Source organism: Mesoplodon densirostris, chromosome 15 (assembly GCF_025265405.1).
Source record: "Mesoplodon densirostris isolate mMesDen1 chromosome 15, mMesDen1 primary haplotype, whole genome shotgun sequence".
In the NCBI taxonomy this organism is placed as follows: domain Eukaryota; kingdom Metazoa; phylum Chordata; class Mammalia; order Artiodactyla; family Ziphiidae; genus Mesoplodon; species Mesoplodon densirostris.
In genome coordinates, this window is record NC_082675.1 from 80,883,576 (window position 1) to 80,955,664 (window position 72,089).

The 72,089-nt window shown below is 36.3% G+C and overlaps 1 pseudogene; it reads left to right on the plus strand.

Moving 5' to 3' along the window:
- The first annotated feature begins 53,287 nt into the window (after positions 1 to 53,287).
- LOC132503162 (importin subunit alpha-8-like) lies at positions 53,288 to 54,496 on the plus strand (annotated as a pseudogene).
- The last annotated feature ends 17,593 nt before the right edge of the window (positions 54,497 to 72,089 follow it).

The window sequence follows — 72,089 nt, forward strand, 5'->3', positions numbered from 1 at the left end:
AGCAAGGCACATCCTCAATCAACCAGAATAAAGGCTCCAGGCTTTAACACCTTAGCTCCTGGATGGAGGAGTAGCCAGGGCTGGTGGTGGTGAGGGGTAGATGTGCAGGAGCCTCAGAGAGGCAGCAATTTACCAAGCATTTTGAACTTATTTCAATGTTTAAATGACAACATGGCCATGCCAGCCTGTGCCAGCTGAGTGGCAGCGCTGCATTACTCACTGGACTGCTCTTGTGATGTGGCTTTTCTATTTCTCTTCTCTGTCTACGTATGAAAACACTTTCAGTGGCTTCTCCTTACTATGCTTTTCCTACTTCAGAATATTTTGTGGTCACGGCTTCCATAACTTCATGGCTCTTATGGTTTTTCTTTATGCCTTTATATGTGTTTCTGTGTGTTTTGTGTCCAAGATCCCTGAAGATCAGATTGGTCTAATTAGTCACAATCAAAATAGGGTGTATCTTTTGGCCAGAGTTTCATACCACCTTATTTAGGCTGTTGAAAACTGCCCTTTAAAGACCTGTCACAGTTCCCTGTGACCCAGGCATTCTGGTCTCATGATTTAAAGGAATGTATCCTAGGTGTAAATAATCCCTGGTGGCTACTTTTTTGGGAGGCGCCTGGAACACATCAGGCAAGATGAGTATCAAAGTTTCTTCTCCAGATCAAACATGCTCCGGTGCTCTGCAGAGCTAAAAACCTCACATTCTTACAATATTATTTATCATTTTCCTTGTGGGAAGACAACTAGAAAAAGAAAATAATATGCAGGGATTTCAGCAAAAAAAAAAAAACATTTTATTAAGTGCCCTCTAATTCCTTTCCCTAAATTATTACCACAACCATGTCTAGGCAAAAATGACTTTGGAGGGAGTGCGAAAAAACAACAACAAAAAACAAGAATGTCACCTTCATAATGTTAAGCATGAAACTCTGTTAACCATTTTTAAATTAATTATTCACTTGGGAATCTACTGAAAAATTAATTTACTTGTGAATATGACCAGACATCACTGCTTTTACTGTAATTCAGACATATTCATCTTTGTCTACAATATCCAGCATTGTTGGAAAGCTAACAGACAAGAAGGCATTAAAACAAACCCCAAAGGATCAGTGAAATGAATTTATACTTTATGGCTTCATGCCTATATTTTCAGACTGTTGATAATGGGACAATTACACTCTGGTGACCTTCCAGTAAGTGGAAGCCAAAAATATAATTCAGTTTTGTATAAATTAAAACAAACAAAATGGCTTTCAATTTAGCACTGCTGACATCTCTCTTCAAAGAACCATTTTTAGAGTAAAAATACTAAGATTAAGACTATTTAGAAGGAAAAGTATATGCAAACCATTTATCATTTGTCAGATTGCAAGAGCCACAAATTCCAAATAGAGAGATCCATGTATGACTCTTAAAAAAAGTTGACTTTGTCTCAAAGACAAGAGCTATGAGATTCATTTTCTGTTACTAACTGGCAGTTTATGTCTGAAGACAAACTTCTTTAATTTAATGATATATATATATATATATACATATATATGTATATTCTTTAAAATTAAATTATATTGTATTTGTATATTAACCTTAAATAAATGAATATTTATATTAGGTTTTTATAACCTGAAAACCTAGATTTTATCAGTGATCTTAATAAGAAATGATGGTTTGAAGTTTCCCAGAAAGACATTATCTCTTGGTCATACTTCCAGGAACTCAGAAGCCTGTGAGTGATACATAAGTTACATTAAGAAGAGCTTTTGGGCTTCCCTGATGGCGCAGTGGTTGAGAGTCTGCCTGCCGATGCAGGTGACACGGGTTCGTGCCCCGGTCCGGGAAGATCCCACATGCCGTGAAGCGTCTGGGCCCGTGAGCCATGGCCGCTGAGCCTGTGCGTCCGGAGCCTGTGCTCCGCAATGGGAGAGGTCACAACAGTGAGAGGCCCGCGTACCGAAAAAAAAAAAAAAAAAAATTTCCCTCAATGAGACCTCTACTAGTTTTCATCTAATTTCAGTCCTCCTGTTGAGTGTCTATTCTAAAATTTCCCTTCACAGTGTTCATAAACACTTTTTCTTCTTTTCCTAATTACCTAATTTTGTGGCTATGTAAAAAAACAAACAAAAACAAAACAAAACAAAAAACCTATATATACTTTCTCTTACTTTATTAGTTTCAGATATTAGGGGCTGTTTTTTTGTTGTTGTTCATCATGGTATAATCTCAGCAAGTGGTTCAGAACCTTGATTTATAAAAGGAGCTTAGTGAACAAAAAATGCATATTTATATGAATAAATAGATGGACATGTTTATAAGGTCTGTTCTTATATAACTCAATAGTTATTTAAGACAAGATTTTAAACAGTTAAATAGGATGAGGGTCCATGGAAAATATGGGACTTGAACCTTTTAGACATACAATATCACAAGGCATTTTTTCATATGAATGTCAGTAATACCTTCCCCCCAAATACCTCTAAGCATATTGTTGTAAAATATAAGCAACAAAGAACAAATGAAATATTAGAATATGTTTAGCTTATGCTCAACATTGTTTTTCTTTTCTGCAATCAAATGTATTATCATTACCCAAGTATTTCAACTTTCATCACAATCTTAATTATTATTGTTAGAACACAGACAATATACAGCCCCTTGAAACAAGAAAGTGTCAAAAAAAAAAAACCCAAAACCTGTTTTCTTCCCTATTAGAATTTCTATTTTCAGATTCGCATGTTCTATATTCAATACTAACCCTTTAACGCCTATGAAAGTTGTGCTTCCTGATTTTTATATATCAGAATTTACATTGTGAAAAATTATGGTTTAGGGGAAAGAAGAAGTATATAGGTATAGTTCTCCCCGCCCCAGACTCCTCCTCGACCCTTCGGGACAGTCACAGCATGGGTTCGGCTAGGTTGAGGGGAGGGGCTTTGGCGCAAAGGCTGTCCAGGGGCGGAACTGCGCATGCGCGTGGCGCAGTTCTTCAGCCTTCCGGAAGGCCCAGGTTAAGCTGTGCGGCTTTGTGGCACAGAATCTGGGGCCCCAGTCTGAGGTCCGCCGAGGTCTGAAGCCACAGCAGCCCTCGCAACCTTTCATCGCACAACCTTGGGGCCAGTTGTCCCTCTGGGCAGCTATGAGGTATCTAGCACTCGTCCTGGAGGCCGGCAGCTTTTGCTTGAACAGCCCTAGGGCCCTGCCCTCCTCCTGACCCAGCCCAACTGCCCGCACCCTGCAAAGGGGAAGCTATGGCCTCCCGCAAACCGCTCCATCGGGAAATCTCCTCGTGAACGCCACGGGGGACGACCAGGGCCCAGGGGCGAGGCCCGTGCGAGTGGGTGGAAAATGTGGAGTTTTCCAGAAAGGCAGACAGGGTGCGGTTGGAGCCCGCGGGTGGCTTGAATGTGGGGGGCAGTAAGTGTGAGTCCTGGTGGAGGGGCGGGGGAGGATGGGCGGGGATGCGCATCGGGCGGCTCCGTGAATCGCTGATTCCGGCGCCAGCCTGTTGCCGGCTGCAGCTCTTCCCAGAGGCGGCCCAGTGTCGGGGGTCTCGGGAAATCTAAAGGGGACACAGGGGAGGCCTGGGGTCAGAAAGACCTGGTGCCTCGGGTGCCGGCGGCCCCTCGCCGTATCCTCTGCTGCGAGACTCACCAAGCAGACCCCAATCCCCTTCGCCATCCCTGCCCCCCACCAGAGCCGTATGTATATCAATAAACTTGTCTGGTTAATAGACATAAAATATGCTTTAAATAATTAATAGTAAGATATATTAAAATTAAGACAATTAATAGTAAAATGATTTAAAGTTAAGCTTAGAACTTAAAACGAATTAAAATTTAAAGACATAGCATGTTTCCATGTACTATAACAGGATATGTGTTTTATATTTGCTAGTAACAGGATGTTATAATACTGGCCTTACAAATTCTGTTGTTCCATTCCTTCTCATAAATGTCCTATATATTTATTGAGTTCCTTCTGTGTACTTGTAGATCATGGGAACACTGAGACAAGTTCCTGCCCTTAAGTATATGCATTCTAGAGAAAGTATTATAGATTGACACTTTAGGAAAGGAACTTGGCAGTATGTAGAATGAACTTTAAAGTGGTCACTAATAATTCCATTTGCAGTAGTACATCCTATGAAAGGATGTGAAAATAATTTAAACAAGTTGGTTATGCCCAAGAAAATAAATTAAAAATGGTTTATAAGGGAATGGGTTAGGGACATTTGATCAAATATTCTGCCAAAGCAATTATAGCAATTAATGGGTCTGCAAGCCAGATCATACACACCATGAGGATAACTATGGAGACATTATGATGTTTATGAACAATGTTAATTGTAGGAAAATGCTTATGAAATAAATATATTTGATCCAGAATTAACACAAAAAATAAAATCTATATGAAAATGCCGGAAGGAAGCACAGCAAGATATCTCCTGATGTTAGAAGTGGGTGCTTTGTTTATTAGATTTTCTGTATTAAAGTAAGGCAAAATAACTGTTGGTTGGAATGTAAATTGATACAGCCACTATGGAGAACAGTATGGCCGTTCCTTAAAAAACTAAAAATAGAACTACCATATGACCCAGCAATCCCACTACTGGGCATATACCCTGAGAAAACCATAATTCAAAAAGGGTCATGTACCACAATGTTCACTGAAGCTCTATTTACAATAGCCAGGACATGGAAGCAACCTAAATGCCCATCGACAGACAAATGGATAAAGAGGATGTGGCACATACATACAATGGAATATCACTCAGCCATAAAAAGGAATGAAACTGAGTCATTTGTAGAGACGTGGATGGACCTAGAGACTGTCATACAGAGTGAAGTAACTCAGAAAGAGAAAAACAAATATTGTATATTAACGCACATATGTGGAACCTAGAAAAATGGTACAGATGAACCGGTTTGCAGGGCAGAAATATAGACACAGATGTAGAGAACAAACGTATGGACACCCACAGTGGGAAAGCAGTCGGGGGTGGTGGTGGTGGTGTGATGAATTGGGAGATTGGGATTGACATGTATACACTGATGTGTATAAAATGGATGACTAATAAGAATCTGCTGTATAAAAAAATAAAATAAAATTCAAAAAAAGAGAAAAAAGTCAAAAAAATTACATTTACTTGAAACTTCATTGGAAATAAACTATTTGATCTTAAAAAAAAAGTAAGGCAAAGTAGTATTTTTAAAATTCCTAACTTATGAAAGTAACATCTTGCTTTTATTTTCTATTATGAGAATATGAAACATTTTTCTGTTCTAACAATTTTTTTTTCATTTAATAAATCTTATTTGGATAATAAAATAGTAACAAAGCCAAGACAAAGAAGTCAATTCATAAATAACAATTACATATTCACTGCATATAATGACCAGTGTAAAACTTAAAGAATTAGGGATACTTTGAGATGGTTTTTATTTCTAAGAAATATTTTATAAACATAAACCTCACCAATCCTCAAAGCAACAGCTTAGTAAGGTACTTCAGAATTGGCTTTTGTTGTAAATATATACTTGATCATTGTGTACCTGAAGTTAGTTTTAGGGACTATTAAAGAATTTTACAAGGACAGCATGAAATGTGATTTTTCATGAATAACCTTTTCTGGGAAATACAAAAAAAAAAGGCTGATATGCTGATTACTGTAATTTTTATGTCAATCACAGTAGTTTTATGTTTCTTGATTTTTGCCTCCATTTATTATTGGTCATAACATAATTTAATTGACCATAATTTAATGACCATAATTTAACTGGTCCTAACATTCTTAAGTGATGAAAGAATTTGTTTTCATCTTTAAACACACAAAACTAATGAACGTGTGTTAGAATATTCTACCTATTTTGTGTTTACACTTTTATATTTTACTGAAAGCCCCATACTCCTTTTATAAACATATCAAAATTGTATAAGGAATCATTTCATGATACTCTTTTCATAATACACCCTAAATCTTGATCAAATAATACTTTACTTCCCTATTAAAAAGAGTTCCTAGACTGAAAGAATCTGAAAGCATCCAGGCTCCTGTAACTTCTAGATTCCCATAGTCTGAAATAGTAAATTACCCATGAAGGCCCAGTTCCCCTGTGGTGGACTCTGGCCAGTGCCTGTCCAATACAATTCAGCAGGTCTTTATCCAGTGAGTCTAGCTGTGGTACTACTGGACCATGTGCCATATTTGTTCTGACTTCATAGATAATTTCATGTTATCTTGTCTTATCCCCACTTTTCCCTGCAGTTGTGATAACAACACCCTCCTTTGGGTTTTCTTTTATTTTTGTTGATAGAAAAATGCAGATACCTCGACCCCTGCTTGATAAACTCTGACAGACACCAAAGTTTGAAAGTCATTGCTTTAGCTTTACTCTGATTAAAGAAAATACAGTTGCCAAAATGACTGCATTCTCTCTTCAGTAAAGGTAGGTAAATTTTTTTGTGATTAAAATCTTACATCATTTCAGAGTTGATGTGATTGCCAATGAGCTGACTAGTAGAACATGATTTTTATTAAAAGATTTTTGTTTTTTTGAAAAATGTTTTGTATGCTGGTGTTCTAAAAGATAATTCAACAACAGAGATTTAATTACTGAAGTGATCATTAGAGTAGTGAGGTTTATGCCCCAGAAATCAACATGAGGAAATAATGATTCAAAATAGTAACACAGGTTGTATTTTTTTTTTTTTTTTTTTGCGGTATGCGGGCCTCTCACTGCTGTGGCCTCCCCCGCTGCGGAGCACAGGCTCCGGACGCGCAGGCTCTGGACGCGCAGGCCCAGCGGCCATGGCTCACGGGCCCAGCCGCTCCGCGGCATACGGGATCCTCCCAGACCGGGGCACGAACCCGTATCCCCTGCATCGGCAGGCGGACTCTCAACCACTTGCGCCACCAGGGAGGCCCACAGGTTGTATTTTTAAACCACCTATATAGTCAGTAAAATTTAGCATATCATATATTAAAAATATTTCATGTACTAAAAAATATTCTGCATTTTAACTAAACCACCTAAAGCCTATGTAAAAATTATGCATTGAAGTTTAGTTACTGGGGCTAAGAAAATTAAATGCAATAAAGATTCAGAACAAAGCATAGACCAGTATTTTCCCACACTGTGTAGGTAAACAGCAGTCGTGTAGTTCTTTCACACTGGGACTTGAATGACTCCTTTATGATTTTTTTAATTTGTATCAAATTAACCAATTATAAAACGATTCCAGAGTTGTTTGTTTACTAGATATTGGCTAAAATAATGATTCTTAAGTATTGTAATGATAAATCAATATTTTATAAGACAGATTTAATTAATGTGATCTAAACGTACTCATTAAATTTCCTTAATTTAGTAACATTATTTTAATTTTCTTTATTGAAGTGATTCCAAAATTACCATCACAGATGAGAATGCAGCTAATAAAATAAAATTCTCAAAACCTAATATTTTAAAGATTAAAAGATACACAAGAAAGGGCAACACAAGAAAATTAAAGTTTATAAATTCATATTTATCACATTATTTTTCCATTATGATTTATCAAAGAAAGTGTATTAATCCACAAAGGATACATAGGTTAATATAACAATATTTTGCCCATAGTCACCCATCATTTTAAACATTACGCAATACTTATTATGGCTTAAATATAACCATTTTTACATTTCTATCTAGGAATAACAGTAATTAACACAATACTAAGAGAAGATAAGAACTTATTTTTATCTATTTGCTAAGATTAACCTATTTTTTTCATTTTTTCTTCTGTTTCTAAAGAAATTATTTGTTAGCAGTTAGCATGTAAATAAGTGTAACTCTTCATATTCTAGTTTTAATTTTTTAATAAAACACAGCTGAGACAATTTATAAGAAGATAGAATTTGAAATATTAAGGTAAATGATGTTAATGCGTGTTAGTGTCAACTTCAAACATAATATACGCTCAAAACATGCTTCTTTCTATAATTTACCCAATATGTAACTGTTATCCATGCAATTGTTTAAACTACTTTATAATCTGACATTTTATTTACTTACAACTTTTGATATAATAAAATCTATGAATTGCTTTATGCTATTGCAGTATAAGTTTCACTATTTTTACAAAACATAATTATTATACTTTTAAATGGTTCATCTTCATTCAGATATAATTTGTGGAAAAATAATTATCTTAACAAAATTCTTCATTATACAGTTGATAATGATTCCCTCCAAAAACTCTTAATTTTTATTTCTTAAATTATGAATACAAATACTTACTTGACAGATACAAAGCTGCAATTTTTGTTCTTATGATTTTTTTTTCAAAAAATTCCAGTCAGAAAATTTAGTAAGTAGGTTGTGATTGAAGTAATAATATATAAATTTTATCTAGGGGAAATAAATATGTTCTCCTTTGCTTCCAACATGATTCTTGAGAAGCATACTGTCATTTTTTTTTTTTTTTTTTTGTGGTACGCGGGCCTCTCACTGTTGTGGCCTCTCCCGTTGCGGAGCACAGGCTCCGGACGCGCAGGCTCAGTGGCCATGGCTCACGGGCCTAGCCGCTCCGCGGCATGTGGGATCTTCCTGGACCGGGGCACGAACCCGTGTCCCCTGCATCAGCAGGCGGACTCTCAACCACTGCGCCACCGGGGAAGCCCCTGTCATATTTTTATACACATGCATATACACATAAACATACATTTCTCTGATTATGTATTTGACCTATTCAATATAGTAATTGTATCTATTAGTATATACTTTTCTGTATTATTAATAATAGTTGAGAAACATGACATTTTTTAACACTCATGCCCATTAATTTACCTATCATTATTGAAATTAATTTTCCTGTCTTTACGTGATCATATAATTTGGGGACTGTTATTTAAATGGATTCATTATGACCTTGACATCTTACTACCCAATAAATCTTACAGTTTTGTAAAATCTCAACTATTTAATTGTGAATTCTTTATTTTTCATTAAAAATACCAAAATATAACTAGTTATATTTATAGAAAGCATCACTATTTACACAGCTTCTTCAAAGTAAAAATAAGTTTATTGACACCTTTAATGTTTTTTTGTATGCTAAATTCATAATGTTGATAAACATGTTACATTATTTCGTGATTAGTATGTTCTAAACACATACACATGCACACATAAGCTTAGATGGATCGAAGGATAGATGAATGATGATGACAGATATATAGGTAGATAGATGAATATAAATAGATATTCTGGAGTGAAATCTTGAGTATTTTTCAGAATTCCACATCAATAATACAATTTCATTACACGTTGTTTTTGTTTTAGCCACATGCACAGGTACTATTTCAAATAGATTTAAAAGAGTTGTTGAGCACAATACCACCTTATACATTTATTCTGATATGTGATGACTAAAGGTAGAAGTTATTACTATTCCTGGTTAATATAAAATATTGACTATTTTAACATCAGTTGACATGCTGTTCTCTCATATTATGTGAAAGCTTGCTCACTGTCTTTCCCCATGTAAATAATTTACCCAGAAATACAGTTATAAAATAACAACAATTTGTATAGGTATTTGCTTAGTTTTTAATTGACTTTTTAAAAGCATATGAAAACCCAAACTAAAATAAAAAATAAAAATAAAAGGTAAATAATACATTAAAAAGCTAAGGATTATGTGGAATGTTAAAAAAAAGAGAGATTTAAAAATAACAGTTGTTTAAAAGAATTACTAATGACAGCCAAATAAGACTAACAGAAAGCTTACATAATTGATTTCAGTGTTTAAAGATCAGAATGAAATTATTTTCTTTTATGAATCAAACTAAATTATGCTGTCCTTTTTATCATTCTGTGAATTGATATCAATTTTCTGCTGGATATTACACAAATCCTTCTATAGTTTTTAGAAAGAACACTCCTATAATTACCTTACTGAATAACATAAAACATGCTGCTCTCTTTACCTGGAGATAAAAAGGTTACTATTTGTACAATTATTATTTTTCCTAATTTCTAAATAAGTTCCAAAAGTATTGGAAAGTCTTTGATTTCAAATTATTTTCTACTTACCATCCTCCTATAAAAATATATCTATATATGTGCATGTGGACACATTCTGAGTGATTTTCTGAGGCCAAATATAGGGAATATCGGATTCACTATATTTTTGTAGTCACTACAAAATTTTAATAAGAAATTTCAGTGTTTGAAAGTTTGAGATATAAGGTGACATGATAAATTGTGTGACTTGTGAATTTAAATATATGTGACATTTAATTAACTATATTTTGAGTTTGAGGTCAATGTTAATTTAGGGAATGAAGGTGTAGGAGAAAGTTCAAGGAATCATTTAATAAAAAACTGATTTTTTCATTGATATATATGAAATTATATATGTATAAAACTGTATATATATCAAAACTGTATTCAGTTATGTATTTTGGTTATGCCTTATTATATTACTAAGTAACATAACAAAGAATTAACTTATACTCTATTTTATATATACTCTTACACTTAATCAAAATTAAAGTCCCGGGTATATATGATACAGTATAGGTTTTTGTTTAGGGGGGTTTCTAAACTTGAAGTAATTGCACTGACAAAATCTTTTTGGAAGGTGTTATTGACCTCTTGTATTGATTCTTCTAAGATGTACATAGAAGGATAGTGTAACACATTCTCTAAAATCACCCAAACCTTAATGACTACTAATCCATTAAACCACTGAACATGCTGACGAAAACTAAGACTTTTTTTTTTTTTTAAAGAAGATGTTGGGGGTAGGAGTTTAGTAATTTATTTATTTATTTTTGCTGTGTGGGGTCTTCGTTTCTGTGCGAGGGCTTTCTCTAGTTGTGGCAAGCGGGGGCCACTCACTATCGCGGCCTCTCTTGTTGCGGAGCACAGGCTCCAGACGCGCAGGCTCAGTAGTTGTGGCTCACGGTCCTAGTTGCTCCGTGGCATGTGGGATCCTCCCAGACCAGGGCTCGAACCCCTGTCCCCTGCATTAGCAGGCAGATTCTCAACCACTGTGCCACCAGGGAAGCCCAAGCCTTTTTAAATCAATATTTATGTAGTATGACAGGTATTTAAAATCTTTTTAGATATACTTTTAATAATACTTAAGGCTAAGATGAGTTTCTGGAGGGCTCTTTTCTTATTGAGAGTATACTTAATAACTGCTATCAGAAAACGCTGCTGCCTGTGAGATATTATTCACTGTGTCTCATTTACTGCTATCTTTTTTAATTATAATTTGGAGAAACCTAATCAAGCCTTTTCCCTAACTAAACAAACCACTTAGATCAAACTGCATTTATCCTTCTGAAAAATTTACTATCCTTCCAAAAGCTGCAAATGGGTATTTAAACTTCAAATAGAGTTTATGTGGGAAGGTCGATCTTTATTGACTTACCCTATCTTCCAGAGAGTCCTCTTATTTACCAAATAGGCTTCCTAAATTAGTAAAGATAGGGCTTAAACATTCTGTGAACTATCTGGAACGTGTGTATTTTAAAGTGAAAGTCTGTGTAGTATGTTACAGAGAAAAATCAATTTGATCCAACTATATTTTAGTTTCCTTACACTAATTGGATCTAATCAGGAAGTTTTGTTTTTCGGGCGTCTTTCAGACCACAGTCAATAAGAATCCACCTACTCCGGACTTGAGAAATAAAAAATCTGAATGATTTTTTTTTTTTCCACTGAGTTAGGTTGTGGTCAGAGACATTTTAAAGAATCTAGCATTGTTGACACTTTTTTTCCCCTCTGAATTCAGTTTTGTTCCCTTTAGACCTCTTCATTAGGCCCAGTATCAGCTAGTATTTCGTATGGGAATTGCCTTTGCTTACGTATCTAGTTTGGTTTTACTGTAATAAATACAGGAATGATGCTTTAGGAAAAATATCTGACATGTTGTTATATTAAAAAGTATTGAGGACCCTTTGTGGGTTTCATTGTAATTTATCATTCTGCCATTGCTCTAAGAATTTACCATTACCCTGGATTATGTATAAATGCTCTGCTTCCTCTACTGTTGTTGCTCATCAATTTACTTAAGATAATACTTTTTCCTTCACGAACTGTATCTCAGAACAGAAAGCCTGTAGCTAGTCCTGGTTGTTGAGACTTCACAGGGCTCTAGGGTCACAGTCTGATGCAGAGCCGCACCTCTGTGTGTATTCAAAGAATGACTCACAGAAAGTCTGGAACCTGGAGAGGTCACTTAGTTTAGAAAATGATGAAATATTCCACCCTGACTCATTTAGGTCATAATAAAATTCTCTTTTCCCACATAATTGGAGAGCTTTAGAACTGCTGTAGAAGAGTACACAGCCAATAACTTGTGTGGTGCACAGCTTCTACAGAGTGCAAAAATGTTTTATACCTGAAAGCCTTGACCTGAAAATTGGAGGACTATTTGGGATTCCCATGGCACCGAAACCACTAGAAACAGGTTGTTAAAAGAGTAAAACTTTCTCCACGTTGATGAAAGTGTGATCTGGGTTTTAACTTGTGAGAGATGAAACACAGACAATAAATTTTGAGACTGAGAATTCAGGAGATTGGAATATTTGGAAGTTACTTGGAACAGAAACTGAAAATTGGAAAAGAAATGATGAGCCTAATGAAGATGATTTGCAGTATATCTTTTTATTTTCCTTTTCGCTCTTATGAATAAGAATTTGTTACCAAACCCTACTAATATGTGAAACTGAAGAAAGAGAGCATGCTTCTGAAAACTCATACCACAGGGTTTTAGGAAGAGCTGAAGGTGAAAAAGTCTGTTGACTGTGAAATAAACCAGAGAATAAGGATCAATCATCTCATCAGAAAACAGAGACAAAGAAGGACAATTTCTTGTCTCCACGTTTAACATAACTGACACACAAAAAAGTTTTGGTATTAGGAGTCCTATTCCAAATTCAGTTTTCTATTTAATATATTTGTTGTGGTATGTCAATCAAATCTTTCTATATACAATATAGCAAAAGTTCATTCTAATTCAAGAGTAGAACATTACATTTCGATGTTCAAAGTGAATAATGTGTATGATGTGACAAACCTTGTGTTTAAGTTGTGGTTAACATGAGGGTAACCTGAGATTTCAAAGAATGGGTTTGAAAAGAGATTTCAAGAATGAGTCTGAAATAAAACTTTTTCATAAGTTTGGGAAATTCTATTTCAGTGTTTACTGGACAGAGACTATTTTTTAATGTTCAGTTTCTACAACTGTCATTTACAATGAGAAAACCCAATTCTTGAAATATAAACATTGATTTTCTATTAACAGTAGAACTCTTTGCATTCATCAAGTCTGTTGTTTTAGCACATTCTCTTTCCAATACTGTTTCAACTTTCCTTAGCTCCCTGAAGGCTAATCCTTGTGATTATCTTTTAAATTTTCTGTTACCTATACTTTTTCCTCATAGATTATCCCATTTTTATTTACCGATGGCCTAAATGTTATCTCTTCTATTTGACTGTATCTTACTACCATCTACTAAAGAAAAGACATGGCCTTTGGATTTCTCCACATTCTCGTGTCTAAATTATTTATACCCATTGTTTCAGGATTGCAGTACTAACACTGATGTATAATGTGGATTTTGCTTACATCCAATCACATATATATAAAACAAAGTCAAAAGTTATGTTTGCTAACGTTTTAAAATATTTTATCATTTGTAATTATCTTATAAAATTCAATATACATAATATAAATTACTCGTCAAGCTCTAGATTCTGTTATAGTTTTTTTTTTAATAGCCCTGTTGTGTTCAGGAAGGAGTGGATCACTAAAAACTAATTCTTCTCTCTTAATTATTGCAGTAAAGAGTTAATAGTTCCTTAAAGAATTGGTTTAAGAGCAGTAAGTATTTACTTTTAATCACTATGATTAAAGCACCTATGTGAAAAAAATAACTTTTGCATTTTTCTTAAAAACATTAAGTGGAACACAGTATTATTCAATGCTGGGAAGTTTCTATAATCACTGTATAACCCTATACATAAAATCTTAAGGAAGTTCAGGACTTTAGAACAACTATAAAATATGATCATGTACGTTGCTATGAAATTCCTTTTGACAAATCCACCCTAAAATTCATAAAGTTTCTCAGAGAAGAAAAGAAACAGCTTACAATTAAATTCATCATCTGTATTCTATTTGATATACTAATATAGATATCATATCTGCTTTTCAAATATGAGAATTAACTAATTTCTCATTTTTTATAGAGAAGGTATTTACCTCTGTCTTTAATTAATCTGAAATTGAGAAATATTTTTCTATGAACTATGATAAGATAGAAATATCTATTTATGTAAATTAATTTTAAAAACCTGATTCTTAAATATAGCATAATCTTTGGTTATTAATTATGACAAAGACTAAAATTCATAGTTATGTAGGCTTTCTATTAAATATGTACTTAAAAATAGGTCAGTGGATAGACCAAATGTTGGTGTCCCCCCCAAATTCATATGCTGAAACCAAAATCCCCAATGTGATGGTATTAGGAAATGGGGCCTTTGGGAGACAATTAGGTAATGAAAGTGGAGCCCTCATGAATGGGATTAGTGCCCTTATAAAAGAGACCCCAGAAAGTTCCCTTACCCCTTCTGCCATGTAGGGACACAGCATGAAGACAGCTGTCTGTGAACCTGGAGGCAAGCCTTCACCACACACCAAATCTTCTTGCAACTTGATTTTGGACTTCCAGAACTGTGAGAAGTAGATTTCTGTTGTTTATAAGCCACCCAGTCTATGATGTTCTGTTATAGCAGCCCAAACAGAGTAAAACAGTTAACTGATTTTAGTTCTCAACTTATCTCTATGACACTACTAATTGAAAGGTGATATAATCAAGTTAGACTGGTTTTACCAATTGGAGATTCTACTGAACATAGGAGGAAATGATTACAGTGTCTACTGTGGGAAACGTTAGATATTTCTTTAATGATGACTTAGAGTTTTTCCAACAGCAGATTCCAAGCATGGCCATGGGCACAAGTAGTATATTTGAGGGGTAATCCCTTAATGCAGCAAGCTGGGGGAGTGAGAAGAGAAGGAGGAACAGACAATCAATGATTATTGAACTGGTTATCACTGAGCAACTAATGCTTAATATAATGTTCCTGAATTTTACTCCAAATGAACCTTGGAATTGTTTCTCCAAAGAGTGGAAGGCTGGAAATTTATTCACATTGTCCTTCCCCTCACTGTTTGAGAATTGACCTAAGGGACATTAACTGCTGTGCACTTAATAACTGTTGAAAAAGTTTGTAAAAACTGTGGCAGAAAACCAAGTGATCCAGCAGGTACATGCTGTGGGAAGCAGCCTGTGTTTATAGGAAGCCTACAGCCCAGGTGTAGCTGAAATCCAACCTTGGTCATGGGATAGAGAGCTGCACACAGAAGTGGTCTGTTAGACTCAATTTTGGGCATGATTAAAGTTATGAAAAGATTACACTAAGGGAAAAAATAGATCATAGGTTTTAATATGTACTTCCTTGGGAATATCGGCTTTTTTAAATTATTCCTTACTAGAAAAAAAGAATATTCTACATATTACTTTTATCCTCATTGTCCACTTTTAAAAAGTGCTTTATTTTATGCTTTAGAGTATAGTCCTTTGTTTTAACAGTCACCCTTAATTTTTTTTTATGTACCTTATGTACTTTTGTAAAGTAATACATATAAAAATGCTTAAATGAGTATTTTGTATATTGGTTAGCTATCTTTTTTTTTATATATACAGCAGGTTCTTATTAGTTATCCATTTTATACACATTAGTGTATATATGTGAATCCTGACCTCCCAATTCATCACACCACCACCACCCCCCGCCCCGGCCACTTTCCCCCGCTTGGTGTCCATACATTTGTTCTCTACATCTGTGTAATAGTCACCCTTAATTTTTTAATGTGGATTCTTCCTTATAGATTGTTTTAGTGAATTCAAAAGCTGTCTTCTCCCTCATGATGGTTATCAACAAGAATTTTATCATACAATTGCCCATTGAGCACTACCCCTCATTTTATTATTATTGCAAAGTTTAAATTTGTTTTCAATAGCTATCATTGTGTTAGTCATTCATTGCTGCATTAAAAACACCCCAAAACTTAGCAGCTTAAAATTACAAACATTTATTATCTCAGAGTTTCTGTGAGTCAAGAATATGGGTGTGGGCCTCCCTGGTGGCGCAAGTGGTTGAGAGTCTGCCTGCCGATGCAGGGGATACGGGTTTGTGCCCCGGTCTGGGAGGATCCCATATGCCGCGGAGCGGCTGGGCCCGTGAGCCATGGCCGCTGAGCCTGCGCGTCCGGAGCCTGCGCGTCCGGAGCCTGTGCTCCGCAACGGGGGAGGCCACAACAGTGAGAGGCCCGCATACCGCAAAAAAAAAAAAAAAAAAAAAAAAAAAAAGAATATGGGTGTAACTTAGATGGATGCCTTTGGCCCAAGGTCTTTCAAGCTGTTATTCTTGGCTGTGGCCTCATCTGAAGGCTTGACGGAGACTTATCTGCTTCCAAGCTCACTTACATGGTTGTTGGCAGATCTTGGTCCCTTGACACTTGGATCCGTACGTGGTGCTGCCTTACAACACAAAAGCTGGCTTTTGCCTGTGTGAGATGCAAGGGAGAGCAAGAGAGAGCATGTCAAAGCCAGCAGCCACTGTTGTTTCTGTAACCTAAGCTCAGAAGTGACATTTCATCACATCTGTCATATTGGAAATGAATTAAAAGTTCCAGCCCACACCAAAGGGGAGGTAGTAGCACGAAAACGTAAATACTCGGAGGAAGAGATTGTTAGGGGCTGTGTCAGGGGCTGCCTATCTCAATAATTTCAACTTGATATCATTCAAACTTTAATTAGCTCACAATTGCATCCCTTTTTCTTGTATTTTGTGTGTTTTATCTAAGTATACATTGCTACTTTCTGAATATCCTTTTTAAATAGTTTATATCTGTGAGTAGTAAAGCATTGTACCTTTATAGGTCTAGAAATACCTTTATCTATACTGTTGATAACAGTTTGGTTAAGTTAAAATTATCTTCTTTTGAAAGTATTCCATCTACTGTCATGGAAGGGAAATCTGATGTCAATCTACCTGAAACTATTTTTTTCAGGTATTTTGTCTTTTCTCTGATTATTTAAAAATATTTTCATTATCCCTGTGAATCTGTAATTTTATTGTGTGTTTAGTTTTTCACTTTTTTACTTATGTTGTTCAGTACTAAGGAGTATTCTTTCACTAAGTCTTATATCTGTACATCTTTTGGAGAATATTTCAGAAATCATTCCTGCTTTTTTGTAGTATTTTATTTCTCCTTCATAATCTCTCACCTTTTCAAACTGCACACATATGTTCAAAATGTATGTATTGAGGACTTATTCACTAGTTAGTGGGAACACCAAAATTAAAAACAAAGAAACAGAAAACACAGACATGATCCCTGCCCTTAGTTTAATTGAAGTTATTCTTTCATTAATTTCTTTGAACATCTTAAACATAGTTATTATAAAATTATTTAAAATTTTTCCTACAAACTTCATTTTCTCCGGAATGGCTTCATGTCTACTAAAATGAAATTTTCAGGAAGGCTGATTGCTTGTGTGATGTTTTAACTCTGTTTTTGTAGTTTCTGGAACAATCTCTGGCACACTTAGAGGCAATAATAATTGTTGATGAATGATTATTGATTTTGTTGATTCTCTTCCATACTAAGCTGTCTCTTCTTACATTCTGAAATTTGGGCTTGCAGGACCATTTTTTAAAGATTTTTTCTTTAATTTTTTAATTATGTTTTAGAATTTAAAAAAATTATTCAAGTATAGCCGATTTTCAATGTTGTGTTGATTTCCGTCGTACAACCAAGTGATTCAGTTATACATATATGTGTGTGTATATATATATATATATATATACATTCAGTTATACATGCATATACATACATATAGATATATATGCACACGCACACTTTCTTTTTCATTTGGTTTCTTTTCCACTATGGTTTATCCCAGGATATTGACTATAGTTCCCCATGCTCTGCAGTAGGGCCTTGTTGTTTAGCCATTCTGTATGTAATGGTTTGCACCTGCCAACCCCACTCTCCCAGTCCATCCTTCCCACGAGCCCCAGCAACCACAAGTCTTCTCTCTCTCTCTGTGAGTCTGTTTAGATAAATTCATTCGCGTCATATTTTAGATTTCACATATAAGTGATAATCATATGGTGTTTGTCTTTCTCTTTCTGACCTACTTCACTTAGTATAATCTCTGGATCTGTCCATGTTGCTGCAAATGGCATTATTTCATTTAAAGGTTTTATTTTTTAAAGCAGTTTTATGTTCACAACAAAATTGAGAAGGTACAAACATGTCCCCTGTACCCCTCACCTTCGCACCTGAATAGCCTCCCCCATTGTCAACATCCTGCATCAGAGTGGTGCATTTGTTTTAATTGATAAACCTACACTGATACAGCATTGTAACCCAAAGTCCATAGTTTACATTATGATTCACTCTTGGTGCTGTACACGCTATGCGTTTAGACAAATGCATAATGACACATTCATCATTGTAGTATCATACAGATGCTGCCATAAAAATCCTCTGTGCTGTACCTATTCACGCCTCTCACCACCTGCAGGATCAGTTTTCTTTGGAGAGTTTTTTGGGTTTTAAAAAAAATTTCCTTTATGTGTCCAGTTTCAAGTATCCTTTCCTGCCAACTTGTTTAATGTTTTCTTCATTTAGCCCCCTGAGCTTCCTCTATAATAGCTTCTCTGTCTTCTGTGCCAAAGTGATACTGGGGATGGTACAGATCCAGATGCCCAACTACATGTGGCTGGATTCAGTTCCTGATGGAGAGAACTAGCCTTCGTTCTCTCTCTCACTAGAATCATGGCTGATTATTAAACCAAATCCCAAGGAATTGGCTAGTAATAGGTTTTTCATCCCCATTTTAGCACATGCTTTCAAGGTGTGAGTCGGTTCTAGTTGCACTTCCGGACAAGAACAGGGCTCACTCTCAGGGCCTGAACTCCACTGCTGCCTGTGTCTTCACCAGAGGCCAGCGGCTTGAGCTGTGAATTTGCATTTCTTTGATTTTCTACAGCTCACCATTCATATCTCCATCTTCTCCTGAGTTTGACCTTACATTTCTGGTTATTTCTTTTTTATAAATATATGTCACCCGTTTTTGCAGTGTGTGTTAAGAAATGGTTTGCCCAACTGTGACTCACTAGGTAGATGTGTTGTGAATCAAGCAAGGTGTAGCCTGTGCAGCCTGTCACAGACTTTAATGACCTCAGCAGTTATTTCACAGGGAGTCATCCTGGTCTGTACCTATTTTTAAATGGCTGCTGTTGACACCAAGGAGCCACTGATGGGTTATCGCCAGGTGACTCCCATAAGATGAGTATTCTATTGCAAACATGGAGATTAAAAAGGGAAAGAGTATTAAGCAGTAAGAAAACTTAGAGACTAGCATGGCAGATGATGAAGGCTTCAAGTCAGGCAGTGGTGGGGGTAATTGATAGAATGTGGATTCAAGGGGTACCTAAGAAGAAGTGAGGAATCCCAAGAAGATATTCAAGCTCTTGAATGAAAAAAAACAATGACAAAAACAAACAAAAAACCCTTGGTTTGTGTCATGTTTGCTTTAGGTTCTGATGAGTTGGAAGATAACACCAGGCAGATCGGTGATATAAGCCTGTAAATATGGAAACTGATAAAAAAGTTGAGAAAAAAATAAGGAGTTACTATTATTAATAATTAAAGACATTAAAGTGAACTCTCTTATTCAGTCATACAGTCATTCATTGAACTTGCTTGTATTAAGCAGCCACCATCTGCTAAATACCTTTTAGGTGCCGAGGTTACAGTAGTAACTGAAGTAGACCAAAATGTTTGCCCTAATAAGACTTTGATTTTAGTGGGGAAGACAAAAAATAAACATATAAAACAGTGCAATATCTACTTCAAGCGATGAAAAATGCAACTGAAAAAGATAAAGTGAGGAAAGGTAGATGAATGCCATTTGGGAGCTTGCTGTTTTTAGCATGGTTGTTTAGGAAAAGCTTGCTGATGCAATATGATTTGAGACTTTATGGAATTTAGGAGTCATGGTAATGAAGGATGCTCTGATATCCCTGGGATTCTTTCAGTAACCGACATAAAGAGGGATAAAAGGCATAGTGAGACTAGGCAGACAGGTGGCAAGGAAAAGTAGGACTCAGGGATGGAGGGAAAAGTGGGACTCAGGGACGGAAGGAAAAATGGGACTCAGGGACAGAAGGAAAAGTAGGGCTCAGGGACGGAAGGAAAAGTGGGACTCAGGGACGGAGGGAAAAGTGGGACTCAGGGACGGAGGGAAAAGTAGGACTCAGGGACGGAAGGAAAAGTGGGACTCAGGGACGGAGAGAAAAGTAGGACTCGGACGGAGGGAAAAGTAGGACTCAGGGACGGAAGGAAAAGTAGGACTCAGGGACGGAAGGAAAAGTGGGACTCAGGGACAGAAGGAAAAGATTTTAAAAGGTATCTAATGCTGTACTGAAAATAGGCAATTTTGTTTAATAATTAAGTTTTACTTAGCAAATTTGAGTGCCCAGTTTCATAGCATTATGATGTTTGAGACCAAATTGCAATGGGTATGTAATAATTTTCTAGAAGTGAATAAACTTTGATTAGAGAAATTTGACCAGATATAATAATATGCTAATAAGCTATAATACTAAAAATGTGATACTGAAACAAGGAGAAAAAATAAATAGACCCATAAAGAGGAATTTATTATGTAAGAAATAAGACATTTAAGATCACAGTTGAAAAGATGGAAGAGTCAACAAATAATTAAATTATCTAAATATAATAATTAAATATTAAAATAATTATTTGTTCCTTGGGAAAATATCCTAACAGATCCCAACACTGCACAATTCACAAGTACATATTTTATTTAAAATGGATAAAGAAGACAATACAAAGAATAATACAATAAGTGCAACAATCTCCAAAAAATATTGGAAAGAAAATGGATAAATGATTACTATTTAGCCCACTAGAGAAAGCTGAACAGTATTGTAGGAACAAGCATGTATTGAGGCACAGGAAATATAAGAGGCATGGGAAATATAAGAGGCATGGGAAACTGGTTCAGATCACCAGTTTTCAGAGAGATCCAGAAATAGTAATGTTACCTCAAAGGTGGGACGTGATGGGGCTGAAACCAAAAGATTAGTTGAAAGTCTGTATAAGAAACTGATAAAAATATAAAATACATATAAAGTCACTAGGATTCCTCTCTACACACACACAGAGTAAACTCTGCTGAGCCATGCGTCTATAGCTACTCTAACCCTACTGAAAACTGCAGGACTATTTTGCAGAGAAACAAAAGCCATGAGACCCAACAACACTCAGTGACAAGAATCACAGCAAAGGACCCGGTAGAGAAGAACTACTGAAAACACTTCCAGGATGGAAAGCTGAAGTTAACACATTGAATGGTGAGCCTCTCCACTTCCTTGCCTGCCTTAGCTCCAAGAGTCCTGGCAGAAGAAGCTTGGAGTCTTCTCCTTATGGAAAAGCACCAGCCTGGGAGAAAAGACCCCAGCGACTGGTAATGACCTGGTCAAGCCCATACCCTAAACAAGGATTTATAAAAGACCCATAAGAAAGTACGTTATCTTCAAATTGCAAGAGACATGAGATAAAGAGTCAATCTCAAAAGCTCCTAGATTAAAATACAGGCCATCATGAATCATTATAGATTAGATAACTTGGTACTACTCGACAACACCAGTAGAAACATGAGGGCATTGGAACAATTAATTCATATTCTGAGGAAAAATTATTTCACTTTTGCATTATATACCCAAATCACTGTTGATATATCAGAATAGAATAAAGATATTTTTAAGTTAAGAAGTTCTCAAAAAATTACTTATGCTCACATCATCCGAAAGCCAGTGGAAGTTAGATGTAGCAACTTAAATGAAAGAAGAAGTCAAGAAGGAATAAGACAAAATGTGCTAGATTGCCTTGCCCTTGGGAAGACTGTATTGCTTTCTCCACATGGGGGCTTTGTCATGTGACCTACTCAGGCTAGTGGCACGTGAGTAGAAGTGAAGTGTGTCACTTCCATAGGAACTTTTTAAAGCCACTTTTAGTGCTTAAGTTTATTTGGAATGAGAAATGTGTCTTCTGCTCTCTGGCAATCTTCACTATTAGAAAAATAATCAGAAACTTTTTTATTAGATCAAAACATTTTCTAAACCTTATAATTCTATAGTAAGTGAGTTTTTAGAGGGCATGAAGATATGGCAAGTAATTAGTCTAACTAGAGATTTTCATATTATTTGGCTTAGTACTTGTTGTGCTTCATCTTAGTCATCTTTAAAACTATGGATTAACATAGAGGGGTTTCTATTTTACTTCAGCTTCAACTTCAGTTACAGAGTCTTATTATGTAGTAGAGGTTCTTTTGAAATATAATTTTCAATTCATGAACATGAACTCCAGAAACATATACTTTCTCATTTTTTATTCTGTACCTAATTATCTTCTGACTTAGATACTCATTATTTTATAATGAGCCAAACTTTGATACTGGTTTTAGGCAGCTGAAAACTAAACTGTATTTATGATCATTGCCAATAACACATCTTATTGCACATCAAAAAAGTTTTCCTTTATTTATATTTTATTTTTGTGTGTGTGAGGCAATTGCAATTTCTTTTGATTTTTCTTTCCTTAAATGTAAAACTGTGATATCTACTCACCATGAAAAATAACATCTAAACCATTAGACGGTAATTTTAAGATGGGAGAGGAGAAAGCAGAGTATAGTTTCAGTATTCTATTGAGAAGAATGTTGGAATTCAGATGAGATATTTCCTAATCTGAGAAGGCTTTTCTATGAAATTTGCTATGTTCCTTCCCATTCAGTTTTACTGAGAGTGCTTTCATAAAGCTTTGTGGCCTTTTCTTCTTACCTTCCCCATTTTAAGTCACCAGTAGATTGACATCCTCAAATGCAGATCATTTGGATGCCAATCATTTAAAGAAATGTTTTTTAATTGAAATTTTTTTTCTATACCAGGTAAAAAAAATTCCTAAGTGTTATATTAAGACATTTATTGGTAGTAAGAGACCTTAGATTCTCAAAAGGTATTTTTTATGATGATATTTTTTAAATTCACCAGGTAACAGCAGAAGCAAGCTTTAAAATGTCAATTCTAAAATATTTGATTAATTTATCTTTTTACAATTGACTCTTTATATGATGTGTGAAGTAAAATTTGTGAAGGATGCCTCTTGCTACATTTTAATAGGGGTAAATCTTAACAGTGTTTGCTATACTTGAAAGTAGCAAACAAGTTTTCCTCCTACAAATGCTCCTTTTCTTATAAACTTGTTTTCTTAGAGTATAGCTATAAACATTTATTTTTTCCCTCAAGCATTTGGCTACATTGCCAAACAGAGTTAGTCAAATAGCACTATAAGCTAAAGTTGTAAAGATGTTTGGACAGTACTGAAAATTTTTAGAATGTGTTAATAAGGAATGGTATGAACTGAAAACCACTTAGAAAACCTATCAAACTTTATAGCTGGGTATAATATACACATATGCATACATACATGTATACATACCTGTGTGTATGACCCACCAGAATATGCTTGGTGCAACTGTGAACCAATAAAATACGAGGCACAACAAAAATGTCCAGTTTCTCTAATTAGTAAAAAGGCCTGACCTGCTAGAAAACATCAGGCACTGACTCTGCATTTTTCTGGAGTGTCCTGAGATTTTTGCAGACCAGTGCTGGTTGAGTTAGGAATTCAAGCCTCTTGTTCTTACTGGAGTGAAGACATCTGTAAATGGAGGCCATGGAGCAGGCCAGCGGAGAGTGAGTTATAGCTGAGCACGTGAGTGAGGCGGGCTGATCCCTTGACAGGTCGCCTGGGTCTCTCGTCCTCCTTGTCGGCTTGCTTACAGTTGCCATTTCATTTGTTGAAGAAAATAAGTGACAATTGTTTAAGTGGTGATTGTGTGCCATTAGTTTTGTGTGTGTATTATTTACGTGTCAAAACCCAGCATCTGGGTTCTTGTTTTAACCTTAGGACAGAATTTGGGTCATTTAGCGGTTCATTCACTGGAGGAATTTTGACCCTGTGACTTTCTGAACTCATCTAACTTTGAGTTTGTATACATTTTGTCAAAATCTAACAGGTTAAGAAATTCTAAAGATTATAGTCAGCTCTGGTTATATGAGCAAAGTGAATACTGAACTACATAGTCAACAAAACTAAATCTCTTATTACTGCAAAACATTGTAGTCAGGTTTTTTCCCCACGTAAGTACACTCCTAGAGCTTGTGTGTCTTTACCACAACTCTATTTTCCAACCTCCTGAAACAAAACAAAACAAAAATATAATAGAAGGTACATCACTTTTTACACTAGAATTACTTAGCTTATTTCATCTGCAGCATCTTGTCCGTGTTCACATCACTGCTTAATGCATCAGAGAACACCTAATCATGGTGTTCTATAGGCTACTAAACATATACATCATAAAAGTAAAAAAAGTCATGAAAGTTAATTCCTTATCTACAGAGAAGAACTTTACAAAGGAAATGAGAAAATGACCTTACGACAAACCAATATAAAATTTTAAAATATTTTGAATTAAATAAAAGTTTGAAAGACAACGTGGTAAGCTGCAAATTATTTGTAACAGACTGAAAAACAAAAGGCCATGAACTGAAGCTAAACCTAAGAAAAGACAGTGCCGCAAAGGAATTCATGAAAAATGTCCTCGGGCAGAGGGTGATTAGTGTGTGGAACAATAAGCAATTAGAGGCAAAGAACATTGTTATAAAATCTGACCGCTGCTCCTCACATGGATGGATGTAAGTGGACAGCAGAGTCTTTAATTCTTAAACTCTTGTGTGCAAGCAGAAAAGCATAAAGAAGAGACACTTAAATTTTAATGTGTCAGTTGAATGATTAAGCTAATCTTAAGAGGGCAGGTGAGTGTATGGTTGTGTATGTAGAGAATAGTAATTATGGAAGATTCCAGGGTCACTGTGATCAATACCATTTGGGATAACAGCACTAACACGGATCAAGTATGTCTAGAATAGAGGCTAAACAGATGCAGAGATTGGCATGAGGAACACTTCCAGACCCTGGCATGCGGGGCAACCCCGCTGTCCCCCCATGAGACCTACAATTTCAACATTAACTTCCAATCATTTAAATTAAGGTGATTGGACCATAGTAAAGTAATTATTTTACACATTATGTTAAAGCAATATATTAGCTTTAAACAATGCTAAAATTTTCAGGAAAAAACAGAGTCATGAAGAAATAAAATATAAGGAAACAAATTTTAAAGAGGGAATTTGGGATTTAAAGCATTAACAATGTGTCAGATATAAAACTTCTGCAGGGATTTTTGTGCAGCCATGGAGAGTAGAAGGAATATGTGAAACATGGTTGATATACCTACAGGGGCATCAGGATTTCTGGTGACAGCAGTTTTGCAATTCTGCATAAGACTATCTGTGAAAGGAACTTTCTAAATTTATAAAGTTCTGACGTTCTTACAAAGGTACTAAAATATCTTTGTAGGAGTGGCTCTCTTTCCCTGATCCCTATGATCCCAGGAATAAGTTGATGATAAAAATGTCCATTGTTTAAGTTGGAGAAGGATTCAACTTCCACTAGTTCCTGGAATGCTGTGAATCCTAGAAAACCATGGGCAGCGTAGAAAGATGCATTCAGAACATTCACATATGGCAATTATAACACGTTAGACTCAGTCTTCCAGGCTAAGCTTAACTGGCTAGCTGCCCAGGATAAATGCAGGTGTTGAGTAAGAGTAACTCTAAAGCTTTTTTGTATTTATCAGGTATGATCTGAAAGAGAATTTTCCAGATCTATGAAAACAAAAAATGTTAAGACAATAATGAAAATCCATTATGAGGCAATTGGACAGGAACCATATACAGCATACTGGAGATAGAATGGTTGAAATGGAGGAAGGGTGGTTGTGCCTGGGGTAATTCCCTGAGCCAACTGAAAGAAAATCCTACCTCATTTTAATAAAAAATGATACTTCTTTAAGGCTAATATCCCCAGCCCAGACTCAGTGGACGTACAGGAAAGAATTTTATTCAATGCACCCTCTTCTCATAAAAGTTCTCTTCAAAAATTATTTCTACTTAATGTGTCCTCATCTATATAATGTTAATTAATGCATCTCTACTATAATCCAGGTTCTCAACGGGACCCTGGGGACTCATTGCCTCATTGATCATCACAGCTGAGAAATGATACTAGTGTCCTAAGCAGGCTGATTCAGTTTTAATTGCTGTCCTAAAGGACAACCAGTGCACCTTAGCTTTTTGTTGTTTTCATTATTTATACTTTTATTACTAAGCTGTTGGAGGAGTTGGTCAATTTACTTTGAGACTGGTGAACTCCATTTAAATAGGAATAATGGCAAGCTACAGCTTGATGGCAAGGATTATAAGGATTATAGTTGAAAATGATCATCTGAAGAAGTGAGAATAATGATTTATAAAAGGGAAACAAGTAAAGCACAATCAAAGCCTTAGGAATGCTAACGTTTGCGGAAGGCAGAATGACCATTCTGTGATGCTTCAAAGAACAATAAGAGGAAAGGAGGAAATTATTGGGAAGCATACTTTATGTGAAAGTATTTTCTAACAATTGGTATTGACCAGAAGACAGACATTGCTGAAAATATTCAAGTAGAGTCAAAGGAATTATATACCCATATTAGGATTGGAGTTCATTTTTAAGAAGGCTTTTTTTTTCTTTTTTTGAAGAGGTTAAGAGCATAGGCTTTAGAGTCGGATAGATTTTGGATCAAATGCCAAACTTACTACATAATAGCTCTCTTATGTTGGGCAATTTACTAATCTTTCTAAGTGTCAGCTCAACCATTTGTGTAGCATAGATAACTATGTCTGTGTAGCCATGACAGTGGATGGCTAAGGTAAGAATTTAGAGCAGAGAATTTAGAGCAGTGTTTGGCATGTGGTAAATTTTGTTAAGATTGTACACTGAGTACACATAAATTAGGGAATTATCTGGATTTCAAAACTATAACCCCCATTATTATTTATAATTTATAGCTATATATTTATTATTTGTTAAGGATAATATTAAAGAATACAACTTCTGATGATCTACTGTGAAATATTGGGAAAATATTTCTTCCCAAAGAAGAAAATCATAAAGAAATAAAATATTAAATGTTACATATTTCTAAGAATTCTTGTCTCAGGATCTGTGATTGTTAAGTAATGATGAAATATTAATACATAATCCTTTATATCTCACAAATATTACTTGAGACAGACTGGAAAATATCAGGTGCAATTAAAGTGTAAATCTGTAAGACTTAGACAAAAGGTAAATATGACATATGAATGAAGTTAAGTGATATGGAAAAAAATCACCAACATCTACACCATGAAATGCTTACAGTTGAATATTATAAATTTACAAGACAAATTCCAAATCTCAGTTTTTTACGCCCTATGGCAGTATTTTCCACTAAAAATATGTCAAGTAATTCTCAGTACACCCAAATATCTCAGTTGCTAAGCAACTGCTAATGAGTTTTCCACCAAAAAGGTTTAAGACCAGACCTCTGAGATATCAAATACGCACACAGCCCTTGATGCTTTTGCAAATGTCCCTTTACTGTAGCATGAAAAAGTTACTGTAAATAAAGTATCTACTGATTATAGCATAGTATTGGGAGAAAAGCAAATAAAAATCATTTTAGTTTACTGTTCCTGAGCCTCTTTTATAATTTTTCCCCCTAAGAACATACAGATAATTTAACACCCATAAATGTATTTTGTAAAAAATTAATATACCCCAATGACTTCAAATTTCCAAATTTTATGATTAAAATTTTGAATTTGTGTTATTTTTATTTAATAATTTAATTCAAGTAACTTAAATGTAATGATTTTATGTTTACTGTAATTGTGATTGTATCATTAAAAATACATATAATTTTTATACCTAATACCAAAAAAATCTTTCCTTATGGGAAATTCTGAATCATACAGAGGCACTGTGTGGGTTAATTGTTTCTCTGAAGTAGACTGTGTATGCATGGATTCTGGAAATGGAAAATTATGAAAGAACTTATGATCTCAGTTAGCACAATTTTTTGTTTTTCTCCATCTACACGTGAAGGAATGGAATAGTAAATTTTAGATTTATCCAGGGTTATGTATATGGAACTTAATGAGTGTGAAGGAGAGGAAACAGCCCTCACTGGAAAAGGCTGCATGGGATACGGTGGTTTTTATGAAGAGCCAGATAAGAGAACAGAAGGTAAAGATTTAGATAAGAAGAGAGGTGCAGGATATAGAGGATTCACTGTTAACTGACTGTGGTAGATATTTTTCAACAGTGTTCCTATATTAGCCTTCAATTGCTGTGTAGCAACTTACCATGCACTTAGTGACTTAAAGCAACACACTTTTGTTGTCTCATCATTTAAATGAATTAGAAGTCTGAGCATGGTTTGCTTAGGGTCACAGGTGACAATCAAGGTATCAGCCAGCTGTTTTCTCATCTGGAGTCTCCATTTAGGGAAGAGAATGCTTCTAAGCTCATTCAGATTGTTGGAAGGATTCATTTCCTTGTGGTTGTATGACTGAAAATCCTGGTTTCTTACTGGCTCCAGCCTCAGGTCTGGAGGTCCGCTGCAGTTCCCTGCTCTGTGGCCCTTGACATAGGTGTTTTCTTGCAGAACAGCATGAAAATATTTCTCTTCACTTGGAAAAAGCAGATTCTTATGACATAATCAAGACAGTGACATCCTATTGCCTCTGCCATATAATGTAAACTAACGAAAGGAGTGGCATTCTATCACCCTTTCCACATTCTGTTGGGTAGAAGCAAGTCACATATCTTCAGGTGGTGAATGGCACTGGGTGTGATTCACAGGGTTTCATTTAGGGTGTGTTAGCTGCAGGATCCAATCGGTTTTCATCTCCTTATCTGCTTTCTTGGGTTGATTCTGTCCTCCATCCTGTTACTTGCTTTGGCCAATGGAATAAGAGCAAATGTAATGCAAGCAGAGACTTGAAAAGTGCTTGCATTTTAAGACTTGTTTTCTAGCCTCATCCACCAGAGGGCAGACAGCAGAAGCAAGAAGAGCTACAATCCTGCAGCCTGTGGAACAAAAACCACATTAACAGAAACACAGACAAAATGAAAAGACAGAGGACTATGTACCAGATAAAGGAACAAGATGAAACCCAAGAAAAATAATTAAATGAAGCAGACATAGGCAACATCCCAAGAAAAGAATTCAGAATAATGATAGTTAAGATGATCCAGGACCTCAAAAAAAGAATGGAGGCAAAGATCAAGAAGATGCAAGAAATGATTTTAAAAGACCTAGAAGAATTAAAGAACAAACACCTAGAAGACTTAAAGAACAAACATACAGAGATGAACAATACAATAACTGAAATGAAAAATACACTAGAGGCAGAAGAACGGATAAGTGACCTGGAAGACAGACTGGTGGAACTCACTGCCACAGAACAGAATAAAGAAAAAGGAATGAAAAGGAATGAAGACAGCCTAAGAGACATCTGGGACAACATTAAACACACCAACATTCACATTATAGGGGTACCAGAAGTACAAGAGAGAGAAAGGACCCAAGACAATATTTGAAGAGATTAGAGGTGAAAACTTCCCTAACATTAGAAAAGAAATAGCCACCCAAGTCCAGAAAGCACAGAGAGTCCCAGGCAGGATAAACCCAAGGAGAAACATGCCGAGACACATAGTAATCAAATTGACAAAAATTAAAGACAAAGAAAAATTATTAAAAGCAACAAGGGGAAAATGAAAAATAACTTACAAGGGAACTCCCATAAGGTTAACAGCTGATTTCTCAGCAGAAACTCTGCAAGCCAGAAGGAAGTTGCATGATATATTTAAAGTGAGGAAAAGGAAGAATGTACAACCAAGATTACTCTACCAGGCAAGGATCTCATTCAGATTCTACAGAGAAATCAAAAGCTTTACAGAAAAGCAAAAGCTAGGAGAATTCAGCACCACCAAACCAGCTCTACAACAAATGCTAAAGGAACTTGTATAGGCAGGAGACACAAGAGAAAGAAAAGACCTACAAAAAGAAACCCAAAACAATAAAGAAAATGGTCATAGGAACATACGTATCAATAATTACCTTAAATGTGACTGGATTAAATGCTCCAACCAAAAGACATAGGCTCGCTGAATGGACACAAAAACAATACCCATATACATGAAGTCTACAAGAGAGCCACTTCAGACCTAGGGATACATACAGACTGAAAGTGAGGGGATGGAAAAAGATATTCCATGCAAATGGAAATCAAAAGAAAGCTGGAGTAGCAATACTGATATCCGATAAAACAGACTTAAAATAAAGAATGTTATGAGACAAGGAAGGACACTACATAATGATCAAGGGATCAATCCAAGAAGAAGATATAACAATTATAAATATATATGCACCCAACATAGGAACACCTCAATACATAAGGCAACTGCTAACAGCTATAAAAGAGGAAATAGACAATAACACAATAATAGTGGGGAACTTTAACACCTCACTTACACCAATGGACAGATCATCCAGACAGAAAATTAATAAGGAAACACAAGCTTTAAATGACACAATAGACCAGATAGATTTAATTGATATTTATAGAACATTCCTTCAGAAAACAGCAGATTACACTTTCTTCTCAAGTGCACACAACATTCTCCGGGATAGATCACATCTTGGGCCACAGATCAAGCCTTGGTAAATTTAAGAAAATTGAAATCATATCAAGCATTTTTTCCAACCACAACACTATGAGATTAGAAATCAATTACAAGGGAAAATAAAATAAAAAACACAAACACATGGAGGCTAAACAATGTGTAGCTAAATAACCAAGAGATCACTGAAGAAATCAAAGTGGAAATTACAAAATACCTAAAGACAAATGACAATGAAAACACGATGATCCCAAACCTATGGGACACAGCAAAAGCAGTTCAAAGAGGGAACTTTATAGCAATACAATCCTACCTCAAGAAACAAGAAAAATCTCAGATAAACAATCTAACCTTACACCTAAAAGAACTAGAGAAAGAAGAAAAAAACAAAACCCAAAGTTAGTATCAAGAAAGAAATCATAAAGATCAGAGCATAAATAAATGAAGTAGAAACAAAGAAAACTATAGCAAAGATCAATAAAACTAAAAGCTGGTTCTTTGAGAAGATAAACAAAATTGATAAACCTTTAGCCGACTCATCAAGAAAAAGAGGGAGAGCACTCAGATCAATAAAATTAGAAATGAAAAGGAAGTTACAGTGGACACCGCAGAAATACAAAGCATCATAAGAGACTACTGCAAGCAACTCTATGCCAATAAAATGGACAACCTGGAAAAAATGGACGAATATTTAGAAATGTATAACCTTCCAAGACTGAACCAGGAAGAAATAGAAAATATGAACAGACCAATCACAAATAATGAAATTGAAACTGTGATTAGAAATCTTCCAACAAACAGAAGTCCAGGACCAGATGGCTTCACAGGTGAATTCTATCAAACACTTAGAGAAGAGCAAATACCCATCCTTCTCAAACTCTTCCAAAAAATTGCAGAGGAAGGAAGACTCACACACTCATCCTACTTGGCCACAATCACCCTGATATAAAAACCAGACAAAGATACTACAAAAAAAAGAAAATTACAGACCAATATCACTGATGAATATAGATGTCAAAATCCTCAACAAAACATTAGCAAACAGAATCCAACAACACATTAAAAGGATCATATGCCACGATCAAGTGGGATTTATCCCAAGGATGCAAGGATTCATCAATATATGCAAATCAAATCAATGTGATACACCATATTAACAAATTGAAGAATAAAAACCATATGATCATCTCAGGAGATGCAGAAAAAGCTTTTGACAAAATTCAACACTGATTTATGATAAAATCTCTCCAGAAAATGGGCATCGAGGGAAATTACCTCAACATAATAAAGGCCATATACAACAAACCCACAGCAAACATCATTCCCAATGGTGAAAAACTGAAAGCATTTCCTCTAAGATCAGGAACAAGACAAGGATGTCCACTCTCACCACTATTATTCAACATAATTTGGGAAGTCCTAGCCACAGTAATCAGAGAAGAAAAAGAAAGAAAAGGAATACAAATCAGAAAAGAAGTAAAACTGTCACTGTTTGCAGCTAACATGATACTATACATAGAGACTCCTTAAGGTGCTATCAGAAAACTACTAGAACTAATCAATGAATTTGGTAAAGTAGCAGGATACAAAATTAATGCACAGAAATCTCTTGCATTCCTATACAGTAATGATGAAAAAGCTGAAAGAGAAATTAAGGAAACACTCACACTTACCATTGCAACAAAAAGAATAAAATACCTAGGAATAAACCTACCTACGAAGACAAAATATATGTATGCAGAAAACTATAGGACATTGATGAAAGAAATTAAAGATGATGCAAACAGATGGAGAGATATACTATGTTCTTGGATTGGAAGAATCAACATTGTGAAAATGACTATACTACCCAAAGCAATCTACAGATTCAGTGCAATCCCTATCAAATTAGCAATGGCATTTTTTTTACAGAGCTAGAACAAAAAATCTTAAAATTTGTACGGAGACAAAAGATCCCGCATAGCCAAAGCAATCTTGAAGGGAAAAATAAACGGAGCTGGAGGAATCAGACTTCCTGACTTCAGACTATACTACAAAGCTATAGTAATCAAGACAATATGGTACTGGCACAAAAACAGAAATATAGGTCAATGGAACAGGATAGAAAGCCCAGAGATAAACCCACGCACCTATGGTCAACTATTCTATGACAAAGGGGGAAAGCATATACAGTGGAGAAAAGACAGTCTCTTCAGCAAGTGGTGCTGGGAAAACTGGACAGCTACATGTAAAACAATGAAATTAGAACACTCCCTAACACCATACACAAAAATAAACTCAAAATGGATTAAAGATCTAAATGTAAGACCGGACACTAAAAAACTCTAAGAGGAAAACAGGAAGAACACTCTTTGACATAAATCACAGCAAGGTCTTTTTTGACCCACCTCCTAGAGAATGGAAATAAAAACAAAAATAAACAAATGGGACCTAATGAAACTTCAAAGCTTTTGCACAGCAAAGGAAACCATAGACAAGAAGAAAAGCAACCCTCAGCATGGGAGAAAATATTTGCAAATGAAGCAACTGACAAAGGATTCATCTCCAGAATTTACAAGCAGCTCATGCAGCCCAATATCAAAAAAACAAACAACCCAATCCAAAAATGGGCAGAAGACCTAAATAGACATTTCTCCAAAGAAGACATACAGATTGCCAACAAACATATGAAAGGATGCTCAACATCACTAATCATTAGACAAATGCAAGTCAAAACTACAATGAGGTATCACCTTACATCGGTGAGAATGGGCATCATCAAAAAATCTATAAGCAGCAAATGCTGGAGAGGGTGTGGAGAAAAGGGAACCCTCGTGCACTGTTGGTGGGAATGTAAATTGATACAGCCACTATGGGGAACAGTATGGAGGTTCCTTAAAAAACTAAAAATAGAATTACCATATGACCTAGCAATTCCACTACTGGCCATATACACAGAGAAAACTGTAATTCGAAATGTCACATGCACCCCAATGTTCATTTCAGCACTGTTTACATTATCCAGGTCATGGAAGCAGCCTAAATGCCCATCGACAGATGAATGTATAAAGAAGATGTGGCACATATATACAATGGAATATTACTCAGCATAAAAAGGAACGAAATTGGGTCATTTGCAGAGATGTGGATGGACCTAGAGACTGTCATACATAATAAAGTAAGTCAGAAGGAGAAAAACAAGTTTCATATATTAACATATAGGTAGAATCTAGAAAAATGGTACAGATCAACTTGTTTTTAAGGCAGAAATAGAGAGACAGATGTAGAGAACAAATGTATGGACACCAAGGGGGGAAGTGGGGGGGAGGGTGGGATGAATTGGGAGATTGCAATTGACTTATATACACTAATGTGTATAAAATAGATATCTAATGAGAACCTGCTGTATGAAAAAATAAAATAAAATTAAATTTTAAAAAAAACTGCTTTTTCTTGGAACCCCATTACTATTGGAAGAAGCCAGGCTAGCATGCTGGGTAGTGACAAAGTGTCACACATGAGAGTGAGGCTGTCCTAGATAATGCAGCTCCAGCCACTGCATCAGTTGATCACAAATGCATGAGTGCCCAGGAGAGATCAGCTGAGCCTTCCCAGATCAGATGGCTTGCCTCTGTGACTTTACAGCCCCACTTAGATTTTGTCTATGTACTCTCTGCATTCTTTCAATAAGATGGAATTTTATATTTTACCCCTGAAACTTATATTTAATTGTCTTCTGTATAATGGTATCTGTGTAGATACCTGTCATGGGTTGAACTGTGCCCTCCTCAAAAGATATATTGAGGTCCTGACTTACAGAATCTCAGAACAGGACCTTATTTGGAAATAGGGTTCTTGCAGGTGCAGTTGCCTATTTTTAATGCATTTATGTAAGCTTGGTATTAAGTCTTCTTTAAATATTTTATATAATTTACTAGTGAAGTCGTTGCAGCCTATAACTTTCTCTGTGGGAAGGTTTTGCATTAGAAATTTAATTTCTTGAAGATATAGTGATACAGAATTTCTATTCTTGTTGCAGTTTAAAAAGTTTGGCTACTTAAGGTAATTTTTCCATTTCCTCCTAGTTGTTACCTTAAAGCTATTTATTATTTTCTCTTACTAGGATTCAATGATTATAAGATGTTTAGTGATGTCCTCTTTTCTCTCTGAATATCGATACTATTTTTTAAATCCTCCAAGTTATCATATTTATCAATCTTTCTGCAGAAACAGCTTTTGAGTACATTCTTTCTATGTTTTTCTTCTCCACTTTATGGATTTATATTCCTTTAATGTCTATTCCTTTTATCCTCTACTTTGTACTTTGAGTTTAATTTTCTCTTGTTTGCTTAACTTCTAAGGTAAAATTTTAGATAATAAATTTCTGCGGTTTCTTCTTTTCAAACGTAAGCATTGGATTGGCCAATTTCCCTGCAAACACTACTGAACTGCATTCCATGGATTTTGCTGTGTTGTATTTCTACTTTCATTTGATTAAAATATTTCTAATTTACTGAGTGATTTCCTCTTTTATTCATGTGTTATTTAAAGTTATATTTAATTTTTAGGTATTTGGTTATTTTTAAATGTTTTGTTATTTATTTCTAATTTAATTCCATTTGGTCAAAGACCTTACTCTAAATGATTTTAATATGTTTAAATATATTGAGACTTAGTTTTCACAGCATATGTTGTACCTTTGAATAGCATGTGTGACTATTATATGCACATTTGAAAATTTATAATTTGAAAACTCATTTGAGTTCCCACACCTTGCCTCTGATTTTCTAATATCTGTTTTTTCAGTTCACTCACCAAGCATATATACAGACCATTTCAAACCTTCCCTAATCTCCTCAAATTTCTGAACTTTCTCTTCTATTTTTCACAGAAAATGACCTCATTTCTCACTGCATAGCGAAAATAGACGGTCCAGACAAGAGTGCTCTCACTTTCTGATACCAAATATAGAAACCTATTTTCCTTTTCACCTGATAAAGTAGTGGAGTTTTTCTTCCTATCAAAGACTAATCCCTTTGCTCAGAAACTTGTATCTCTCTCTCTTTCATAAACCTTACCCCAAAGTATATCCCTTATCTCTCATATAGTTTAAGCCTTTCAAGTAGTTCTTTCCCACTTGTTATTAAATTTGCTGCAACTAAGGAAGAATAAAAAGCAACCCGACAACTAAACCCCTTTCTTAACTGCTCATCCTCCTGGTGTTACCATCAGATCTGTTTTCTCTCCCTCATGGCAAAATTTCTCAAGCATTTTTTTCTATAGTCTATTTCCTCACCTTCTGTTCATTCCTCTCCATACAGAAATTTTACTGTTTTCCTTTCAGATAGTGTTAATTACTCTAATACATTGACTAGAATCATCTGTCTTTTCATTAACACGTGGCATTTATTTCTCCCAGGTGAGAAAGGGTAATCTCAGACTAGTGTCAAGGACCATACAAAGCACTTGTAATCATATACTGCAAGGAACAGACTCGTGGATACAGGCTGTTCAGTCTGAGCTGACATCACCATTCCAGTAGATGGTGGTCAGAATTCTTCTAGGGACAGAGTGAGGACTTCCACGATTCCTTTTTCATCCTAAATAGAAAACATAATGAGAGCTGACTGAATCCAAGTTCTTACCAAAAATAAATAAATAAATAAAAATAACGTAGATTATAATAATAATAATGAGAGAATATAATTTTAGTTATCTGTTTTGAAATATTGCTGTTATTGTGCTAACGTCTATATTCTGATAGCATATGTGGCAATCTTTTACATTCTTTCTAATCTACTTCTAATTTTAATACACTATGCTTATATAAACTGAAGTGAAACACTGCTAGACTGACATCTTGTTATCACTGACCCCACAGAAATACTTCTAGGAAGTAACTTTGCTTTTCATGACAGTATAGTTATTTGTATGCATTCAAAAAGAACGTTCTCTTTTTTGCCAGGTTATAATGATATAAATCCATTGCACAATAAAAATTATATTTTGAGGATTATGTATGAAAATAACCCTTATTTGGAAAGCAAACTATTGTGCAACATTATTGTAAATCCTTTGTGGGACAAGTGCCTTCCTGGGAAACTGGTATAGTTTCTCCTCTGTGGCTTGAAGCATTCACAGTAGGGAAAGTCACTTTCTGGCATGTCAGAAACCTTAGCAAATTTGAGGAAATGCAAAAAGAGAATAACTCACCTACATTAAAATTTCTGTAGGCAAAACTTGGTGAAGATGAATTTCTTGGTTTTGATTTCCTAGCCTTGGAATATACAAATAACTATGAAAAATAGAAACTATTAAAAATGCAACACTAGTGCCCTTAAATAATATCTAATGTGAAATCTTAGTATGGTTCACCAAGTATTTGCATTAGGGTTATATTTTTAACAGTTTTAGGATTATCCTCTCTCAGCTTATCTGATTGGAATTAATGATAGAGATCAGTGCCTTGACTGTAATTCTCTTAACCAGATTAGTCTCTGGGAACAGGCTAGCTTCCAGAAAGAAAAAAAGGCAACTATAAAGGACCTGATTCAGGAAAGGATAGGGCATGATCTAGAAGCATATTTCACGAGAAAATTTACCATATGCAAATGATAAAAAATTATACAGTTAAAAAAGTAACAAGCTCAATAATTAAATATAAAAATGAGCAGATCTCAAAAATTTAATGCCAAGTAAAAAAAGTAAAATCAGCTCAAAGTGTAATATATAGGGGGTGTGTGTTAGAGGAGTGCCAAAAAGAGTAAGAATGGGTTATGAAAGCAGGGAATAGAAAATAAAATATAACAAAATCAATTCAAAATGGTGACATGTATACAGCCAGGACTATGATTTGCTGTAAAGGAGAATGATGATCAAAATGAATGAAAGAGGCAAGAGATGAAGGTGAAAATTTATGTTGTGCATAAGAGACCAGGTTGTGCAGGGCTTTATAAGCCATAAGAAAAGTTTAAGCAGACTAGAGACATCAGCTGATTCATATTTCAAATTGATGACTTGTATTGCTGTGTAGACTGGATGGAAAGGGGATAAAAGAGGTCATTGTGGGTCCATTGCAGTAGTTCAGGTGGAAGTGTGGGAGCAGTGAGGGATCAGAGATGAGATAGCAGATTGGAGTAGGAAAGGGGAAGTGCAGGAAGAAATAAGTGCTTGGATTCAGATAAATTTTGGAGTTAAATCACCAAGCTTCCTGATTTTCTGCAGTGGACACTGGAATGTGTGAGGATGTGGAGAACAGAGTTCAATTTTGACTTTCAACAAAGTGGGACAGGAGATCTATTAAACAATTCATATTTTTTAAAATTTAGATTGGGTTAAAATTATGAATGGCTACTTATATATACAAATTATACCAGTGTGTATATATATATATATATATATATATATATATATATATATACACAGATTGCCTTTAATCTTCCTGGCTAGTGTTGGTCCTGCTACACAAACAATATGTTAGACCCACTCTAGCAAGATGAAAAATAGATACTGACATTCAGAGGAGTATAAACTAATAGGTCTGAATTTCTATGGTAGAAGTGGGGAAAAGTATTAAGTGAATCTATGTTAGAGGTAAATAGTCTCTAGAATATGTAAGTCAACCATATATAAACAGAATGTCATCCTCTTTTAAGGGACTCAAAAATGGACCTAGTAATAAGATATTGTTAAAATTGAGTATTCATTTCTGAATAAACAAGGAAAGAGCTCTTAATTTCCTATAAAAAGGAAAGATATTTTCTCAACTTGCTGAAAATTATCTACCAGAAATTGCTATAAACAAAATACTTAATGATGAAATGTTAGAAGAAATTTCATTAAAGTCAAGAATAATTATTATACACACTATCACTATAATTATCCAACACACTAGTAGCATACTGGAATAAATTATATCTCACATCAGCAAAACTCATGCAGACAACAAAATAAGCAGAATTCATCACACAGACACTCCCTGAGAACATTCAGATTAAAGAAATATAGAGAGCTTCTTAAGTGGATGGCATGAAGGAACCTTCTGATTAATAATAGGAGTACTTGAAACATATATACCACTTACTAGACACAGTTCTTATTTTTTCAAACATATATTAACATTTCTAAAACCCTCTCAACAATCTTATGAAATTGCTACAATTATTATCCCTGTTTTATAGATTTAGTAAAATGATATATGGAGATATTAAGTTGTCCAGAATCAACTTACTAGCAAAGATCCAAACACAGGCAGTCTGGCTCAAAAGCTTGTAAGTTTTAATCACTAAACTTTCTCACTGGCTTGACACATTTACTTTAACACTTATTCCCATCGTGAGCAATTCTTTGTTCTACTGCCTAATCATTCCGTGCTTTTGATTTCTTAGACAACTCTAAGTAAGTTTTATGATTATTGTAATGCAACATGAAAGAAATCCCCCAAAATATCTCTTGCTATATTATTATATATATTTTAAAGTGTGTCAATCTAATGGTCAGTCAACTAAGAAAATATTAGAAAATCATCCCCTACAGGCACAGATTTTAAGACTCTTGTCCTTGCAGCTTCCCTGATGTAAACTCTTCCAATTATGCCCCCTCCATTTGTTTAGAATACTTATTTTCATCATTAAACTAGAGCATATGGTCAGACTCAAGGAAATCTATATACTTTTTATATAATTGTTTATTTTTGTTAATAAATGATACTCTTTAAAAAGTCAGGAAGAGTGGTACTTGGGAATAAAGGTGCCTTGAATATCATGTCCTTTCTAGTGGAGCAATTGATTACCCTCATCAGTGTATACAGACTGGAAAGTATTCATTGTTAATTCTGAATGGAGTATCCATGTCCAAAACAAGCGTTGCTAATAATGAACCTACAGTTAAATTCAGTTGCATTAAATTTTAGGACTGAGTTTCTAATAGTGGTATTTTCAGGCTAACACAATAATTAGAAAAAGAAAACATATCTTTAGTACAAAGTGTTAATGAATTTCTTGATATTGATTGGTTTTTAAGCAAACAACAAAGAACTTTGCCAAGTACAAGATTTTTCAAATACAGTGAAAAGAAATAATTCACCTAAGATCACAACTATTGCTTTCTTAATAAATAAGGTTAAGAATATTTTATAATATGAGCAAAAACCTAAATAAACAAGAAAAAATTAGGTGAGATACACCCGTTTTTGTATTCTATTTTTTAAGCTTTATTGAGATATGTGACAAATAAAATTGGAATATGTTTAAAGTATACAATGTGATACACAGTCAATTTAATTAACACATCAGTTACCTCGTAGATTTACCTACCTCAGAAAACAATTAGCAAAATAGCAATAGTATGTCCATAACTATCAATAATTAAGTGTAAATGGACTAAATTCTCCAATCAAAGACCAGAGTGGCTGAGTGGCTTAAAAAATGAAAACAGAACCAACTATATGCTATTTATAAGAGACTCCATTCAGCTTTAAGGGAGACATAGGCTGAAAATGAAGGCATAGAAAAAGATATTTGTATCACAATTTTATCAATCTAAGGAAGAAGTGTATCTAAAAGAGAATTTTTTTAAATGAAAAAGAAGTATTCCTAATTACTTTTCCCTACAAAAACCATTGTGCATATGTTTTAAGGAAAGTGATACATACTATAAAAATACAAAAATTATATATAAGTAATTAATTTTATTAGTATTAGTAGGTGCCAACTCTGTAGCTCTATAGCATTATAAAACATATATACGTTGTTACATGCTAAGTATATCTTGAAAGTAACTACTTTCCCACTTCCTCTCCTTACTCCTTCCAGTGCCTTCTTTACATACCTACAAAAGAGATCTTAAACCCATGTGAAGCATTACTGCTCTCTTGCTAAAGTTCTTGCATGACTATTCATTACTTTTAGAATTAAGTCCAAGCTACTTAAATTACCTACGTGAGTCTACATATTTCTTTTTCTAGTCAATCTCTTTGACCTCTTATGCATCCACGTGCCCTATTCAATATAGTCAAGTCACTTTGGTTTTCTTTCAGTTGATCATTCCCAGTTCTGTGCCAACTCAAGGCCATGGGTACACTGTTTCTTCTACCTAAAAATGCTATTACCCTCAGGATTTACGTGGGTACTTCTTTCTCATTAGTTACAGCTCGACAAAATTACATCTCAATAGATAAGGGAAGTCTCCTTTAAAATCCTCAGTAAAGAATTCCCCCTCGCATATTATTTGTCAAACCCTTGTTTTTTTTCTTCACGGTATTTTATTCATTTGTGTTTACCTCTTTCTGTCTGAGTCCTCTACTAGAACATACATTCTGTGAAGGCAGGAACCATGTCTGTCTTGTTCAATATTCTTAGCTCCTGGCCAAGCAGGTGAACTATAAATATTGGTTGAATGAGTAAAGCAGTGATGACTAATTGGAAAATAGCATTTTTTGTAAAACAAATCTGAGAAACGACAGATGAAGAAGAGTGGCATTATATTATATTCCTATAAGCTGTATAGCTTTAGGTCTAAAACCTTTTTTTAAAAAATTTAGGAGTGAGAATTTGACTGATAATAATATTGAAATTCTTCACTCTAATGAATTTTCTTGAGGTTACATTTTAAAGCCTATTTGCTTATTCTGTAAATCTTTTTTCCCACATACCTTTTCTCAGTTTGGTATATATTAGGCATGTCAAATTCTCTCTGTGTAAATTATAACTCATAATTCCACCCTCTCATCCAGGTCTGTTTATCTCCTAGTTTTTCTATTTTAGTAAAAGACTCCACCATCCACAGAACCCATAAGTCTTCTTTAATCGTACTCTTTTCTTCACCCCTTAGAGCCAATCTGTCAGGAGGTCCTGAAATCCCAACTCTAAAACATATCATGACTCACCCTGCTTCATTTCAGATGTACACTTTCCACCTTAGATCAAGAGGTTAGCAAATGCCAAGGCTTTTGCTAGAATGACTGCCTTTATTGTCTGATGGTGTGGAAATCACTATGCAAAAGGAGCAGAATCATGGTGACAAGAATGAGAAAAGATGTTTATATGCATACGGAGTGGTGTTTAAGAGATATTCTGTTCTGAAACACTAGAAGGACTGGCATAGTGACTGAAATATATGTACGTATAAGAAGAAATGTGTGTGAGGGTGAGGGAGTTACATGAATGAGTAGCATCATTGAAACAGCATCACAGAAACAAATGACATTAGATTGCAGAGCGGTTGTCTTTCAGGCCCATGTATATTGTATCAATTAGACTCTCAGTGTGCTTGGGTCTATGTCACAGGTTCAAGTTCTTCTATGTATCTCTCTTAGTATCTTGGGCACCTGGACCATTAGTACAGTGATATTATTTTAATTATTTTCTGTGTTTTACAGACTAGAAAATTCAACCAGATAAGGTGACCAACTAGGTTACAAGAAAAAGTAACCCTCAATTTGAAACAAATGTTTTCTGACTTTGAAGTCTGTACCCTTTACACTGTACCACAATGATTGGCCTGTGTCTTATTCATACTCATATCAACAGTGCTAGCATTATTTCTAATACTTATTGGAGCCTGTTTAATTGAACTTATAAACTGATACCACTTCAGTATGAAGAACGTTCATTTTTTTTAACAAAGATATTTATATTTCTCACTGACTAAGGACTAATTTATTCGATTGATCAACATTTGGCAGTGAATTACTGAGCTAATGTTTCAGCCAAAGCTCAGCAGGGCTTCCGTAACATCCCCACAAATGCTCATGGTTCATACATGATTCACTTGTACTTAGTCTGCTTCCCATAAAAATAATCTAAAATCATTTTTTTCATCAAATTAAAAAGCCTTCCATTCATATACTTTGATGGCTACTAAATTACAGTGTCAGCATACAGATGTGAAACTGAACTATATTTAGAGAAATGACAACACTCTGAAATAAATGAGTTCAGGTGAATAATTACTTTCTATCTGTAAGACTGGGAATTTCTAATATATCATCTGCCTGTTCCAACAATGCCAAAAGGAAGAGTTAGTTCTTTGTGAATTATTAATTATAACCCTTAATAACTGATTGCAAACTCTCACTAGAGTATATATTACTTCATTATAAATTGCACTCTGGAAACATGACATTTTAAGGAAATACAGTGAGAGATTTGCTTGTAAAAGATATTCTACCTAGATTTTAATCTATAATTAAATTATTTTAAAAATTCTGCAGTTAGGTCCACAGTATCTACACAGGTACCTGCAATATCATTAATGAGAATTTCAGTGAAACTGACTTCAAATCTCCTTATACTTCCACCTAGTAAATATTTGCATGCAATTCCTGTACATTATTCTCTACAAAGTTTATTGTGGAGGACTACTCCTCCAGACATTGGTTATTGTAGAGCACACCAACAATTTTCATTTGACTATTCAGAGAAGCCTTGTGTGGTTCTAAGAAAATGTCCAGGGAGGTGGGAGTGAGCATCAAAGCTTGTAGGTTCCTGGCGTGGCAAATCTTCCTCCTGGTGTTCAAGACAGACTAACTTGTGCCTTTACATGATCTTTCAAGGTTATCTCTGTCAGAGTATGGCACAGTATTGGGGGATACAGACGGCTTACATCTAAGCTAGCTGTGTATTACTCCTGCAAGACAGCTCTAACTTTAGAACTAGATCAAAGACAATAATTTATATATATTTTTCGGACATTTCCCAGATAACATGTTCTGAGTTATTACTGTTGTATCTGATACTGTACTCAATATTTTTTTTAATTTTTTTAATTTTTTTATTTTTTGCTTTATAACAAATTTAATCAATTATACATACACATATGTTCCCATATCCCCTCCCTTTTGCGTCTCCCTCCCACCCTCCCTATCCCACCCCTCCAGGTGGTCACAAAGCACTGAGCTGATCTCCCTGTGCTATGCGGCTGCTTCCCACTAGCTATCTACCTTACGTTTGGTAGTGTATATATGTCCATGCCGCTCTTTCACTTTGTCACAGCTTACCCTTCCCCCTCCCCATATCCTCAAGTCCATTCTCTAGTAGGTCTGTGTCTTTATTCCTGTCTTACCCCTATGTTCTTCATGACATTTTTTTTTCTTAAATTCCATATATATATGTCAGCATACAGTATTTGCCTTTCTCTTTCTGACTTACTTCACTCTGTATGACAGACTCTAGGTCCATCCACCTCATTACAAATAGCTCAATTTCATTTCTTTTTATGGCTGAGTAATATTCCATTGTATATATGTGCCACATCTTCTTTACCCATTCATCCAATGATGGACACTTAGGTTGTTTCCATCTCCGGGCTATTGTAAATAGGGCTGCTATGAACATTTTGGTACATGTCTCTTTTTGAATTATGGTTTTCTCAGGGTATATGCCCAGTAGTGGGATTGCTCGGTCATATGGTAGTTCTATTTGTAGTTTTTTAAGGAACCTCCATACCGTTCTCCATAGTGGCTGTACCAATTCACATTCCCACCAGCAGTGCAAAAGTGTTCCCTTTATTCCACACCCTCTCCAGCATTTATTGTTTCTAGATTTTTTGATGATGGCCATTCTGACTGGTGTGAGATGATATCTCATTGTAGTTTTGATTTGCATTTCTCTAATGAGTAAAGATGTTGAGCATCCTTTCATGTGTTTGTTGGCAGTCTGTATATCTTCTTTGGAGAAATGTCTATTTAGGTCTTCTGCCCATTTTTGGATTGGGTTGTTTGTTTTTTTGTTATTGAGCTGCATGAGCTGCTTATAAATTTTGGAGATGAATCCTTTGTCAGTTGCTTCATTTGCAAATATTTTCTCCCATTCTGAGGGTTGTCTTTTGGTCTTGTTTATGGTTTCCTTTGCTGTGCAAAAGCTTTTAAGTTTCATTAGGTCCCATGTGTTTATTTTTGTTTTTATTTCCATTTCTCTAGGAGGTGGGTCAAAAAGGATCTTGCTGTGATTTATGTCATAGAGTGTTCTGCCTATGTTTTCCTCTAAGAGTTTGACAGTGTCTGGCCTTACATTTAGGTCTTTAATCCATTTTGAGCTTATTTTTGTGTATGGTGTTAGGGAGTGATCTAATCTCATACTTTTACATGTCCCTATCCAGTTTTCCCAGAACCACTTATTGAAGCTGCAGTGTCAGTTGTTACTTCTCCTTTTTCATTTCTAATTCTATTGATTTGAGTCTTCTCCCTTTTTTTCTTGATGAGTCTGGCTAATGGTTTGTACTCAATATTTTAACTGTGCTATGTTAATACCTTCAAAGTTTGCATAAGGAAAGTACTATGATTACCTTTATTTGCAGAGGGGAAACCAAGGTTCAAGGAGGCTTTGTCACTTGGTCTAGGACATGTAATATGTGAAAGCCATGATGACTTTGTTCTAGACTGTGTTCTAGGAGGGGGCTGATTTTTTGTTCAACAGATTTATGTGCCTTATTCACTGTTATAATTCACCTGCATTAAATTATACATGCCATTTTAAGAGATGTACTTTCAGCATTCAGTTATTTTAATTTGCTTTAAATATAAAATGTTCAGAACTAGTGAACTAAGTCATCTGTATTTGAAATCATAAAAAGCTTTAAACATATAGAGTTCATCTTATCATTGCAGCAGTTAAGTGGGTTCAATTGGAAGTACAAAAAGGGTATTAATCCCTCATTATATTTTAGAAATATTATCCTTGTTTGTACCAGTTTGTCTAAAATGCAGCTGATAAGCTATTTAAATATGAAATGTGTTTTAGCTGATAAAATATCAGTAAAACTAAAAATGAATGAATGCCATGTAAAAACCAGGTTAATTAGGAAATTATCCCTTGAATACCTTCTGGAATATAGTGGAATTAGTGATTTCAGCACTTTATGTTGATGCAAAGCCAAGGAGCCATGAAGAGAGAGTTTTATTCTGTTAATTAGAGAAAGCAGTATTCCAAGGCACTGGGAAGTTATGAGGTCAGGCTCTCTTTTATGTTTGAATCAGCTCCAAAATACCATTTACTAGTACTATGCAGCTCATTTTTGAAGATTTTGAAGATTTTACTATCATTCAGTACCTCATGAATCCTGAATTTTAGCATTTTATGGATATTTTTCTTTTTGTTCTAGAAACATTATCCTTACATCAAGCTGAGTCTGTATCCATAAAAGAACAATTATAAGAATTGAGTATTTTTAAGTATTTGAAAGTGCTTTGTAAATATTAATGCACTTTATCATGCTCACTTTTACTTGACAATTTAGGTATATATATGTATATGTGTATATAAAACATGTATTCCAAATATTCTGTTAATATGTGGTTAAATATTGTAAACTACTCAATTTTTTAAAATGGGATAAATATGTATATATTCTATATAAATATATCACCATACAAGTATTATTTGTAACTGACATATAAAGAGTGTCTATAAACCCTTCTTCCTTTCCTCTTTTCATTACAATATTATTTACTCTTTTCCCGATAGCCCCTCTTCCTTATTAATTTTACTAGTCTGTGTTCAACTTTTACTTACATATAACTAATATGTTATTCCAAACCTCATTATTTTTCTGAAGATCCCATCTTAATACTCAGCACCTCACTCACAGCAGGAAGTCTTGCTCCTATATCATTGTAAAACATGAAAGAGGCAGAGTTATTTATGATACACCATGGGCTATATTCATCTTATCCAGTAACTAAAAATATTTCCAATGAATCTGTACATTTTTCAATACCCTCTGTAGTGTGATCCTATGGTCAAACTGTCTCAGAGCTTATTTTTAAAAAAACACATTCTTTAAAAACTCAGGAAATAAGTCATAATTATAATCTGGATTGTTACACAGTTTACTAGAGTGAATGCAAACCTGAAATTGCACATGGTCACTAGGAAGACAGTTCTTACTAAAAAAAAAAAAAAAAAAAAGGAATGAGTGAGTCACCACCTGAGGTCATGACCCAAGTTTGATCAAAACCGTATTTCCTAAAATGTAAGAATCTTGGATGGTATTGGGCATGAGTGATATAATAATATCCAAATTATCAAAACCATGATAATTGACTAAGATTTTTTAAAAAACTTAAACAAAAGTATAAAAGTGACTTATTTTCATATGGATGACTTCAAGTGAGGAAAAAAATAAGAAAGAAAACAAAAAGGAGGGGCTAATGTATCACTATGGGAGAAACACTTAAGGGTTTATTTAATCTCACACTATATAAAAAAGTAAGCTCAAAATGGATTAAAGGCTGAAATATAGGAACTGAAATTATAAAACTACCAGAAGAGAACATGGGAAAAAACTTCTTGACGTTGGTCTGAGCAAAGAATTTTTAGATATGACACTGAAAGTACAGACAACAAAGCAAAAATACATTAAACTAAAAAGTCTGCACAGCAAAGGAAACAATCAACAGAGAGAAGGGTAACCTATAGAATGGGAGAAAATATTTGCAAATCATATATCTGATAAAGGGTTAATATCCAAAATATGTAAGAAACTCATACAACTGAAAAGCAAAAAAGCTAGTAACACAATTTAAAAATGGGCAAAGGACCTAAGTTGATAGTTCTCAAAAGAACACATACAAATGACCAAAAATATGTAAAAAGGTACTCAACATCACTTATCATCAGGAAAATGCAAATCAAAACCACACTGAGATATCATCTCACATCTGTTAAAATGGCTATCATCAAAAAGATAAAAAATAAGTACTGGTGAGAATGTTGAAAAAAGGGAACCCTCCTACACTGTTGGTGGAAATGTAAATTGGTACAGCCATTATGGAAAACAGTAAGTTTCCCCCACCAAGTTTAAAATAGAGCTACCATAAGATTCAGCAGTCCCACTTCTGGGATATCTGGGGATATTCAAAGGCATGAAATCAGTATCTCAAAGAGATACCTGCGCCCTCATGTTCATTACAGAATTATTTACAATAGCCAACACATGGAAACAACATGTGTCCATCGACAGATGAAAGGATACAGAAAATGTGGTATATAAATATACAGTGGAACATTACTCAGCCATAAAAAGAAACGAAATCCTGCCACTTGTAACAACGTGGATGAACCTGGAGTGCATTGTGCTAAGTGAAATAAGACAGACAGACAAATACTGGATGATCTCAGTTATATGTGGAATCTAAAGTAGTCAAACCCATAAAAGTAGAGAGTAGAGTGATGGTTGCCAGAGTCTGGGGGAAGAGGGAAATGGGGAGAAAGTGGTCAAAAGGTACAGATCTCTTTAGCTATCCAAGATGAATACGCTCTGGAGATCTAATGTCCAGCAATGTGACTGGACATAATCACAGTGCAAATCTAATTCAGTTGATTTATACAGTTGCTAGGACACCTCCTGGTAAATTCCTCAGAGTTTGTTCATTTTTGGAGCCAAGCCATATACAGCCAAACCTGTTGAAGTGGATGGAGCGATGGAAACTGGGCTGGTAAAAGGGTGTGACTTGCAGAGGCAGATAAAAGGTCTGAGATTCCGTAGGGAGCAGTGGTTCAGCGTGTAGGAACTTTCATAAATCCATCCTCCAAAAGAATTCACGCCAAACTCTCTGACTTTTCAATTCCCAAGATGCCTTCTGTGTGGAGCGGGTCAGGGAAGAAGGAGGTCATTTACCTGCCTATATGGTGAAAGAAAGGCAAGCGTACGCAAGGAGAACAAAGGATGGCAAACATTTGTTCCCTGAGAGCAAGGACTGGGGCTGCTTTGCCCAACATTTCATTTCACATTTTCTCACACAGTTTTTGACACTTACGTGATCCTCTGTGCACGTGAGATAAATGAACATTGATAATTGGAGTAGGACTTTGTGTAGCAATCCAGAGACCAACAGGAAACTTGTTAGAGAAGTTGTTAGCAGGAAACTTGGTAGAGGACTAATATTTAATATATTTAGAGTCAAGATTTCAGGTGCATAAGGTTAAATAAAAATAATTCCTACCATTTTCCTTTTGAAAAACTAAGTGTATCTCAATGGTTTTATAACAGTTAATGACATAAATATGGTAGACAGTGTTTCCATGATCCTTCATCTCTTTGTGTGTAGGAACAAGATGTTAACCATTAGACCCTAATGCCCTAGCCCAGTGGCTCCCAATTATGAAATACACAGACCCCAAACATGCCCCTGGGTGTAAACTGGAGAAAATAGTTTCTGTATGACAAAATTGTAGTTGAAATACTTATCAAAACAATATAGACTTTGATGTCAATATGTCGATATATACATACAGAAATATATAATTGTACAATATGTATTTCAAAACCTGGAGAAAAGTAACTCTCTATATCAAATTGGGACTGTCACACCCTATTTTAAACAACGATGAACTGATAAGATGTATCTAAAAGCAGATTTCAGTGATATTTGTAAGGTAGCTGAAGTCAGGATTGGTGCGATTTATGCTACGTAGGCATAAAAGGCATCCCATTGCCTGCTTCTCTGTAATAATAATTCCAAAAATGGTTACTTTGAGGGAATAAAACTTTTTAAACATACGCCTTCCAACCTCTGCAGATAATACTGCAGAAGCCTTCAGTTAAGATGCCTCCCTCCTTTTAAGTGAGTGTCACTGATATCTGTCACGTGGGCTCCCAACATTTGCCTGAAAGTTTGTTTCACTCAGATTGGCTCAAATTTTAAGGGCAGTCACAATATGATCAAAATAAATGTATTTATTTTTTTTAATACAGCAACTATTCCCCAAACCTTATTTTACTCAGTACTTATGTACATGTTTCTGTGTGTCTTTATCAATAAAGCAAATCTTCATCTTAAAACCAAGAATAACACCATGAAAGTCAAATCCTTTCACCTATCAAAATTGGTAGAAAATTTTCTGACAAAGTAATAATTGCCACTGGATGCTTCAACAGCTCTGCTGCATTTATCATTATAGATTTTATAGATTTGGTGACAGTGAATCTTTCTGACATTACATTATATAAATTAGGGTATAATGTGTTAAATTACTGCCCCAGCAGCAGATGCAGTTCTGAAAGAAGAAACACTCAGAATCTTGAGTATCAGATAATCAGAAAAGATAAATTATTAGAGGTCAATTTGTCCATTATGTATTTATTTCCCTGATAAGTGACATATAAAATAGATATTTTACATTCTAATTCAAAGATTTTAAAATATAAATGCTAAATAAAATTGCAGTGAATTGACTCACCCTTAGACTGACTATAATTATCTCTGATTTCTTAGCACATTTAGCTGACAACAAAAAAAATCCAACAAAGAACTTTGGGGTCACTATTTCCTTTGCAAAAAGGAGATATATTTCATTTGCAATGTTGCTGATATTAAAAGCGGATATATTTTCTGACTTAAACACTGTTGGATTTACTGGCACTTTAAGAATAAGCAAGAAGAGCTTAAGAAGTTGTTTTCTGCAATTGGAGAAATGCTTCCTCTGGAATTCTTGGAACCAAGTTTCCCAAATTGTTTTGCATTTTTTGCATTTTGGCTTCTGACCAGATCAAAATATTTTGTATTTGTGAAGGCCCCGCTGAGACTGTACAAATCTAGTTGGAGTAATTGGGTATGTTGGACTGTATTGTACTGATTATTCAGAAAGAGAGTACTTAAGTGACATGGACCATCTTCTCTAGTTTTTGTAAAAGAAACTAATTTCTTATGTTAAGTACGTGCTTCCTTTGTATATTAAGGAGCTTTAGAAGCCTGCTCTTTTGGTTGGCTTGGGAATTTGAGAGTGAACTTCTTGGCAGTAGAACACCATCAAGAATCCAGAATCCACAGTTAGTGGAGAGATAACATATACCCAAAGGCAGGCACCAACAGAATCTAGAAATGTTGCAGTATATATTTCTACTCTAAGTGGTGATATATGCACTGTGTGTGTGTGTGTATGGCAAAATGTTGTTAGCCTACTGAATATCGTATTACTATCTGTCTTGAATATAGTTTGTCTCTGTCATAGAGCTGGGCAGAGAATTCCAGCTCTGATTCTTTTCCTTGGAGACTGGCACCAGTTCATATTTTCACAGTCAAGCACACTGACAGAGAAAGATCTTCCTGGGGCTTTCTGAAGCTAGAAGGCAAAATATTTATGTGAACTCAGTTGATATTTCTTAAAACAGCTGTTTTGGAAAAATGACACGGAGTCTGATAAAAGTATGTCAGCTTTTTTTAATGTCAGAAAAATCCCTTTGAGACAAAGCAATATCTGTTTTTCCATGGCTCATTGTAAAACCTGAAATGATGTTGGAAAAGGACTATTCTGAGTAAATAATGTCTTTAACTTTGAATTTGTAAGTATTTTTACAGTTTGAAGGGATAAGTTAAATGTCAATAAAACAGAAGACTTTATATCAATGATGAAATTGTTTTAAAAATAGTTTTAAAACTATTTGTTTTATTTTCAGTGTAAAAGCCTACAATTTACAAAGTAGTACTAGATTAATTTCTAGATTAATATGATAACCACTTGTTTTTTAACCTTTGTGATCTATTTTTTAATTAATTTTTAAAGCAGTATTTGCAAAGAAGTTTTTATCAAATACATAGCACAACTGAGAGTTGTCATACTTTTTTCCATATAACTGATTTAGTCTATTCTTTGAATACATAAAAGTGATTTAAAATGTCGCTTACACACAATAGGAAAATGTGTTTTCATTACCATGATAGAATATTGTCTGAAATCTACAGTGCCTAGTAGCTTTTCTTCTACACTATTTAGGTTTCTCCACCTTTGATACTGCTGTCTGCAAGGACCCTGTCCAATCTTCCGTAAAGGGCTAGCCCTACTGGAGATCTTCCACATCTGCCAGTAGGGTCTCTTATATCTTCATATTCTTTCTTCCCAAGGTTAAATTAATGGCCTATATCAAATCTCATGACCTAATGTCCACATGTATCATCCTAAAATGAATACAACTACTCAATATTTCCATAGCTATTGAGTTTTACTGAATCATACAAATCAGTTCCTCTATAAAAATAGACAGCAAATTCAGTTTAGCCTTTTAATTCTCCCACACGACCTACTATGTTTTCTAACCAGCCTCTCTCCCATTCTCCATTTGCATAGGTTTAAAACAAATGTACTCTTTTCAGCTGTTCTCCACCTCGCTGCAAATCACATCAATTGTGACCTCACTTTCCTGTAACAATTCTCTAAATGAACATTCCTTTTCACCCACTAGTTTCCTTTCCCTTTCTGGTACAAAGGGTCCCATCCCTTTCCTTTTTATATTCTGTGATTATTCATCTTTGTTGTTTATCTACTTATAGTCCATTTTCTTTTAAACATGCTTGAACTCAACATAAAAAATAAGAACAAATTAAAACTCTTCCATTATTCATTCTCCTCTTCTTCTTCAGCTCTAGTGCCCACTTTTCTGCTGTAATTGTTAACAAACTTTTCTGTGCATACTCTTTCCCTTTTGCTCCTTCTGTTTGCTCTGAAATACCCTTAATATTAACCAGATGTCCAAGTAACAAGTAGGGGGCATAATCGTAGCTATTGTAGAATTATGACACATGGATGTTCTTAGAGAAAACAGGGAGGAGTGATTGCTGACCTGGAGTAGCTGAGCCATTATTAATGTATCCGTTGCACTAATGTAGAAATACATCCTTGGCTGTGTAATAACTGCCAGTATAGTCTCACAATGTAAATGATAATCTTCTTGAAAATTGATACTATCTGTTAGATTTACGTATTACTTTACTTAATAAATAGAAGTGCTTAGTCACTATTTTATGGGAAATGAGAGAAAGTGTACACATAACTGCAAGTGTAAATAGAGTCCCTAAGCACAGCACCTTACAGACTTCTGAGAAGCTCAGAAATATCACTGTAAGTGCACATTGTTCTTTTCTAGGGTGATTCACCCCCAGCATATCTGGGTCATAGAACTTGTGCTGACAGAAGGCAGGATCATAATGAAAAACCATTGCATTGCCTGAGGAATGTTAATGAGAATTATACATTTTAAAAGGCTTTTTTTTTTTTTTTTTTTTTTTTTTTTGCCGTACGCGGGCCTCTCACTGTTGTGGCCTCTCCTGTTGCAGAGCACAGGCTCCGGACGTGCAGGCTCAGCGGCCATGGCTCACGGGCCTAGCCACTCCACAGCACGTGGGATCTTCCTGGACTGGGGCACGAACCCACGTCCCCTGCATCAGCAGGCGGACTCTCAACCACTGTGCCACCAGGGAAGCCCTAAAAGGCTTTTTAATGTACTAATAATTTTCTTCTTTCAAAATAGCTTTGGATTTTAGAAAAGTCAAGTATTACCACTACTAATCTACAGATGAAAGAACTGACACCAAAGAAAGTTAAATAACATTGTAGGTGATATCAAGTTGTGTGTTCTATTCAGTTATGAATTGGAACTTAGCTTTGGGCTTTGAATATTGCTTTCTTTCTATCTCATTAGTCACAGTGGCTCCCTGTCAGGTGGTTTACTTCTTCTAGTCAATATGCCAACTTCAGAAGCTCCAGAAGAGAGGCTGAGAGAATTTATGGCCCAGGCAAATATGCATCTATAAGGTGGCAACAGAGGATGGCAGTCAGCCTAGGGCTCTGGAAGGTGGAGAAGGATGGGCAGGCCTTAAAGAGAAGGAACATCACCAACCTCTCCCCAGCCCAGCATCTGAAAAGCTGACCGAATTGACCAGCCTCACCTTCCATGAATAATCAATGGTGTGAATACCTCAGATCCAGACCTATATTTCTCGGCTGCCCAGGGGACCAGGAAAATTCTGTCCCAGGAAAAGAACCCTCCTCTAAAACTGATTGTTGAAGTGGGGCTCATTCCCAGGCTGGTGGAGTTCCTGAAGACATCACCACTGTTTGTAGCTAGAGGCAGCCTGGGCTCTGACCCATTTTGCTTCAGGGACTTGGGAGCAGACCCTAGCCAGCCACTGGGGAAGGGCGGGGGCATCCAGCCCTTGACTGAGCTCTTGCCTTCCTCTCGTAACTGTGTGTGAACAGGCAGGGGGGGCTCTTGGTAACAGAGCAGGTGACGGCCCACAGTTGAGACATCATCTGGAGCAGTGCCGTCCCACACCTGCTGGCCCTGGTGTCATCAACCAGACCAGTCTCAATGCTACGGAACATCACATGGACCTTGTCCAACCTGTGCTGAAACAGGAGCCCCTGCTCTCAGAAAAAGCAGTGAAGTAGATGTGGCCCGTCCTCTCCTACCTCCTGCACCTCCAGGACAGCGAGGTTCTCTCGGACACCCACTGAGCCCTGTCGTACCTCAGCAAGGGCTGCAGCAAGTGCATCAGCCTCGTGATGGATGCAGGGGTCCCGCCCAGTCTGGTCCAGCTCAGAACTCAATGTCTTAACCCCCTCTCTCCACACTGAGGGGTCATCGTCCCTGGAGCAGGCCACAGACCAAGGTGGCATTGACACAGGCATGCTCAGCGTGACCCCCAGCATGGATAGGGCCCATGTCCTCCATCGAGAGGAGGCAGCCAGGACACTACCAGCTCCTCCAGCAGCTGGTTGCTTGTGGCATGATGTCTCCCTTGGTGGCTCTGCTGAAAAGTGGAAAGTTTAATGGCCAGAAGGAGGCTATCTGGATGACGGCTAACTTCACAGCTAGGGGCGCTGTGCACTGGCTGATCCCGCCTGTCCACTCTGGGGTCTTGGAGCCACTGATGGATGTGCTCACCGTGTAAGACATCCTGGACACCATCTGTTACACCCTCCAGATAACAGAGAAGCTTTCTTTCTTTCTTTCTTGTTTTCACGACAATTTTATTTATTTTTTAAAATTTATTTATTTATTTTTGGCTGCGTTGGGTCTTCGTTGCTGCGCGCGGGCTTTCTCTAGTTGCGGCGAGTGGGGGCTGCTCTTCGCTGCAGTGCACGGGCTTCTTATTGCGGTGGCTTCTCTCATTGTGGATCACGGGCTCTGGGCGTGCGGGCTTCAGTAGTTGTAGCACACAGGCTCAGTAGTTGTGGCTCGTGGGCTCTAGAGCGCAGGCTCAGTAGTTGTGGCGCACGGGCTTAGTTGCTCCGCGGCATGTGGGATCTTCCCAGATCAGGGCTCAAACCCGTGTACAGTGCATTGGCAAGCAGATTCTTAACCACTACGCCACCAGGGAAGCCCAGCAGAAAGCTTTCTGAGAAGGAAACCTGTGTCTTTTCATAGAAGAACCCCAAAAGGTAACTTCTTTAAGAAACAGCACTCCTGTATCTTATTATATCATGGGTGTAAAGCTTTTTAAACTGAATGTTAATAAAGTTGAAACTTTCACCCATCTATCAAAAAAATATATCACTGTAACTACACACTTCCACACATACAGGCCCTTGCCCCCAAACCCAAAAGACCTGTACCTGAAATTGAGGGAGGCATTATAAAGTATGACTATTTCAGTGATTTTCTGCTGTGCAAAAGCATGAACTTGAGGTTTTCACACACTGGAGTTGCCCAAACCGGGGAATCCTAGAAAGAAAAACCCACACTGGAGTTCCCAGGAAATGGAAAGGAAAGTTTTAAATGCATCACCTTTAGTTTATGGGAGGAATCATCACCAAGAGACAGAGCCAAGGTAGAGACTTATTAAAAAAAAAAAAAAACAGAAACCGGTAGAAAATATAAAAGAGCAAGGTCCATCTCATTACTTTTGTAAGATAAAATGATTTAAAAGTGTAGATCAAGAGAGGTGGTACCTGGCAGTTCCTCACAGGTTGAACTGAACCATTTGTCATAACTTTTGTTAAACGTAACAAAATCAGGTTTTCACATAAATTATAAAGTTACAGAATTGCCATCCTGTTTCATTCATGGCAGGTTTTCCTCTCAGAAGCCTTGGAACAACTTTAGGATACTACAGTAAAGCCCCTGAGTATCATGTGATAATTTAAAGATATTATACTTAACGTATCTACAGATGCTTATTCAATACTTTTTGGTGGAATGAAGTGTTATTTTGTATCTGGTTAGTGAGAGAAATCTTGTTAAGGGAGATTCTGGAGACTATTGAAAAATTTTGGGGAGAAAGAATGAAATATATTTTATCAAGCAAATGCTTTTTTAAAAAATATGTAAATATTTCTTGATATAATGGAAGCATCCATGAAATAGAGAACCTTTTTATTAGTATACAGATAATGTAAACAGATCTAATCTGTTCTTCAGGCTCTTTTCTGATAGTTTAATAACTTAATAATTAGAATATGTTATGCTAAATTTTTTAACTTTCTCCTAGATAAACTGTGCACAGAGAGAAGATAATTGTGCATGGAGAGAAGTAGTGTACATGAATTATCACTACTTTCAAATAATACAGCATCAGAGTAATTTAAGAATGACCCTAGTCTTAAGCAATGATGGTGTCACTGACTGCATCATTCTGATGTGTATATTAAAGACTTTTCCATGGCTACATCTTTTATTGGATTAACTTCAATGAATTAGGTGTCAGTTAAATAGATTAAAAATTAATGTTAATTTTAATAATAAAGCTAAGGACACACTTGTTTCTTGTGTCCTTTCTATGTGAGGTTGGTTATGTTTAACCTTTGTTATGTTCCTGGTTCACTTCTTATGAATCAGTCAGAAGGGTGCCTGATTGAGGTTGCAAGTGGCATAAATCAGTATTTGATTAAGTCTATGTTTAAATGGGAATAAAGAGTAATTGGCACTTAATTAACATCAGCGGTAAGATGAAGTAACAAGCCGATCTTTGAGTGCATATGGATTTTTGTAAAAGTCTACTGCTGTTTGTTTCCAATCCAAGTACTCTTTTTTTTTTTTTTTTTTTTTTTTTTTTTTTGCTGTACGCGGGCCTCTCACTGCTGTGGCCTCTCCCGTTGCGGAGCACAGGCTCCGGACACACAGGCTCCGCGGCCATGGCTCGCGGGCCCAGCCGCTCCGCGGCATGTGGGATCTTCCGGGATCGGGGCACGAACCCGTGTCCCCTGCATCGGCAGGCGGACTCTCAACCACTGCGCCACCAGGGAAGCCCCCTCCAAGTACTCTTGATTAAAGCTTTATGATATATTTAACTTCTATTGATGTATTGGTTTATTAGCCAGATTCTAACGTTGTGTTTACCAAAATCTATGATATTGCTTAGATACAAATTATTAGTTATCTTCAACTGTTACACTGTTTACCTGAAATTGTGTTCACTGTGCATATACATATATGCATAGTTATATTACGTATAATTCTATGTAACTACTATACCTCAAATTTTATTGACAAAATATGCTCATTAAGATTAAAAGTAGGGCTTCCCTGGTGGCGCAGTGGTTGAGAGTCCGCCTGCAGATGCAGGGGACACGGATTCGTGCCCTGGTCCGGGAAGATCCCACATGCCGCAGAGCGGCTGGGCCCGTGAGCACGTCCAGAGCCTGTGCGTCCGGAGCCTGTGCTCCACAACGGGAGAGGCCACAACAGTGAGAGGCCCACGTACCACAAAAAAACAAAAAAGATTAAAAGTAGTTACACATACACATGTATAACCGAATCACTTTGCTGTACACCAGAAACTAACACAACGTTGTAAATCAACTATACTTCAATAAAATAAATAAAGTTTTAAAAGCAAAAAACAAAAAGGTTAAAAGTATTGATGAATTTTTTCTTTGATACTAATGTTTTGCCAAACTCCCATAATGTAATTTTTTTCTGAAGTTTTCTTACCTGGAACACCAAGCAGTATCTCTGGATCATGAATATTTCTGTTTAGTTAATACCAGTTCTTTTATGATACCTAAAACTGCACTTCATGCGGCCTCAGCTTCTCAATATATAAAACAAATAAAACTACTTTTATTGTCAGTAGTACAATTTTTAATGCAAAAGCAATACATGCTTAACTTAAGGGAAAAATATTTGCAGATCAAGAAATAGAATGATGGAAAAGCCTATACATGTAATCTGTCTCCAAAGAAATCATATCCCTTTTTGTCAACAACTAACTATAATGGCCTTGGGCTCCTTACTTAATTCTAGACTCTCTCAATGTCCTTGCCTCCAAAGTGGACAGTTGAACCACATGATAGTTTAGGTTGCTTCTTGTCTGAAATTGTGGTCTAGACATGCTTATTTTCCCCCAAATACAGCACATTGAGTCCTGAGCATCACTCTCTCTTCACCAGTTCATGCCACTTTTGCTGCTTGAAATACGGTCCCCACCTCAAGCCCACTCCTCCAGTGCCTGAAATGGACATTTCCTCTGTGATTTAGGGTACTTGCAATGTATTTACCTGATGAGAGCTCATAATCTAGAATATGTGATTTTATTTCAGTAGGTGGATAATTTACTAAGATTTTCTGTTTTATTTGCTAAATTAGAGAATAGTCTGTGAGGTAGACATTTATAAATTGCACTCTTTCGAGTCAGATGCCTGAAAATAAATCCATGTATCCAGGAGACAAACAGTATTCAGCCACGGCCTTTTCAGCACTCACCCCATGACCAGTGGGGAAATATATCTCGAACAAGATTACTTCAGAACAGCATGAATACATTCAGATATCTGCTAAATGTCCAAATATTATTTAACCATGGTGACATCAGATATTTTATTATCATAAGTAGAAAATAATACTGTATCCGCGACTTACTCTTAATCATTCTTAGTAAGTATTTAAAAACAATTTCCCATTTTAAAACTGTGACTCTGTAGAAATAATGAAGGCACTGATGTATATTAACTATATGAGCAAGTCTATTTCTGATTTAGGTCTCAATTTTAAGGGAATTGTTCATTGTATTGAACGTTCTTTTAAGCAAATGGTAAATTTGCTCACATGAGGTGTTAATAATGACACTGAAGGAAGAAAAGTTGCTTTTACAATAACAAAGAATTTTGAGTAAGTCATCAACGTTAATCTAGAAATTGCTACCTGTGTAATAGTTACCATTTTAGGACATACTGTGGATTTTCTACTGTGACCTTTAATTGTTTAAATAGACAGTCCTTGACTTAGGATGGTGGTTTGGCCTACAGTTCTTTTGACTTTAAGGTGATGGGAAAGTGACACACATTCAGTAGAAACTACTTCAAAATTTGAATTTTGAGCCTTTCCCAGGGTAGTGACATGCGGTTCGATCCTCTCTCCTGTTGCTGGGCAGTGGTAGCTCCCAGTCAGCCGTGCAATCGCCAGGGTAAACAGCTGAGACACCTGAACAGTTCTGTACTCAGACATCCATTCTGCTTTTCACTTTCCATACAGTATCCAATACATTATGTGAGCTATTCAACACTTTATTATAAAACAGGCTTTGAGTTAGGTGACTTTGCCCAACTGTAGGCTAACGGAGGTGTACTGAGCTTGTTTCATGTAGGCCAGGCTAAGCTATGATGTTTGGTGGGTTAGCTTTATTAAATGCATTTTTGACTTATGATATTTTCAGCTTAGAATGGGGTTATTGGGACATAACCCCATTGTAAGTTGAGGAAGATTGGTATATTATTAAATTAAATGTTCCAGGGTATTCGGTCTTCCCTATTTTATTACCTTTGAGATAGTAAGAGTACAGTGGAGTACTCCGACTACCGGGTTTATTTCTTTCTGGACTGGAGAGATCTCTTCCACCACCAAGCGCTTTGACCCCTCTCGCCTCTTAAAAATAAGAAGCTTTGGTTTAGGAAACAGGAAGCAGCTAAGGGACATGTGACTTCCTCTTTCTCTGCCTGGCAGTCTCAACCTAACTCTGCTCATTTTGACTTTCCAGGGGAAGGAACATAACAGCCCTCAGTCTATCAAGAAGAATAACAGGAAAAGGTGAGAAGCTCTATTTTTCATGACTTTATATCATAATTCACTTAGATTAAAAAAAACTATGGATTTCTAAATCTTCATCCAGGAAAGAGATTTTCTGTATCAAAGAACAACTGAAAGATGAATATGCTACAGGTGCACTCCTTCCATAGCAAGGTGGTTGCCGGGCAACCAAGAGCCATCAAGGACTCTTAGTTTTTACAAATCTCCGATGGCTGGGGAGGACCACTGCTCTCCTCCTTGATGCACTGACAGGACTGTTGAATTGTGTTCTTATTGGTTTTTGTGTGTTACTTGTTTGAGGCAGCAATAGCAGCAGCAGATATTCCACATCAGGGAGTAGGATGTATGCTATTTGGAATAGAGTAACAGGTCTTAGAGTTGGAAATGAAAATTTAATTAGTAAAATAAGTATTTCAAGGCTGAAATGAGCAACAGAAAATGCACTTATCTCTGCTTTCATGTGCATCTCAGACCTGAAACTGTCTAAACTCTGAATAAGAGTTTGAATTAGCCATGCTATTGAACATAATTTATAGAGTGAAAATGATTAGTATGATTAAAATTCTCAAGTTGCATATCTCTGGTTGAGAGTGATAGTATATTATATTAGTAGTTGTGACAGAGGTCCTCTCAGAAAAAAAAAAGTGTTTGCTAAGAAGCATGATTTATTAATGTCTTTGGGTTGAATTTGAGCATCTGTCGGTTCTTTTGTGGTTTGTACCATTGAGAGGAGACAGTTTTCTAGATAATTGAGGTGGGAGAGTAAAGAGTCCCAGCCTGGAGGGAGATAATTAAAAGTGGGGAGGTAGGAAAAAGTTATGGAAGGAAGAAGTCCCATAAACATTGCTATAAAAAGCAAACTTTCTTCATGACCTTAAAAAATGCTCTGTGTAAAGTTTATAAAATCCCAAAGTGCTTCATATGAGTGATTTTTGTAGCTAATAGGGAAGTTGATTAGGGACTAAGATTCATATTGTTTCACTGTAGATATAAGCAAAGAAAGGGCATCCCAAGAAATCAAGAAGCAGAGAAGGGCAGAACATCACACAATGGAGGCTTAATTCTAGTATAATAAACAGGGCAGGGTGGAGAAAGCTCTCGACGTAGGTTGTGGTGGCCACGAAGGTTCTCCACTCAAATCTCTTTCAAAGAACCCGCTTCTGGGAGCATAGCTGGCTGATGGTCTCCAGTTAAAGTTGGAGCCTGGCCTCTTCCCAGCCAGTAATGGATCATGGCAGGGGGATTGGTGGGAGACACTCCTTCCCAACATTGGACTTTTTCATCAGCTAACTTTGCTCAGGTTGCTCCCCAGAGGCCTGGCAGAGACTGTCCAGGAGCTGTGCTGTGGTCTGGAGCTTTCTAACTGATGCTCCCTTCCCTCTTTCTTTTCAAGGAGCAGTAGTCTGAGGCTTCCCTTGACTGTCTGTCCTTACTGTTCACCTTTCAAAGGCATTTCCCCAATAAATCTCTGGTATAAGTGTTCCCACCTTAACATCCACTTCTCAAAGTAACACAGAGGTTAGCCTTGAGTCAAGAAGTTGGCAGCTGCTGTAAATAATCTACAGAGCCAGTATATTTTTTTAATGTAGCCTGTATTCTTCACTAGGGTTAGGCAAGTAATAAAAAAAAATCATACCCCCAAATGGCCAGGCTCTGTCCAAGAGGATACGCCTGCATACATGGTAAGATTTGGGGGAATGAGATTAGAGGTAAGACAATAGTGCTATTCCTTTCTCCTTTCTGTCCACACACCCCAGTCAAAGGGACATTTTCCCTATCTTCTTCATGTCTGGTATTCAATTGTTAAGACAGTTGAAACACATAAGTAGCCTAGGCAACATTTAAATAAATGATTTTCTTATTATTCAGTTTTTCCCATAAGCTATTTTGTAACAGTGCTAACACACATTTCTCTCAGGGGAGAAACCCCACCAGATGGTAGTTTCCACTCAGAGTTCAAATACATCTTTCTAAGATAATCTCAGCCTCAATATATTTCCCAAGGTCTGCTATCTAGTCTTATTCGTTTCTACCTTATTATAAAGGTATGAACCAGATGGGGGAATATTGTTCTCATTCTACTCAGTACATTGAGTTTACTTCTTTTGAAGTACTCCCAGCAAACGTTCCCATTTTATTTTTGCATTAAAATATAAACTATATGATACAATCTCATTAAAAGTTCAAAACTGAATATATGTTTATGAATAATTGAATAGAGAACACTTTATACTCCAAAATTCCTATTTGAGAGAAAACTACGGTTTTGGAATAAATATTGTGACAAAATGCTTTGGTTGTGTATAATACCACAAGACTGATACAATACTAATGGCCTCTCAACTGCCTTCTGAGAAGAATCTAGAAACACCTTTAGTGTTTCTGATCAAATTTTGCTTAAAAAGTGTTGGGATTGGGAACTGAGTAAGAATTGAATGGTTCTAAATGTGAAAGAGAAGAACATGAAGTATTTAAATGGAAAAGCTAGGACAGAGCTAAGAATATACAAGAAAGACCACAATTTGTATTTTTGTATTTTATTCCTTCTTTTTCTTCTACCAGTTGATTAAAACTTTCTTTGTATTTTTAATTTTTTTGAGAGGGAGAGGATCTGATAGCATTTGCTAATAGTCACTATCATGTTAGGCAGATATTTTGAAACCAGATCACCTTACAATTTGTTGTCTCAAGAGATGAGGGCCTATGGTAGAGAGTATGACCAACTGAAACTCCAACCTTTATAGAGAATTTGAGGCATGACAGTTTACCTTAAATGAGGAATATGGGGATACATGGTAGCATTATTGAGGAGAAGGCATTGCTCAGTACTGTACTGAACTGATAGGAATGAGACAATCTTGGGACATCAAGGTAGTGTCTTCCTGAAGCAAAATGTGGCCATGCTTACTGACCAGTAAAATAAATAACAATAGTCTTCTTCTGGAGCAAAGGGCATTCAGGCTTAATGTCCATTAAAAACGATTCAGGGTTCTTTTTCTGTAACACACCCCACTGTGTGTGTAGGTGTCACCTGGCCCTCTTCCTGCCACCCTCTGGGAATTGGAGATCTGAGAACAGGCATAATAAAATACTAATACTTTGGTATGACTGTTGGTGTGAGTAATAAAGTCCTCTGTCTCTGACCCAGGAGTGTCTTGTCTCCTGCAGACTTTCATGGAACTACAGCAGCCTCGTGTGTTCGTCTGCAGGTAGACTAGAATCTCTGTCCCTTCATAGTTTTTAACAGTTTTGGTGATGAGGGTGGGATGCTGAGAGGAGCGTGGACTTCTGGAAGAGGACGGGCAAGGACCTCATGGGTTAATTAACATAATTTAAGAGAAGTCCGTGAAAGTTGGTAAAATGTATCATCAGTCAGGTAACAAACTGTCCTCCTGTTAATGGATACCTACTAAGAAGTAGTTTCCAAGACAACTGCCTGACTTGTTGCTGACTCCCTTTGAGGGGAGAGTAGTTTCTCACCAATCGTTCAGGCAGCCTCAGGTTTAACTGCTCTAACAACAGTACTAACGTTGAGCTAGTACTCTCGGAACTGATACAAGGAGGTAAAGTACTAACTCATCTCAGAAAAAAACAATTAAACAGATGAGCACCAACACTTAGTGAGAACTGATAGAAACTTGTAGCCACTATGGGCAGTAAACAGGCACATTATTAGAACTTTGGCTTGTTCCATTGAGAGATGAGAGAGTGAGGGACTTAATGCCTTTTACAGAGGAATTGGCACCAGATACACCATTGCTCAGCCCCTCCTGCTGTCTGTCAGCCAACCTTGGATCTATTCGCCCCTTAGAGTAAAATGTCTCAGATTTTTTTGAAGTGAATCCTGGGGCTATAAGGTGACTTTGACTCTCTCAGGAAGATTTTCAAGAAGCAGGCAAATTCCCATATAAAATCATCCATGACTGGCTACTGACTAGTATTCCAGCTTTTAGGGCCTCGGATTGTTTACAGCACTGGTGAAGGCAACACACTGGCCGAGGAGAAATTAAATCCCCCCAAATCCAGATAAATTCTTGCAGTAAACCTGACCACTCTGGAAAATTCCCCAGCCCTCAAATTGAAACCAGGCATGGCTGTAGGAAACGTTATCATGCTAATGAGACAGCAGATGTTTCACGTTCATATGCTCCTGTGCACTTCGCAAACTCAGGATAGCAAAGGGGAGCAAACCCCAGGGTCCGAGAGGAAAGCGCTGTGTCTTTGGCTGTGGCTGTTGAGTCGAGGGGCTCCTAGAGGTGAAATACATGGTGTCCAGAATGATGATGTTACCGTCCCCCCATCCAATATGTGGATTTTTTTTTTTTCGGTACGCGGGCCTCTCACTGTTGTGGCCTCTCCCGTTGTGGAGCACAGGCTTCGGACGCACAGGCTCAGCGGCCATGGCTCACGGGCCCAGCTGCTCCGCGGCATGTGGGATCTTCCTGGACCGGGGCACGAACCCGTGTCCCCTGCATAGGCAGGCGGACTCTCAACCACTGCGCCACCAGGGAAGCCCCAATATGTGGATTTTGAAGCAGTAAAAATATTAGAATGTTGCTGGCTGAGCTGCAAGCGACCACCAGGTTGCTCACTGGACAGAGCTGCTCTCTGTGCCCAGTCACACATCCCTCCTGTTGCACTCCTGCCTCAGCTGCTTTCTGAGGAAAGATGATTGAGTGAGTCCAGGGTCTGTCTGTGCCCATGAGAGACTGAAGGCCATATACAGTCCTCCCCCTAAGCCGGGGAACTTAGGAGAGGGGAAGAACTAAAACTGTTATGGCTTTGATGGAAACAGGTATGAGTCTTCATCCCACCTGAACCTGCTAAAAGTGAGATCACTCATATTCAGTTTCCTAGGGTTTGGCAGGTGTCATAATGGGGAAGAGAAGCCAATATGAGAGTCGTTGCTTCTACATCTAATTGTATAGTAGGAATCGATACATTGTGTGCTTGTACTTCCCCATCCCATAAGTTAGATGTAAGACTAGATTTTGTGATCTAGAAATCATTCTAGTCTATCTTATTATGCAAACTATTCTTTGGAAAAGGTCTAGCTTATTTGAAAGAGGGAATATATACATATACTCTCCAAAATGTCAGATTCAATATGGAAATCGAACAAATAAAAGTCAGATTAGCTTAAAGTATCTTGTTAACTAGATGGCTGGCCTTTTTTGTTCAATAGCGAAATAGATCTTTTTCAAAACAAAACAAACAAAAGCCAACCCCTCAAATCTGTTGTACAACAAAGGTCTTCAAATTTCCTGCTAGTTTATAATATAGCCAATTAGGTTGTCAGAATATAGTTGATCAATCAATAAACAATCAATAATTATAAAATAATGAAAAGGTTCCTAAGGGATAATTTATTTAGGGAGTTGCTATGCCGGCAAAGCTCATGATCACTCTGTAAATCTAGCATCTCTTCCTGCGGGAAGCTTTCCTTCACACACCATGGATGTTAGTACCCTTCTCCAGTGCTCACATATGCTCCTGTTTAAGAATGTATTCCTTCTTGAGCCTGCGCTCTAGAGCCCGTGAGCCACAACTACTGAAGCCCATGCGCCTAGAGCCCGAGCTCCGCAACAAGAGAAGCCACCGCAATGAGAAGCCGGCGCGCCGCAACAAAGAGTAGCAGCTCCCACTCGCTGCAACTAGAAAAAGCCCGCACGCAGCAACAAAGATCCAACACAGCCAAAAATAAATTAACAAACAAATAAATAAATCTATTTTTTAAAAAAAGAATGTATTACTGGCCTTGTGATGGCATTTCTCTTTAAACAGAAAGTTAGCTTCTTTAGGGCAGGAACTTCATTATATTACATTATATTTTGCCACACATTTATACAAAGCTTAACACATACCAAGTGATTCTTTTATTCTTTTTGGGGGGGTGGGGATACATAATAAACAATATATGTTAGGAAGAATATATTCTAAACCACCTTGAAAAAAAATTATTTGCCAAAGTAGTAGAACTACTGTTCCCTCACAGTCTATTAAATCAGTGTTAGATGGGTTCCTATATCTAGGCAAATATCTCATATATATGTTAATACAGAATAACAGCTATATCCCAAAAGGATATTAACAGTAAGTTTGACTTTTTGAAAATAAATATAATAAAAATGCAAGAGGTTTGTTTGGATTTGCCTCTGTGGAAAAAAAGTCTGTTTTGCTGTCAGTAAAAATGATGTTCTGCACATCTTTGTGGGCCACATGGCTGAGCCTTTTCTTGTTACATTTTGAAGTAGAAAGCTTTCTCCTTGTCACCTTCAATTTGACATTTTACAGGAACTAGAAGCATAAGTCAGGTAGGGAGACATGCTACATATTGTTTTTTCCCCCTCTGACTACCAGTAATCTTAAAAGTCAACAATGTCGGATTTCAATTTTGTTCACAGAATTACCACACTGTGCATTGAAAAAAACAATCACTACTGCTTTCATTATTCTAAATCTTTCCTATGGGATGATTAAAAGGGGAGGAAAAAAAAAAACTTGACTTGCCTGACAACTGGTTTTATTTTACCTTGCTTAAACATAGTACTTTAAACTTCTTATTGAATTGGGCACATGAGCAGTTGCCTGCCTAATACAATATGTATAAACTAAGAAGGAAATCAGCTCTGTCAACTGGCCTTGAGCATTTATTCAACGATTTTTGTTGTCATTGTTAGGTGCCTACTATGTGAAATGTACCATATGAGCTGTGGATTGGTTACAAAAATGAATGACACATATCTCTTTGGAAGGGTTTTAATGGACTCCACATTTGGGGAAATAGTTACTATATTATTGTTCATGGTAAAAAAAATAATAATTTATTCCCCAAAACCTGTTGATTTTTACTGCAAGAGCTTATTTCTATTTATAAAATCATAAAACAAAATACAGGATGTCTTTTTTCATACATTTAATTTGTAAGCTTTACCTTAATCATATGTGGATCAATTCATTAATATCAACAGCAGTGACTTAGTAAATCTCTATAAATCTTCACATGTTGTATTCAGTTAACTAAAATGCATAGATTTTGATATGCTGTAATGCCTTGCTGATTCATTGAAGCAGAATTGGTACATTCTCTAGAGAGATTATTGTGGGCCAAGCCCCCCTACCCAGAATTTTTGCCTGTATTTCATTGTATCACCATCAGGTAGCAGTCGAGTCCTGATATAGAGTACTCAACAGAGAACAAGAGATACAGCATTGTTTGGAAAAAATGAAATCTTGTGCCGAGTACAGTAGTTAGTTATAGAAATAGCTAGATTAACAAATTTAAGAACCAAACTACTAAACTGCTTTACAAAGTAATCAGTTTTTTTCATTTTTGTTTTGTTTTTTTTATGGTACGCAGGCCTCTCACTGCCGTGGCCTCTCCCGCTGCGGAGCACAGGCTCTGCGGCCATGGCTCATGGGCCCAGACGCTCCGCGGCATGTGGGATCTTCCCAGACCGGGGCACAAACCCATGTCTCCTGCATCGGCAGGCAGACTCTCAACCACTGCGCCACCAGGGAAGCCCCAAAGTAATCAGTTTTAAAATAGAAAAATATTCTGAAAGTATCTCATTCATTTAGTTTTTCAGTAACTATGTATTGAACACCTGATAGGTTTTCAGGCAACTCCCAAGGGTCTGGGGAGAAGAAAGGACAAGACAGAGATGGTCCCTGTTCTCCTAGCACTTCAGTGTGTGGGGGTCATTAATTTATGATTAGTAAAATAATTTCTAATTGCAAGTAATACAGCAAGGAAAAAAAAGCAGAGTACTCAGTTAGAACATAGAACATAGCAGTGAGGAGGGGCTCTAATCTCTCTGGATGATATTTAATTTGAGACCTCATTTTAAAAAAAGAAGAGGAAAAGACAAGCAGAAAAGGATGATGGGAAGAACATCTCACCAAGAATGTTTCATGAAAAAAAAAGCAACAGGCCTTGTACTCAAAAAGTAATATAATATTTATTAAGAGAGTTACTTTCTTTGCAAGAACGTGATCATTTTCCATTATGAAACTACCCCTAACCAATCTTAGCCTTTAGACAGTTTCTCTACAATGGCCACAAAAAGTAGTTTCAAAATTGATAGTAGAGAGTATAACAATGATTTATTCAGTATTGGGTGTGATGTTGCTGGTTGTCCTTGCCTCTTGAGAATATGTAACTAGCACATGCCCTTAGCAAAGGGCCATCCTGTCACCAGTTGTTTCAGAGTCCACAAGTGTCACTGTGAAATCCCATCAAGTATGACGAGCTGCTTCATCACTTAAAATAGTCATATTTATATGTCACTGCTATCCTATTGCCCAACCAAACACAATACATAAAAACGATAGTAGTTAGTTTCTCTCTGAATTAAATGTTTCCTTTTCCTACTTGAGAATTTATTGACTGTCATGCACAGCTGAGACAGGCATTTCTCCACAACTGGCATTGAGGCATCTCAACATCAGAACTCCTCTATTTCTCCTGCACTGCAGCAATCAAGCATTGCTTGATAACTTCAATATGTTGTGTTTTTTCACTAAAGTATTAAAAAGCAGCAAGTGCTAAATGCTCCATTTTAGGTTAAAAATAAAATTTTAGACACTATGTATTTTACTACTAGATGACAATACCAAAATAAGAAAACTTAATTAGAAATAAAAATTAAGGGAGAAAAAAGTAAAGGAAAATGAAAGTGTATATTAATTCATGAGATAAAAGCTTTATAGTCAACAGAGTATAGATCACCAAAAACCTCTGTGATTTGTCTCACTTGTTCATTGCTTTGTCACCTGTGTACATATATGTTTCCATGGTATTAGCATCCACGTTAGTTAAAATATCAGCATTTTCATGCCACCACACAGTCCCTTGAGGCCTTGGAGAGATCAAGGTGGGACTAATATAATTCGGCTTAAGAGCTATCCCACAGGGCATCTGAAGATACAGGTAGACAAGTACTAGGTGTGCCATTTATCCCTGAGTTTGCTGGAGACATTATCATCAGGGAGGGGAGAAATGTGTGTATGTATATATGTTTTCCCTAACCAATCTACATATTGATTGAATTGAACATTTTTATTCCCAAGATCTGATCAAGAAAAAGGATCCTAGTTTTAAAAAAGAACAAAAAAAGAACTAGTGACACCAACTGCCCAGACTTTTAGTTTTCTACCTTGGTTCCATTTCAGGTGTATACTTCACTGTAAATGCTAGTGTAACATCTCCAGGACCAAAGCTCTGATGATTATTCAAAGTGGAAAAGATAAATAGTCCAGTTAGTTCTCAGTCTCATACAAACAAGCAGGGTGGTCATGGCAGCAGATATCACTTTATGTGATAAGTTCCACCCACATACGGTATCATCCACCATCCCCACCCCAATTCTATTTTCAGAGGCACCTGCTAAGCCTCACAGTTACATCTCCAAGTGGTTCTAAAACAGAAACTGGTGTACAAGTTCTCATTGACTTGTTTACTCCTAAAAGCCTCATTTTAGAAACACGACACTAATTAGGCTCAACAGTAGTGTCTCCCCTAGAGAGATGAAGTTTAAAAACATTGAGAACAAAACATTTGTGATGAGCTCCTAAATAATTTCTACTGGACTCTTAACTATTCCTTTTCCATCATAATTGAAATTCAGGTTCAGATTCTAATTTATCCTTTTATGTGAATAATATTAGAGTCACCATACTGAAAAGAGAAAGCTGACCAGGCAGGTCAAAGAAAGGCCAGGAATAAAAGAATTATTCTAGATTTACATTTGGCATAAGGAATAATTTCTAATGAACAATAGGTAATTAATTCCTTCAGCATGGCATCATTATGGATTAGCTTTTAGTTCTTGAATCATTAAGCTGATGACATAAATTCCAGAAAGATAATCTAATCAACATTTCTGCCAAAATTTAAAGTAATGTGGTAGAAGAAGTATTCATGAAGAAAAATCCAGGTGTTAACCAAGATGAGAATGAAAAAAAATCAATATAACTGCCTGTGCTTAGCTGAAGTCAATGCTTTACCTCATTGTTACAACTTTTTTTTTAATCTTTATTGGAGTATAATTGCTTTACAATCGTGTGTTAGTTTCTGCTTTATAACAAAGTGAATCAGTTATAGATATACATGTGTCCCCATATCTGTTCCCTCTTGCATCTCCCTCCCTCCCACCCTCCTTCACGCCTCTAGGTGGTCACAAAGCACCAAGCTGATCTCCCTGTGCTATGCGGCTGCTTCCCACTAGTTTTCTATTTTATGTCTGGTAGTATATATATGTCCATGCCACTCTCTCACTTTGTCCCAGCTTACTCTTCCCCGCCCTGTATCCTCAAGTCCATTCTCTATTAGGTCTGCATCATTATTCCCGTCTTGCCCCTAGGTTCCTCATGACCATTTGTTTTTAGATTCCATATATATGTGTTAGCATATGGTATTTGTTTTTCACTTTCTGACTTACTTCACTCTGTGTGACAGTCTGTAGGTCCATCCACCTCACTACAAATAACTCAGTTTTGTTCCTTTTTATGGCTGAGTAATATTCCATTGTATATATGTGCCACTTCTTCTTTATTCATTCATCTGTTGAAGGACACTTAGGTTGCTTCCATGTCCTGGCTATTGTAAATAGAGCTGCAGTGAACATTTTCATACATAACTCTTTTTGAATTATGATTTTCTCAGGGTATATGCCAAGTAGTGGGATTGCTGGGTCGTATGGTAGTTCTATTTGTAGTTTTTTAAGGAACGTCCATGCTGTTCTCCATAGTGGCTGTATCAACTTACATTCCCACCAACAGTGCAAGAGGGTTCCGTTTTCTCTACACCTTCTGCAGCATTTGTTTGGAGATTTTTTGATGATGGCCATTCTGACCAGTGTGAGATGATATCTCATTGTAGTTTTCATTTGCATTTCTCTAATGATTAATGATGTTGAGCATTCTTTCATCTGTCTGTTGGCAATCTGTATATCTTCTTTGGAGAAATGTCTGTTTAGGTCTTCTGCCCGTTTTTGGATTGGGTTGTTTGTTTTTTTAATATTGAGCTGCATGAGCTGCTTCTAAATTTTGGAGATTAATCCTTTTTCAGTTGCTTCATTTGCAAATATTTTCTGCCATTCTGAGGGTTGTCTTTTGGTCTTGTTTATAGTTTCCTTTGCTGTGAAAAAGCTCTTAAGTTTCATTAGGTCCCATTTGTTTATTTTTGTTTTTATTTCCATTTCTCTAGGAGGAGGGTCAAAAAGGATCATGCTGTGATTTATGTCATAGAGTGTTCTGCCTATGGTTTCCTCTAAGAGTTTGATGGTGTCTGGCCTTACATTTAGGTCTTTAATCCATTGTGAGTTTATTTTTGTGTATGGTGTTAGGGAGTGTTCTAATTTCATTGTTTTACATGTAGCTGTCCAGTTTTACCAGCACCACTTATTGAAGAGGCTGTCTTTTCTTCACTGTATATTCTTGCCTCCATTATCAAAGATAAGGTGACCATACATGCGTGGGTTTATCTCTGGGCTTTCTATCCTGTTCCATTGATGTATATTTCTGTTTCAGTGCCAGTACCATACTGTCTTGATTACTGTAGCTTTGTAGTATAGTCTGAAGTCAGGGAACCTGATTTCTCCAGCTCCGTTTTTCTTTCTCAAGATTGCTTTGGCTATTCGGGCTCTTTTGAGTTTCCATACAAATTGTAAAATTTTTTGTTTTAGTTCTGTGAAAAATGCAATTGGTAGTTTGATAGGGATTGCACTGAATCTGTAGATTGCTTTGGGTAGTAGAGTCATTTTCACAATGTTGATTCTTCCAATCCAAGAACATGGTATATCTGTCCATCTATTTGTATCATCTTTAATTTCTTTCATCAGTGTCTTTTTTTTTTTTTTTTTTTTTTTTTTTTTTTTTTTTTTTTTTTTTTTTTTTTTGCGGTATGCGGGCCTCTCACTGTTGTGGCCTCCCCCGTTGCGGAGCACAGGCTCCGGACGCGCAGGCTCAGCGGCCATGGCTCACGGGCCCAGCCGCTCCGCGGCATATGGGATCCTCCCAGACCAGGGCACGAACCCGTATCCCCTGCATCGGCAGGCGGACTCTCAACCACTTGCGCCACCAGGGAGGCCCTCATCAGTGTCTTATAATTTCCTGCATACAGGTCTTTTGTCTCCTTAGGTAGGTTTATTCCTAGATATTTTATTCTTTCTGTCACAGTGGTAAATGGGAGTGTTTTCTTAATTTCACTTTCAGATTTTTCATCATTAGTGTGTAGGAATGCAAGAGATTTCTGTGCATTAATTTTATATCCTGCTACTTTACCAAATTCATTGATTAGCTCTAGTAGTTTTCTGGTAGCATCTATTGGATTCTCTATGTATAGTATCATGTCATCTGCAAACAGTGACAACTTTACTTCTTCTTTTCCAATTTGGATTCCTTTTATTTCTTTTTCCTCTCTGATTGCTGTGGCTAAAACTTCCAAAACTATGTTGAATAATACTGGTGAGAGTGGGCAGTACTCTTGTCTTGTTCCTGATCTTATTGGAAATGGTTTC